The sequence below is a fragment of the Magnolia sinica genome, chromosome 5, assembly GCF_029962835.1.
Source record: "Magnolia sinica isolate HGM2019 chromosome 5, MsV1, whole genome shotgun sequence".
Classification (NCBI taxonomy): domain Eukaryota; kingdom Viridiplantae; phylum Streptophyta; class Magnoliopsida; order Magnoliales; family Magnoliaceae; genus Magnolia; species Magnolia sinica.
The window spans coordinates 87,308,687-87,380,775 of NC_080577.1; the positions used below are offsets into that span (position 1 = coordinate 87,308,687).

A 72,089-nucleotide genomic window follows, 5' to 3' on the forward strand; every position below is an offset into this window, starting at 1 on the left:
GGACATTTAACCATCATTGCCCATTAATATGGACATTTAACCAACATTGCTCCCAAGGAGTGGCCCGCATAGAGTCTAACATATAGTGGGGCCTATGGTCTCACATAAGGGCCTCATATACAACATAATAGGCCTCACACAAGAGCCCAATATACATCTCGATGGGCCGCATCTCAAGGGTCTCATATGCATTACAATGGGCCACATCACATGGGCTTATATACATGACAATGGACCTCCCTCAAGGGCCACTAATACATCACCATGTGCCTCATACAAGGGCCTCACATACATCATATTGGGCCACGTCCCATGGGCCTCGAATACATCATAATGGGCCACAACCTATGGGCCTCCAACATATCACAATAAGCCTTATATTTGGGCCTCAAATACATCATAATGGGCCTCATATCTGGGCCTCAAATATATCACATCAAGGTGGGACCCACACACTATATTTTCATTTTATTATATCTACACCCTACATCTAATCTTAGAGATTATTATAGAGCATTACCCAAAAACGAATAATATCAAAAGATCATCTGGACCATACCACAAATAGCAGTGGAGATAATGATTTTCCCTATTTAAAATTCACAGGGCCCACCATAACGTTTATTTTCCATCCAATCTGTTCATAAGGTCATAAAGGCCTGAATTAAGGGGAAAAACCACATTTCATATTGATTTAGAACCTCTGTGACCTCAAACGGTTTCAATGGTGGACGTTCAATCCTCCACTGATTTTTGTAGTGTGGTTCACCTGATAGGTGGTTTGGATATAACAACATATACATCAAGGTGGGTCCCACATGATCGGACCCTCAGAACTTACTAATGTCATTACAACGGCTATTGTTGTTGGCCATCCAAATGGATGGCCCAGAACTTGTTGTCGTTAAATACAGCAGTAGATTGCTGCTGGTGGAACTCGTATATGAATGGTTTGGATATAAAACATATACATCAAGGTGGGTCCCACATGATTGGACCCTCAGAACTTGCTAACGTCATTACAGCAGCTATTGCTGCTGGCCGTCCAGATGGATGGCTTAGAACTTGCTATCGTTAAATACAACAACAGATTCCTGTTGGTGGGACCCATATATGAACGGTTTGGATATAAAACATATACATCAAGGTGGGCCCTACCCGTCCAGCATATGGACGGTGTGGATAAACATAAATCATGGTGGGTCCACGTCCACGTCAGCGTGGCCCATCGCTGGACGATGTGCGGTATAACACATACCTCATATCATAACCACATAACTGTTGACGTTACTACAGCAGCTAATGCTGCTAGCCGTCCAGATGGACGACCCAGATATGAAAAACAAATGAACGACACAGAATGAAAAATATACATCATGCGGACCCACAAACTTGCTGACGTCAAATACAGCAGTTGTGTGCTGCTGGGGTCCCCCAAATGGATGGTTTGGATGTAACACATACATCATACGGGACCCATAGAGCTTACTGACGTCGTTGCAACAGCTATATAAGAGGTGGGGTCCATATAGATGGACGGTCTGGATTTAACATATGCCTCATGATCAGACCCAACTTGCTGACGTCAATACATCAACTATATAGCTGGTGTGTGGTAGACTAGCCAATCCGCTTTCCACGGTAGGTGAGTCCCACGTGGGGCCACTAGATATATAATATATATTTGTAGACACCCCACCCAGACTAATATCTTGAGAAAGCTAAGACAATCCGGGAACCATGATCATATCTTAAATCAAACCCTAATCCTAATTTAAACCCTAATCCGAACTGTAAACCAAAAAATCAGCCTAACCCTAACCTAAACCTCAGCCTAAACCCTAAACCCAGCCTAACTCCAGCTTAAACCCTAATCATAACCTAAGCCATCACGAGCCATCATTCAAGCCAAAGCATAGCCAAACCTTCACCCATAATCAATCCATTTTTTGAGGCACTTCAGGTCATGATCGAGCCAATTTTGAGCCATTTCAAGCCAAATATCCAAAACGGACTTTCTTCCTCTCTTAGGACCCAAAAAAGGGCCCACCGACCAAAGTTTGGGAGAAGTTGTACCCCGAGTGGTAATCCGACTACCACCTGCTCTCAAAAATTTATGCGGCTCTAGCTGGATGAGCTTCGGACCAAACCCAGCCCGGGCGGTAGCCTGACTACTGACAGCGGTAGTCCGACCACCTCCGCGCGCGAGATATGTGTATCCTCTGAGCAACAGCTGTCTTTCATCCCAAAGTCAACTTTCCTATAGATTTACCCCTCCAGCCTACCTTATTTACCATCCTACCAACCTCCAAGAGCCAATGAGAGTATGCTACATGGCATTCCGCTCCCCTCAACCAATCCCAAGTTGCCATGTCAGCATTTACCCCTCTCAAACCCAACAATAACCACATTACCATTGGAGAAGGCTATAAATAGCCCTCTCCTCTTCACATTTAAAACAACCACTTCTCATTTCCAAAATCCAAGTGAGGGAGAGAGAGAGAGGAGCTCCCAAGCCTCAAAGTTCAGATTTTTCAGCCACCCCTTAGCCTCCTCCCAACCTCCTCAACCCTAAGTCTAGCTTGGATTGATCATGGTGCAACCCATGTCTTAGCCTACTCAAGATCAAGCCAGAGATCTTTTTATTTTATATATAAGCATTCATCATGACATCTATTCCCTTCTCAACCCCCCTACTTCTCTAGATCTCTAGTGAACGTATGCTCTGTGATTTGCCATACACCGGATCTTATCATATCAGAAATTTCTAGTGATCTAGTCCAATTTTCTTTACCTTTTTACATAAGTATCATCACATCCGCTCTCTAGACGCATTGTTGGACGTATACTCTGTGGCTTGCCGAAAATCTCGGATCTCTTCGCATCAGAAATCCACGTGTGCCTAGTCCTATTTCGACTACATCATTCAACCCTTAAGATTTCATTACCACATTAAGTAGAGACCATACATTTGTACGGGCAGAGAGGGTGCCTAATACCTTCCCTCTTTGTAACTGAGGTCCCTTACTCAGAATCCCTGATCGCAGATCAGGAGTCAATCTAAGGTAGGAAAATCTCCAAATTTCTCCAACCTTACATATTCCGTGAGTTCTAGTCGATTGTGGGATTCTGAGATTAATTTGCTAGTGGCGACTCCAACATTCACAAATCAGCCTAATCACCCCCATCATGAATAGTAAGGAACCGAATCAACATGGACGCCGATTTCCAGCGTTCAAAGAATGGCGACTCCACTCGGGACATGCTAGAGCGCACTAGCTGAGACCCGACTCGAAAGCGTGTCGTATTCCAATCTCAAGGGATATTCATCATCGCATTCATATTAAACCAAAAAAATACATAACAATCATAAGACAAACAAACAAATAAAGTAAAAAACATCAATCTTTGGCTTATACTTGTTTGGGCTTCAATCTTAGCCATGACTACTCGACCCCATGCAGCTATGGCTACCTATGAAGAAGAGCCGGCAGCTCTGCCAGCTCTTGAAGCATTAGCATCGGTACCAGTACCAGCACTGACACTGACACCGGCACTGGCGCCAATACCTCTGGCAACTCCAACAGACTCACCAGCTACTGCAACCATGAATGAGGTGGCCCAAAGTCTCAAAGCAATGAAAGAGCTATTGCTTCACCTGGTACCAGACGCCATACCAAACATACAGACAACACAGCCTAGTGTGCAAAACAGCTCAATCCCACAAACTCTTTTTGCTTTCTCCCTCATTCCTCCAGTAAATCATGTTATCCCTCTTCTTATAGAATCAGCCCAACATATAAATGGGAGCAACCCTCCCACACATCTTCCTACTAATAGGAGATCTAATCAATTCCAAGGGGCAAAACCCATCTCGACCGGTCCCTCCGAAATTGAAGAGCTCCGAGAGCAATTGCAAGATATGCAGAAGAAGCTATGAAAGCAGCAGAGGGTGGATATCCCATCCACCAAGTTCAAGGATATTTGTCCCTTCCCTGATGCAATGATACCTCAAGACTTTGAGGCACCAAAATTCAGCAAATATGATGGTACAGGGTGTCCTATGAAATACTTAAGAACATTTTGTGGAGAGCTAAATACTGTGGCAGGTAATAACAGAGCGTTAATCTGTTTGTTTAAAAAATCCTTAAAAGGCGATGCGTTAGATTGGTACACATCATTAGACTACCATCAAATTAAAACTTGGGAACAACTTTCCCAAGCTTTCATTGATTGTTTTGTATACAATCTTAATGTAGCACCCAAAAGGGCAGATCTTGCTGCCCTAAGGCAAAGAAATGATGAGTCATTGTCAACTTACATTGGACGGTGGTGAGCCATGGCCACCAGAATGAAAATACCCATTGATGACGAGGAGCAAATCTACATGATCATTCACTCGACAAACCCGAGTATCTTTGGATATCTCATCATGTATCCATATGCTAACTTTACCCAATTCATCTGTGCCGGGGAACAAGTCAAAATCGGAATAAGGGCTGGGATAATCTCCTCTTAGTGGCCTCATCAGGCCTCCCCAGTACAACGGATAGTAGAAGGAATGTCTACTGGATACGAGAACTATCACGCCCCAAACTCAGAAACTGGGCTCACAAAATTCTTGATTGCTGAATCCGGTGCTGACAGCGTCCGTAGTACCCCATTCTCGGCTCCCAGCATATATACACTAGATTCTGATCCTGGAATCCTATAGGGAGGATTTTCCAATGTACATTTATCTCATAATAAGCATAACCACAAGATTACCAAAATCACAAAGGCAACATCCTCATCACATATCCACTAATATAATCGTTTGAGTACAATGCTGAAAGGGAAATACATAAATAGAAAATCAAGCTCCAGAAGACCGCTGCACGCTCCAAGCTCAATGCTGCTGCAACCTAACACCACCTGCACGCATCTATCGTGCATAAGCTTATAAAAAGCTTAGTGGGTGGTGAAAGTGTGTGCACAAGGTAAGTGCTAAGTAAGCAATATCAGAGTAATCAGAGTAAGCGGAAATATTAACAAGCCCATAAATCATACAATATTGGAAATATTGGCAAGTTCATAAATCATACGATGTCAGAGTAATGTGAAAACATGCTGATAGGCCCATAAGTACCATCAGCCTTATCCAGGCTATGCGATGTAAAAATATAATAAACCAATATCATATACTGATGAAGCAATGTAGGTCAGTTACGCAATGCGAAGACAGTAAGCCAAATACTATGTGTTGAGGACGCAATGCAATATGCGATGCGGAAGAAATGACTGAGCTTAAGTGTGAAGTCGGGATGATAGTACGTAGTATCGCAAGCTACGGGGTCACAAAGGACTTTTATCCAAACCAGTCTCCTACCTAATTTTATATAGTTAGACCTAATGTGGTAGACTCCTGATCTCAGGTTAGTCGCACGCCCAACTGAAATCCTGGCCATGCGAAGGTACACAACAATTAGTTGCGCACCACCAGCCCGAGTGGATAATGAATGAAATGAATGTATGAATATGCAACTCCTACTCAATAAGTCCACATATCAGTACGGTTCCTCTCTGGGATCATCACCAGGGCCTATTACACTCTACGTCAGTTTGTCGTCCCTATCCGAGCGCACAACTGGGTAAGTGGAAGAGACCTCACTATCCTCCTGCCAATATCGGGCCCTGCTCGTCGATAGCGGACCCATTCCTTAAGCTGGTCAAACTCAACTTAGACATTGCCTCCTCACTCAGGCGAGTAAGGTCACACCCCCTCTCAACTGACCACGACACAGTGGGAGACGCGACATACTGGTATACGGCCTTTATGCGCTCATATATATTCACTCGATCTCGACGTTGGGGCGTCTCCTGGGCACGGAGGTTTAGGGATTTTCACCAGGAACATCTATGGCGCCCGTTTGCTAGAACCAAACATTTTCAGTGTTCTATCTGGCCATCCACGATATCTTTGTGGAGGCTACGGCCCTGATGTCGCTAGGGCATATAGTAATCACAATACACAATGCAGGATGGATGAGTCATACAATCCATTCATGTATTAATCTTGCACATACTGTGCACTCATGTGAGATAACCTCCGCCTATCAGGGAGTCTCATAACAATCTACCCAATGACATATGCAATGATCAACCACATCTATAACAAACATACAGATGATGCGTATGGGCATATATCATGATGTTATGCTGTCACATACTCATAATTAGTATCAATAACCAGCAACAACAATCGGCCTCGACGATGTGGACATTTAACCAACATTGCCCCCAAGGAATGGCCCACATAGAGCCTAACATATAGTGGACCCATGACATCACACAAAGACCTAATATACAATACCATGGGCCTTACTCAAGGGCCAAATGTACACAACAGGTGGGCCCTGCTCATGGGCCTCAAGTACATGACATGTGCGCCCTACACATGGGTCTCGAATACATCAAATGGGTCATGCATCTGGGCCTAATACGTATCACAATGGGCCTTGCCCATAGGCCACGAATACATCACAATGGGCTTGCCCATGGGCCTCAACTACGGGTTACATATACATCATATAGGTCTCGACAATCGGCCTTGGCAATCGAAATCGGCCTCAACAATCGAAATCGGCCTCAACAATCCGAATTGACACTCGGAATCGGCCTTAATACTTGGCCTCGACAATCGGAATCGGCCTCGATACTCGGCCTCGACAATCAGAATCGACCTCAACAATCGGCACCAACGATTAGCATCAGCAATCGTCACCAATAATTAACATATAAACAAGGCGGGATCCATAGATGGACAGTGGATCACCCATAATAAAAAGATTGGCCCTCAGTCGTGGTTATATCAAATCTGATAGCGCAAAACTATCCATCTATGACGAATGAGGCCCACTTATCTGGGTTAGCCCACAAGAGGATTACGAAAATGGGCCTAACAAGGCCTAAGGGAAGGTCACAATGTGGACATCCAACCATCATTGCCCATCAATGTGGACATCTAACCAACATTACTCCCAAGGAGTGGCCCACATAGAGATAAACATATAGTGGGCCCATGGCCTCACACAAGGGTCTAATATACAATATCATGGGTCTCATACAAGGGTTACATACACATCACTATGGGCCGCATCACATGGGCCTCGAATACATCACAATGGGCCTCGCTCATGGGTTTCGTATACAACAGGTGGGCTGCACATCAAGTGGGTCGCATTAATGGGCCGCACTAATGGGCCACAAGTATATCAAAGTGGGCCTCATCATATAAGCCTCACATGCATCACATTAGTCCTCACACAAGGCCATATGTAACATCATAATGGTCCCCATATACGGGCAGCATGTACATTATAATGGACCATATCCCATAGGCCCTGAACACATTGTAATGGGTCACATCCCATGGGCCTTACATAATATCGGGCCTTACCGTCTGAGCCGGAAATACATCACAATGGGCCACAACCCATGGGCCCTAATACTCAATGGGTGGGCCCTACACATGGACCTAATATACATCACAGGTGGGCCCTGCACATGGGCCTAATATACATCACAGGTGGGCTCCGCACATGGGCTTAATATACATCATAGGTGGGCCCTGCACATGGGCCTCATACACAATGAGTTGGGCCTACCAATGGGCCCTAGGGAGAGTGACAATGCGGACATTTAACCAACATTTATCTTACAATGTGGACGTCAAACCATCATTGCTACCAAGGCACGACCGACCATAAATATCATCACACAAACCATGGTGGAATCACACATTGCAATGAGCCTTATGTACATCCCACTGGGCCTCGGCCCATGGGCTTCAAATACATCAAATGAGTTGTAACACATGGGCCTCATATGTATCAAGATGGGCCTCAACGGATGGCCATAACTACATCAAGATGGGCCTCCTTAAATGGGCCTTATATATATCAAGGTGGGCCTCAACAACGGGCCACAAATACATTAAGGTGAGCCTAATCACATGGGCCGAATCAAATGGGCCAAGTCGAATGGGCCAAGACGAATGGGCCGAGCCCAACTCATCTATTTTAGAAAACCAAAATATATATATATAAGAAATGAATTATATCAAAAGATCAACTGGAGCATATCATAGATAGCAGTGGAAATAATGATTTTCACCGTCATAAAAATCCCAGGGCCCACCATCAAGTTCATTTTCCATCTAGTCTGTTAGTGAGGTCACAAGGACCTAGTTGGGAGGGAAAACAAATATTAATTTAACCCAAAACTGTCGGGGTCCAAAGGATTAAAATGGTAGGCGTTCATCTCTCCACTGATTTCTATGGTGTGGCCCACCTGATAAATCTTCCTCATTCTTTAGCTCATGCCATAAAATGAGCTTCAAAATGGATGGACGGTTTGGATGCAACACATGCATCAGTGAGACCCACAGAACTTGCTACAACATCACAAGAGTGGGTCCCACCGAACTTACTAACGTCAATACATCAGCAATATTGCTGGTGTGAGGCACTCCAGCTAATCTGCTCCCACCGTCCATGGATTGGACGGTGAGGATACAACGCATCCATCAATGTGAGGTCCAGATAAATGGACGGCGAGATGTAACACATACCTTATAATCAGTCCACGGATGGACGATTAGATAAAACTCATACCTCATGGTGGGGTCCACACGTGTGGCCCACCAGAAAAAAGGATGGGCGGTTGGACTATAACACAAACCTCATGACCGTACCCACAGAACTACTGACGTCCACCAGCAGCCATATAAGTGGGATCCCATGCTGGCAAAATAGGTGGATGGCCTAGATCAAAACACATTAAAGGTGGGTCCACCACATGAATCGTCTAGATGGACGGCTAGACATGTAAGTCAAGGTGGGGCCTCACACGTGTGGGTGTAAGGCATCCATCAGGGTGGGCCCCACATCCGTGTATATGGACGGGCAGTGTGGATTTTTCCACCTATAATAGCAACAAAGCAGGCTGTTGGCCAGCGTATGTCAGCCAATCTGTTTCCATTCAACAGGTGGGTCCCATGTGGGGCCCACCATAACATTTATCTGTCGTCCAATCTATTGAAAACGGTACACGGACCCAGATGAAAAGAAAAAAAAATAAATTTCAACTTGATCCAAGGCTTCTGTGAGAACCCAAAAAGGGTTTCAATGGCGGCCGCTCAATCCCACTGTTTCCTACCGTGTGGGCCACTTGAGTTTCGGATGAGGCTGATTTTTGGGGTGGCCCACTGCCCTAAAAGGGCCTACCAAATGTACGGTGTGGATTTCCAAACCACATTATGGTGGGGCCCACGGTTGGGACTGTGTCCCTGCCTGACCATTCGCCCGTCAGTGCAGCAGCCCCTGCACATGTTCTGGCAGCACTACTGTGCTTTTCTTTTTTTGGAAAAATGTTTTCCTGTGGTTTTTCACAGGTGGGGCCCGCATTAGGAGGATCCGCTCCAGCCATTGGATCCTACGGCTCATAGCAGGATAAATGAGCCCAATATTTGACATATTTCGGTGTGTAAAAACATCAAGTAGTTTTTCAACGGTAAAAATCACAGTTTTCTATGTTATGGCCAGCCAGAAGTTCAGATCAGTTTCATTTTTCGGCTCAACGCCTAAAGTGAGTTGGGGAATAGGATGGACAGCTTATATTGAACCCATACTTCAAGGTGGGGCCTATATGAGTGGCCCACTCAAATAGCTTAAAATTTATTTTTATTTTTATTATTCTTTTTTTTAGTACACCCTATCGGTTCATACGTCCAGCGTCATCTAGGTGGGCCTCACGTGGACATGGCCCACCTGATTTGTATCAATATGATATTTGTGTTTTCCCAACATCAAAGGTAGGGCGCTTAGATGGCCATGGGGTCCACTTGATGGATGGTTTGGACACCACATACACTCATCTTGTGGGCCACAAAATAAATAAAGGAAGGAGAGAGAGAGAGAGAGAGAGAGAGAGAGAGAGAGAGAGAGACACCCACCTTTCTTGCTTCTTCTTGGATCAATGGTAAGCTAAGCTCCTTGGCTACCACTTTGATGGAGGATGATGGTGATTAGATGGTGGAGATGGGAGTAAGGAAGGTGGGCCACACTAGCTACTCCTCTTGGAAGCCATGGACGTGGGTTGCTTGGAGAGAGGAGCTTGAAAAATGAGAGAGAGAGAGAGAGAGAGAGAGAGAGAGAGAGAGAGAGATGAGAGAGAGAGGTGTAAGAGAAGTGATGGGAGAGAGGATGGTGAGGTGATGGGAAAGTTGACTTTTGAGATTGCTTTTTGTACTTGGGAATGGGGAGAGTAATGAGTTGAGTAATGGGTGTACTCTTGACAAGTGAGGTGATTGATGTGATAGATTCTCTCGGGATTTGCAGCGCGCGGTGTTTTTCTCAAACTGAATGCGGGCCCACATCTCTTGGGCAGGGTACCGTATCGGCGTGCAAGACGCGGCATTGAAACCGCGGCGACAGCGTGGTCGCATTGGTACAAGTCTCGGGTCGAGCCGACTTAGATATATGGGACACCTCTCAGGGTCAAGCGCAAATGCCGATAACCGATCGCGGGTCTCCGGAATTCAACCGGGATGACCGCGGAAGCCTACGAAATAGTACGGGTTAGGATACGGGTCTTACAAGAACTGTAACAGAAGTGTTCCTGACCTCTATCCAACAGAAGAAGACAATCTTGTCGCCTCTGCCAAGGCGCTCAATTCGCCCCTCAAGAGGGACAATGGCAACAACAACAGCAACAACCTAAGGAAAATGCGCAAAACCCGTAGAAGCAAGTAATGCTGGACAGGAAGTTCACTCCTTTGGCACAAACATACAGTCAGATCATGACAATGTTGGTGTAAAAGTAACTTTTGACACCACTCCAACCTTGACTTCTGCCAAATCCCCTACCCGCAGGCTATAATGAAAATGAGTATTGCGCATATCATTAGTCTCCTGACCATCTAATTGACCGCTATTTCACCTTTAAACACGTGGTCCAAGATTTGATCGAAAGCCAGAAGATTGCGATCACCCCGCAGGCTAACACTACGGCTCAGGCCAACATCCTCCAGAATTCTCTGACATCGTATCAAGTATGCCCCATCTCATCAGGAACCCCTACTAACAATATCAGTCAAGGAGAGCCACTCCCAGTCAATCCAGTCCAATGCATCCATTCAATCACTGCCAGCTCAACAACAATACTCCCAAGGTTACAAGGGGCACACCCTGCCAATCTAGTCTCTTCACTTTTAAATATACAAGGGGCATCTCCATCCAGTCCAATCTTCATGCCCCTAAGTCTACAGGAGCCACCACCGATCAATCCAGTCCATACATCCTTTGTCTCATAAGGGGCACCACCTGCCTATCTGGCCCCTACTCCAACCCTCATGATCCAAGAAAAAGCTCCTTTTCCCAATCAACATACCGCATGCCCTAGCAAAATCAGGGCCCAACTTCAATCATGTGGTAACTTTTCAAGAAGGACATTCTAATACTCAAAGCAATTTTCCTAGCTCTACTCAGTCTTCAATCCTTCAAGAGAAGAGTCTAAGACGAGTGGTTCCCGCCTCCCGGAGAAAGGTCGAGGAAGATATTAACGTCGAGATCTTGATTAGCCCCAAAGCATCAACCATCACTTTTAAGGTCTTTAACATCACAGCTTCATTTCATCTCCTCCCTGATCGGTCTAAGATCCATAGAGTCAATGCTTTCTTTTCGACTCTTCACCAAAATGCCAAGTATATGTTCAGAGACAAGGCGCTGGTCATTCTGGATGATCCCAAACAAAACTTTCTGATAAAAGTAGTCAACCATCAAGAGCTAGATATCCCGATCATAGACATACAATGCTTCAATGATGATATCCCATACCATAGTCTCAAGTTCGAGACTGTGAATCGCATGCCTCTTGCATATCCCATCGAACCAGACTATGTCTTTCCTTCAGTCGGGCACCAACATTTTATTATCAGCTCGAATATCAAGAAAATGTAGGCATGACAGGATTGAGATATCAGCCTCCTAAGGGTGAGGTACCAAAGAACAAATGGACCGAAGGAGGGAAAAGTCGGTAAGGGGAGGATGATCCCTTCATTCGCACATCAATCAAATCCATCAAAGAAGGGATCATCTATCCAGTTGGCAGGCTAAGATCCACTGTGAAGGATCAAATGAGTAGAATGAACCTAAGTAAGTTATTTGAAAATGACTCAGGTAAGGGGCAAAAATTGCCCCTGACTGACTAGATCACAGTCTGGTTCCTATCTGAGCTGAAAGAATTCAAAGGCTCACAATGCATCGGGAATGAGTTGAGAAAAGCGACATCCAACACCAACTCAAAGCCCAATCTTGAATTCATTACGATGTTTGGACACAACAGTGAGAGCCCACCTATTGATCTGTCTGGCCATGCCTCCTGAGGGGAGGGAGTGCAGGGCGATAGTTAGTTTGCAATCCCCAGGACGATACAATAAAAGAAAATAATGTTTGGCTCTTCGAGCCGAATCAGGCAATCCTTGGTTCACATCACTGTCTTTCTCAACAAAAAAAAAAAAAAACGAAAAAATCAGAAAATTCTCAAAAAGCTAAAAACACTGGATATTTGCGAAGCACCAAAAAAATCATATACTTGTTAAAATCTTTTTTAAAAAAATTCAAAAAATTCCTACAAGCCAAAAACACTAGATATTTCCAAAATGCCAAAAAATTCAAATACTTGTCAAAATAAATTTTAAAAAAAATCAAAAATTTCTCAAAACACAAAAACAGTAAAAAAAATTTCAAAACTCACAAGCAATAATGTGCGAAATGCGTCTATTACAATACCCAAGTTTGAAGTTGACTCATATGATTTCGATCTGGAGTTAGACTTCAAACTTGTGGGTTTGAATGAAGCCTAAGATGTGGAAAATGATGATTCGACTCTCGAGCTAGAGGATTCCCTCCGAAAGTTCGAAGCAAAAGCCAATGAAATTGTGAACTTGGGAGCCCCTGAGCTCCCTAGAAAAGTACGCATCAAGAGATCCTTACCTCTTGAATATAAGCAGATAATGACAGAATTCCTGAGGCCCGGGTCTATTTAACTTTGGGTTCTCCTATGAAGCCTTACTCAGATCAAATGCAAAACTAATCATGCACCATCTACTATGAAGCCTGAAGTCAAGCCCATCAAACAAAGCTGTCAAGATCATGTCTAAAGTCTACATTGGAGTCCACAACTTGCACATAAAGGAACGTGCAATGTCCAAGAACTTGTGATGAACGATGGAGATACGTTATTGCAGCATGTCAGGAAGTGCTTCAAGTATTCAAAGCTTGCATAATGGATCCATGTGCATGCTTCGAGTCATTATAACCTGGCAACACCCTAACCCCTCTTCATTATGGAGTGTGGATATCATCAAAAGAATGAGCCCAAAGGCATCTAATGGTCATGGATACATTCTCGTAGTAGGCAAAAGCGGGCGTCGACAACATCCTACATCATCAGTATGAGCAAAAAAAGGAAGTCAAGGAAAATGATCGGTAGTAATATCGATACAACCAACTACATCTTGCAGACATAAAGCGCATAGTGATCGCTAGGACCAATGATAAGTAAGTCTCAAAAAAAGGTTAACAACATAGTAATAATGCATATCTTATCATTGCGCCTACTAGATCCAAGGGGCAAGTCCAAGCCATCCTAGGATGATCTGATAATCGCTCGCGAAGTTCTTCCGGGAGGTGCCCTTTTGTCTCATTATCATTAGGGGCAATGATCTTCTAGAGCCCATTAACGCCGACAAAATGGGTAATCTTACTTGACTATGTCAACAACTACAATCGAAAAGCTGAAGTCAAACAACAAGAGGTTAGCATCCTGAGGTACATTCCATCATCATTCCTTCCTTCCAATAAGTATTTCAAAAAAAATAAAGGGTAAAAAAAAGACAAAAAAATGGACGAATAAAGCGCACAGTCTAAAAAAAGAAGAAAAAAAGAGAAAAGAAGAGTCGAATCCAATGAGTGAGAACACAAGTCACCAACCCATTTTTCCTTAGCATAGTTTAACCCAATGTCAACAGCTTCACGATCGTGATTGAAGAAAAAGTCAAGCAGCTCACCAGTCGGCCGACAATGAATGAAGTCTAGCCTCCCGCCTCTGTACAAGAAAAAGAGAAATCAAAAGAAAAGTAACGTGCCTAAGCAAAACGGGTAAGGCGAAAACCCGAAAGGGCGCCTCGAGTAAAAACAACGGGCATATAGCGGACTTGTTGAAAACCTAAAAAGGCACCAAGGGTAAAAAGAGTACAACTGCCAATGGGTAGGCAAGAACAAAAACTCGAGATGTGGTGAAAACCTAAAAGGGCGCCATGGGCAAAAATGACGAGAAAGTCAATCATGGTGAAAACCTGAAAAGGCGCTACGGGCAAAAATGGCTAGAAAAGAAAAAGAAAACAAAAAATGAAGGAACAGTAGAAGCCAAGGCAACAAGCAAAGTGAAGAAGCACAAGGTAAAGATAAGTTCTGGATCAGAATTCTGTTAGACTCTACCCAAATCCAAGGGGCATGATCCTAGTATGCGCTACTCTCAGGGAATCAGGATCCCTCGTAAACAACTCAGAATATCGGATTCGACATGGGCTAAGTTCAGTATTCTGATTCCACCATCCAGGCACAAGTTCAAACGCAAGTAAACACTGACAAGATATGGCACAAACAAAATTTTCATTCATTTTAAAAAGTTTTTTTTATACATTGTTTTCCTTTCTTTACAAAACAAAAACAAAAGCATCCATACATATACAGGACAAGCAGCTAGCGAGGTCAAGGATCACAAGGTAGGCCTCTATCCTATCCCTCATATATCGACAACCTTTGCCTAAGTCTCTCTACCTCCATGCGCAGGTAGAAGACCTCATCTCTCTCCAAGTAGCACGATGCGATCATGCTCTCACCGTATTGTCAACCCACCGCTAGACGACGAGACGTATCCTCACAGGTAGGGTGAAATATCGAAAGCTCAGACATGAGATGGCCATGTGTGGCTAACAAGAACGACATATCAACAGAAAAAAGGGCAACCAAAAAGGCGACATCGGGCAACTGAAGTTCTATATATACGGAAGATTTGTACAACTGATGATACTCATCGCCAGGTATGTAATCATCTATATCCTTCCGACCAAGTTGAAGCCCCAGAGGCCCACAAATTCAAAGCCCCAGAGGCCCACAATTCAAATCCTCAACAGCCCACATTTCAAAGCCCCAGAGGTATTTCAAACCCACAAGGTCCACAAGTTCAAAGCCCACAAGGCCCATTATCCAAAAGACCATTTAAGGGCCCATCTCAAGGCCCACCTCAAGAATCCTAAAGTCCAAGCTCATTGTCCAAAAGTCATGGTTAAAGCCCTGCTAATTCATTAGTGGAGGCCATCTGGCTATTCGATCCAGACTGTACAATAAAAATCGGATGGCAACGCCCTCCCACGAGATCGGACGGATATTACAAAACCCTAAAAATATTTTAAATAAAAATCGTTAGCCCCACCAACTCATCAGTGGAGGCAACGTGATTGTTTACTTAATTTACGCAAATAAAAACCGAACACGCCCACCCGCCAGATCGAACGGATATTTTTCAAAAAAATCCAAAAATATTTTCAAACAAAATCCCCAAGGAGTCTAGTTCCAAGGAGGATAATTTTTTTTAAAAAAATTTCAAAAAACGCACGCGACACACAGTACATTAAGGAATCTTCTATATTCTCCAGTTGTGGTCAGTGCAAATAGCGAAATAAGATTCAATCCCTTCCGGTTTCCCCGGAGGATGATCGAATCCGTACATGATACAAGTACGGTTAGCCCGATGTCTATATCTGGACAGTTGTACAGATGCGAGTAAAAAACGTATGCGTGTACTCGCATGAGTGGCATGGTTTTGGTTGTGTTTGAGGGTTCTACAAGGTCGACGGTTTGGATCGGTTCTAGGTGGCCCACTGCATACACATGTGCGTGGGTCTTTGCAAACACTTGAGTTTAGGTCATTTTCGAGGGGCACACACGATGGATAACTCCGATCATCTTGATGATCAATCATGATGGCCCACCGATCCAACGCAAGGACGACCCTTTTTCAAATAGCCCGTAGGCGGGAACCGAGAAAGGAGGGAGAGAATTCTCCTTTTCGAGAATCTATCGGGTCAGACGCAGTTTGACCCGACTCTACTTCTAGCGCACGGCAGGTGCACACACCCTCGGTGCATGCACACCACTGATGTGGGATCCACTGTGACGTTGGACAAAATCCACTCCATCCATTCTCTCTAGAGTCCCAAATCAGGGTCTCAGACCACAATCAGGCTGATCTAAGATTCAGGTGGGCCCCACAGATGGGTTTGGGTTCTGTTTGTCGATTCCCGTCAACCTGACGATCGGATAGCCATTACACTTGTCCTACGAGTTTCCTAAGGGTCCCTGGTCCAGTTTAAATGAGAATCATTGGTAAACTTTGTGGTTAAATGCCTTAATTGGGATGGTTAAGTAATGTTTTTAATGGAATTCTAATGTGTGAAGATTGTGGTGGTTTCGTGATTAAATTCTTGGGCTTAAGGTGGATTACGTAGATACGTGGGCCACGGTATGATTTAATTAAGATCCATAGTAGTTAGTTACAAGTTTTTGAAATTCGATGGTCTGATTGGTTTCAAATTGTTGATCCACATCATCCGTTCTCCTTGGAGGCCTTGATCAGGGCCTCACAACTCGATTTGCATGATGAAACAATATTTCCTAACGAACTAACGATTGGATCTCCTATGATTTCAATCCATTTTAATCCATTCAGTTTCGGGATCCTCATCAGGATCTCTGACCAAAACCAAGGATATCCAAAGCTTAGGTGGGCCTCACTACATGATTCTTGGTCCTATTAAGGGGTTTCTATCGACTTGATGATCAGATAATCTCTAGATTGGCTCTTCGAGGTTCATATAGGGTCCTAGTCCATTTTAGAGGAAGCTTAACGATCAGTGGGGTTTTATATTTAAATCCTGCAATCGATGATGAATGGTTTAATTTGTTTGATTTTTGTTAATCCTTACGTACTTGATGGCTAGATTGTTCTCAAACCTGAAGTAGAATGGTCTTAGGGGCCTACAGTGATTTCTTTAGGAATCCAACTTATCCATTGGGTCCAATAATTCATGATCACTTACTCGTTTGATAGTGAGGTAGATTAATAGCTTAGCTGAACAACTCTCATATTAGAGTGTTTACTAATAATCCTGGATAACCTAAATGTCGGATCAATTTTAAAGATGACGGTTGATGATTCCGAGGGTTTTTAGCGTAGTTTAGGATAACATTTGATTAAATTACATTACACGTGTTGAAAAGTGGGGCGTTTCAAATCCACGCTCCCAAACAGCCCCAGGAACCGGGCCCGAACACGGCAAGACCCAAACCCGGTGAGGGCGGTTACAAGTACCAGGTCCTGACGGGAACCCGAGCCGCTGGCAGTTCACATTAAGCATCATACGCTGCCTGAGTGTCCAATAACTCCCGTTCCAAATAGCCTGTCTCCAAGCGGCGCCCTGTTTTCAACCTATCCCCCACAAGCCCTGCAACGAATTCTACTTCGATCTCAGACGGAAAAATCACAGAAGCTGCTCTTGTAAGGAAGAGAGAATTCAATGGCTCCGAAGGCCAAAGAGAAGCCAAAACAGTCGCCTTCTCCTCAATCTCAGCCGTCCACTTCTCTCGAAGACCTCTTCTCCACCCTCAATGGCCACATCCAGAAATCCGAATACGATAAGGCCGTTAAAGTCTCAGATCAAGGTCATCTCGTTTCCTCTAACATCTCATCATTACTCTTTTTTTTTTCTCTGAAGAGGATTCCATAAATGAATTTTGCAGTGCTTGTGATTGCTCCTGGCGACGAGGACGCCTTGCGGTGCAAGGTTGTTGCACTGATCAAGTCCGAGAGCATCGATCAGGCTCTTTCGTTGATTCAAGCATGCGAAGGGCTCTCGATCGATCTCAGATTCTACAAGGTCTTCTGTTTTGATTCCACCTATTCTCTATTTGCCACATTTTGTTTGTTTTTGTAATCTGGAAATTCAGGGCATGTTTGGATGTCTGCGTAAATCCTAATTGAGCCGGAGTCATATCTTTTTCTTTGAATTAGATTAGAAAAATCAATTTAATTTTTATTTTTTCTGCGTGGGCATGTTTTTTCATACTTAGAACTAGAAAAAGGGCATGTCCTCCTGAAGTCTCATGCAGCATTGTTTCATTCCCCATTTGGACCGAGAACATCTGGTCTGCTTGGGTGTCAGATCTGCCCAAATGCCTATGTAAAGTATAAGAGTCAACTCATTTTCTTGATAGCGGGGGAAATTTCATCATTTTGATCAGATTATCAAGTTCACTGCAACACATTCGCTGAAATTATTCAAAGTGAACTAGAAAGCATGGCTGGAAAGAATTTTTTGAGTTTCAAATCCTGTATGTGAAATGTTTGTGTTGATTCAGCTCGGTAGTTGATGGTATACTCAATAACAGATTCTACTGAGTCCTGTCTTTGGTATATTTTCTTGCATCATCTGTCATGGACACGAGCTCTTAGGCCTATTTGATGTCACACATTTCAATTCCAGTTTAGGCAATTTATGTGTGTATAGCTTTTTGAGGGGTATTGGAAGTTGTGGTTAGTTGTCCTGCATCATTGGGTCTGAAATAAGCGTCTAGAAATTAGAAATTGACTGTGCAAGCATCCAAAGATTAATTTACCTCTTGAAAAGAAAGGGGTGTAAGGAGAAATAAACAAGGTCCGATGAGGAAAACTAGGACACGGGGTGAAAGATCGGTAACTAGAAGACAGAGACAAAGAAGGTGACGAGTGCAGTCACTTACGCGATTGGGGACAGAAAGCTTGGGACTATTCCTTTCCTAAGAAGAGAAAGAAGTGTCAACTCGAGGATCTGCAAGAAAAGAATCAAAGAGATCCGTTTTCTTGAGTTGTACAGTTGCCAATTGCTTTCTATTCTGATGCCCACCCAAAGTATATAATAGTTTCAGATTACGTTAACAGGGATTTGTCATTTGTCTCTGAAAGGACGGCCAACACTATCATCTTTGCTGAAGTTTGAGAATCTTTTCTCAAGAGTATTTGCTGATGGAATATATATATATATGGAAAAGGTACTATGCGCTCAACCTCACAAGACCGTCCCATGAGGTCGAGTTGTGTGCGCCCCACCGTGATGCGTTTCAAACATCTACCCCATCAGTCAGATGCACCATTCCATCGTGGGCTTAGGTCTCAAAAATCAAGTCAATCCGTGACTTGTGTGGGCCACACCACATATAGAAGTGGGGAGGGGCTGTGCACCATTAAAATATTCATAATCATTTTTTGGGCCCACCGAGATATGGTTTGCAAATCCAGCCCATCCATTATGTGTGTCCCACTTGGATGAGGGTTCAAACCAAGTTTCAGCAGCATTCAAAACTCAGGTGGGCCCCACCAAGTGCTTTTATATGTTTTTGGCATGTCTTCACATGATTTTAGATGGTATGGCCCACCTGAGTTCTGTATACGGCTGATTTTTGGGATATCCCATAATTTAGAGGGGACCCATCAAATGCACGGTGTTGATGGTCGACACGCATCACGGTGGGGCCCACACAGCTCGACCTCACGGGAGCTTATCATGAGGTCGAGCGCATAGTACCTTTTCCCATATATATATATATATATATTTCCCAATAAGAATAATTCCTTGTTTTATCAAAGAAAGAAGGATAATATCCATGTAAAGTGCATTGTTTGGGGCAAGGATTTGGGTGGGGTTGTATAGCTTCCTATTCCCTTTCTTTTTCTTTTTGTTCCTTTTTGGTGTTTGCCTCAATAAATTCTTTTTTATCTCTCTCTCTCTCTCTCTCTCTCTCTCTCTCTCAAAATAAAAATAAAAAAAATCCATGTAAAGAACAAAGAGATTGGTAGGAACAAAGAATGCAATTTTGGGTTTAAAATGGCAAGTAGAAATATTCTATTGGATCCATCTCTTCTGGCAGTGTGATGTTGATTTGGAAGGGTAAAATTAATTGGGGATTTATAAATAATTTATATATGGTAGCCCAGGTGTTTGAAACTTTCTGTGACAAGGTTATCTCTTGTGCCTTAGTGTGCAAGGAGTTTGTAAGAGTATCTAGTCATGCTCTTTACAGAGGTTGGAGGATATCGAGAAGACAAGGCATACTCCTGCTTCTCGCATGGTCTAGGATCCTCCTATTAGTATGTGGAATCTTAACTTCTATAGTAGCTCTATGGGAAATCCTAGTTTCACATTGGCTGCTGGGTTACAACTTTTGCGATGAGAATGAAAGAACTTATTTGGTTACATGTTCAACCCTCAATAATTGAGCGTGATTATGCTAATGTCATTAATTGGGCAGAAGGATATCAATGGAGATTGTCAGAAGAGTGGAGGAAATCATAAAATTGATGGGGACTCTTAGAATTCTTCATTCAAACATGTAGGGAAGGAATTGATGTAGCAGATGGGTTGGTCAAGATGGGTTCTTATCTCTGATCACTTTTGATTGGAGATTCCCTCCCTTGTAATTTGTTGTGCTTTCTTAACATAATTCTTAGCTAAGCCTTAAAAAAATGTTCGTTCTCGGAACATACTCTTTTAAGTTCACCAAGTCATTTGAGCCTTCGTCGGGATGGGATCTCATCTCCATTCACTTTTGATCGGAGATTCTCTCCATCTGTTGTAATTTTCTATTCTTTCGACTTAAAATCAAGGTGTTCCATAATGGCCGTTACCGTTATGATACGGGCTTTAATGGTTGTTATGGCATTTTTTTTATTTGTTTGAAAAATAATGTTTCAGGACTGTTATGGGGCCATTATAGGCAGTTTTTTTTTTTTTTTGTAACTGCCGTTACAGCCCCATAACGCGTAACGGTAACATCCATTATGGTCGTTACGTAACCGTTTTTGTATACCATGCTAAATGTTCGTTCTAGGAGCATACTTTTTTAAAGTTTACTGAGTCATTGGTGCCATCATCATGGGCTTTCGAGAAAAGGATCAAACATAGAGCTGTAGGAACCACCTACTTGGCACCCATCAAGGATTTCATTAATGAACTATGGAAGATGAAGGTGTCCGTCCGTGTCGTTTTAAGAAACCTTGTACCATTCTAGTGTAGAAGACTGTTATCCCAGAATCATAGAACTCATAACAGCTACACTGCTGTCTTGGCATGGCAATAATGTTTTACATGTTGAAGGTTAGTTGAAATGGATAATAAACCCTGAAATGTTTGGGGACACTAGTAGTGAACCTTTTTACCAAGCCGCTAGTTACTACAGGTTCCTTGGGCCAACCATAACTATTTCCACAATTATCCCATTCTACATATTGTTCGAGCACCCCGGGTCACACATGATAAGGTCCACTATTCACCACATGGTCCATCTTCTTGCCCATCAAGACAAAATTTGAACCTTACATTATTCAGTTCTTCCCTCCATCGTCATCTTTTTTCCAAAAGAATCACGAGTCCTTTGCCTCCTTACTGAACACTGGGGATTGTTGAATCGAGGGATTGACCTCCTAGGAGTATTGGATGAATCCGAGAAAATTCCTTAATAACCTAGCTCAGTATCCCTCTCTTTGCGGTTAAGGTAATTACTTTAGGCATGGCCAGCTCCCATAGTGTGACAACATATCCACTTGAATCCTTTCAAGTTCCAACTTCCAACAAAAGACTTTTAGTATATGATAATCGGTAGGGATATTGCTCAGTGAGCCTCACCAGTCACCACTCCCCCAATCAACTACCAGAAGTGGTAAGGTAGGGCTATGGAGCCTTCTAACTTGTCTGACATTTCCTCCTTTTTCCTCCTTTTTAGCCATTGGATGTCATAACTATGATCAATCAAAATCAATGCACTTGTCCATGTGGACATCCCTGTTGTTACCCACCACTTCATCTGCTCTGGCTCCTACCTATAGAGTAGGCTGGTACGATTGTTCGAAATATCCCTGATAAATATAGAGAAAACGCATGTAAGTTGGCAAATCAACTGATACTCGTCTCTATTGACAGATCTTGATACACTATATGAGACCGTATCGCTGGCTAATGCGTATAATGGGTGCATTGGCCCTTATTGGCTCGGAGCCTTTTTACACCCCTGAATTTGGCCAACACACATTACTGTGTCATTTTTAGTTTTTTTTTTTTCAACATATTTATTTATTTTGTTCATTTGACATTGGAGGAAGGATAGGCTGGGGTTTCTACCCATATTTATGCCTATTTTTGAAGATTAAAACACAAGATTCAAGGGTGATACAAGGAACCAAATTTAGGCGGACCATTTTTGGAAAGAATGAAAAGTAGATAAAGCATTATTCTTGCCCCTAATGTAGGGGCGTTTTCACACAGGGCTCGAGTGGGGTTGCCTGTGGGATGCAGGGGCACACTTGAGTTGGGCGGCCCATGTGAGGTGGTACCCATGTGATTTGGGGCCCACGAGGGGGGTTCGATCGAGGTCCTAACCCATGTAATGTGGGGTCTGGGCTATGAGATAAAGGGATTGATTCGCCATGCTCTGACAATTTGAGCTTTTAGAGCAAGTGGTTAATTGTCCTGCATCACCCCCACCCCCCTTTATCTCTCTCTCTCTCTCTCTCTCTCTCTTTTGTTTTTTCAACTTAAATGGGCCATAATCAACCAAGTCATGCTTGATTTTGTGTTCCATTACTGCTTTGGTTGGTTTTCCATAATTCCCATGCTTTATCCTTTTTTTTTTAATACTGATTTTTGACAAATTTTTGCTTATCTTTTGTTTTAGGTCATACATCATTTGGATGCTTGTACTCTTGATCTATGTTGCAATAAGAAAACAGTTGATTTGGGCAATTTTTGAGCATTTTTTGACACTTTGTCCATCTTTGGTTGGTTTTCCATATTTCCCACGCTTTATCCTATTTTATACTGATTTTTGACAAATGGTTGCTTATCTTTTGTTTTAGGTCATACATCATTTGGATGCTTGTACTCTTGATCTATGTTGCAATAAGAAAACGGTTGATTTGGGCAATTTTTGAGCATTTTCTGACACTTTGTCCATCTTCAGTTGGTTTTCCATATTTCCCATGCTTTATCCTATTTTATACTGATTTTTGACAAATGTTTGATTATCTTTTGTTTTAGGTCATACATCATTTGGATGCTTGTACTCTTGATCTATGTTGCAATAAGAAAACAGTTGATTTGGCCAACTTTTGAGCATTTTCTGACACTTTGTCCATCTTTGGAAGCTGTTTGCTATTCAACTGATATATTTTTTTTAAAATTTAAAATTTTATTTTTTATTTTTTTTGGGGGAAAGGGAACTATTTCAAACCTAGATCTACTCATGTATGAGATCAATCGTACATATTTTGCTTTTTTTTTTGTACTGTTACCTTTTTTCATTGTTTTTGCATTATTATTTGATACTAGAATTCAGTAAATACATTTATATGTATATTACTTGTACTCTAAAAAAAGTATGTTATTTGTACCATAACACAAATATATGAGTAATGGTCCCATAGTGTCGACCTGTGTGGGTCCACTGTGATGTGTGCATGAAATCCACACCATCCATCATGCAGGCCATCACATTTTCACCTTAGAGTTTAAGGAGTTATTCATCATGCACACATCATAGTGCATTCATCATGTCTATGCCCTATACAGCCCATTCCAAAACTGAGGTGGGCCACACCAAAGGGCAGTGAAAAATCATGCCTAAAACCTCTAAATTCACATGATGTGGTGCACCTGAACTTTGGAATGCTTGATTTTTGGTGTCCCTTGTTGCGGCCATGCTAGATCACCTGTTAGACAGCATGTGCATGAAATGGTGGGCCCCACAAACTACCAGGAAAGTTTTGATGGCGGGTGCCCCCATCTTGATTGGTCCCTGTCGTGTGGCCCACATGAGTTTCCGTTTGGCCTTATTCTTGGCTTGGGACAAATAAGGGAGGGTGCTTCTTCTGGTTGAAGTGGACAACATGCCCGCACCATGGTGGGCCCCACAAAGGTCGACACTATGGGAACTTCTCATAGTGTCAACTTTGTAGGACTATATGTATACATAGCATACATACGTACATATATTCGTGTGTGTGTGTCTATGTATGTTGTAACTGTGTGCACATGTGCATGCGCTGTGTGGGTTTTGTGTGTTTGTCTGTAAGAGAGAGATTGGCCCGATTATTGGCTCTGGGTCAAATAAGGGAGGCTGCATCTTCTGGTTGGAGTGGAAGACATGCCCACATCATGGTGGGCCCCACAAAGGTCAACACTATGGGAACTTCCTATAGTGTCAGCTTCTATACACTCTCTCTCTCTCTCTCTCTCTCTCTCTATATATATATATATATATATATTTATTTGTGTGCTCTCTCCTTCTCTCTCCCTCTATATATATGTATATTTATTTATTTATTTGTGTGTGAGGGAGGGAGGGTTGATGCTTCTTACTGCTTCAACTGTTCTAATCTCTCCGGTTCTCCCCTTGCTTGTCTGTTGGCCAATCTGAGCATTGTTGCTTTTGGGTCTCTCTCACACCATGTATTTCTAACTATGCTCTCTCTCTTTTCTCACCAATATTCAGGCATATTGCTTGTATAGACAAAACAAGCTAAATGAAGCTCTGGAGACATTAAAGAACCTGGATAAGGATGCTGCCATTCTGCAGTTAGAGTCTCAAATTCTTTATCGGTTGGGTAGGATGGGAGCTTGTATGGAGATCTATGAGAAGCTTAAAAATTTAAAAGCGGATTCTTTCTCTTCAGAATTAAAGACAAATATCATTGCTGCTTTGATTTCGGCTGGAAGGGCTTCTGAAGTCCAAGGAATGATGGATGCACTCAAAGTTAAACCAACCAGCAGCTTTGAGCTGGCATATAACACCGCTTGTTCTTTGATTGAAAAGAAAAAATATGCAGATGCTGAACAACTATTGCTTTCAGCTAGAAGGTAAGATCCACATATTCCACATGCAAGATGATGCAAAATTTGCAAGGGTTCCTAGTGTGTTACATTGAACCTGAAAAAATAATTTTCAGTTTCAACATTGAAAGCATATTTATCCCACGATCTATATGTTTCAATTTCATTTCTATTTATGATTCCCCCATGCTTTGGTAGTTTCTCACTTCTCTGAAACCAAGAGCAAAGTTTAGCTTTGAAGATTGTCTCAAGATAAAATTTTGTTGCGTTATTGAGTCATCAATGCACATGAAAAATTAATAAACATAGTCAAAGCCTTATCCCTACTAATTGGGGTGCATTCCACTCTATCATGGACCATATTTTTAGTTTACCTGTAGGTCCTCAAGTCCTTTCTTACTACCTTCACCCACGTACTTTTGGTCCTTCACTTTGCATTTTAGACCTTTCAACTTGAACTAATTCCTAACTTATGCAGTTCTGGATCTCTGTTGCATATGGCCGAACCATCCCAGCCTACATTTCCTCATCTTATTACCTAGTGTTGCTACTCCTAAGTTCCCTCAACTGCACCTCATTCCTAATTCTACCATTCCTTGTCTTGCCACTCCATCTCAACATTGTCATTTCTGCTATGCTCATCCTATGAACATGTTGTTCCTTGACTGCTCAACATTTTGTCCCATAAAGCATTGCTGGTCTTATAGCTATCCTATAAAATTTCCCCTTTAGTTTCATTGGCAGATGGCTATTAAGGGACGTTAAAAAATAATGTTCTTTTTTTTTTTTTTTTTGAAAAATTAAAAGAAGTTGGGCTTTCAAAATAGAATGTTCTTTTCAGAAATAATGTTCTTTAGAAACTTTTATAGAAATAGTGGAAACCTTGTCTTCCTCGGTTGTTGGGCTGGCATGGGGAATTTGTGACTCTTGGAAAATTGATTTATTAGGAAAAGGAAGAAACATTCTTTAGTTATTGGGTAGTGCCAATTCTTTTAAGTTATATAAGACAGCTAATCAGAGAATATAATTGGTCTAATTTTCTTCTAAAACTCATTCAAAACCTAGCAAAGTGCTTTCTGATTTTCAACAGGTGCCATGCATCTTTTTTTTTTTTTTTTTTTGTTGTTGTCATAAAGCCTGGTTTTAGAGATGTTTTTGTACACATGTTGATCCTTTTACCTGTGTTGACATTCTATGAGACCCTTTTTTACTTTTAAAATGAACGCTCTCTTGAATTTTATGTTTTATGGTAGCTTTTGTTCCATTTCTTTCTTGGCTATCTTTCCATAATCATGTCAATCTTCCTTTTGGAGTTTTAAAGGGTCATGTTATTGCCTTGTAATTAATGACTTTCAGTTTGCATGAGGGCAACCTAGTAAGTTGGTTTTGGGGTGTTTTAGAATTAGAGAGTTGGTTTGTAGTCTGTAGACTAGTTTATGCCATTGTAAATGTCTTTAGGAAGTGACAAATTTTGACTGTATATTATTTTTCATAATTGTTTGAGTTTTGTAATAGCTTTATTATTTTTGTTGAAAATTTGGCACGTATATTCTTGTGTTCTCCCGGCTTTGTCAGTTTAATTATTTGTAGGTAATCTAGTAAGTTGATTTGTGAGAATTAGAAAGTTGGGTTTAGTCATGTAGACTCGTTTATGCAATTATAAATGTCTTTTGAGAGACAAATTATGACTAGTTATTGTCTTCATCATTGTTTGAGTTTCTTATAGCTTTGTACTTAATTATTGAAATTTCTGCGCTGAAAATCTTTTGTTCTCTCTGTTTTGTTAGTTCAACTATTTGTGGGGCATGTACAAGGTACTAAAAATGGTTACGTAACGGCCTTTACGGAAAAATGGCCCGTAATGGCCCCATAAAGGCCATTATGGGGCCGATACAGGTTTTTGTTAAAAAAAAGGTAAAATAAAAAATACAAAAGGCTGTAATGGCCGTTATGGCCCTTATAGTAACGGTAACTGCGGTAGCTATTACGGCCACCATTACCGTTATTGAATACCTCGGGTGTGTAGAATCCGTTGAAGGGATTTTGTACCTTCCTATATATCATTGTGCAAACAGCAATTCATGTACATTTTCAACAAAGGGTTTCTCAGCAAATCAATTGGTCTCCGAAGAATAGGTTGCTCCTTGAAAAAGGGTAGATAAATGCTAAATGACCATGGCATATGCATGTGGTAATGTCCAGACTCCAGAGTCTTGTATACTCACACATATCAGTGACAGACTTGTGATGCAGGTTGCATCATGCATGAGTAATTGACTATGTTTGAGGGTTCCTGTGAACAATTTTCTATCATGGCTGAAAAGGATGTCCACCAGGGTTCTTGGTGGAAGTCTGCTTGTTTGCATTGATTGGGTTTCTTTCTAGTTCACAACATGCGAAGTTGGACTTCGGCCTGCTGTTGTGAAGGCAGCATCAGCTGTCAGGGGTGAACTTCTCGTAGGACCTGTTTGGATTGGTGGACGATGGGATTCAACAGAGGCAAGAAAACTAATTTCCTCTGATGTGACAGTTCCCCTTTTTGCAAAAGCCAAGAGGGGTGGGGAAATCAGTTTTCCTTTCCTCAAATTTCCTTAGAGAAGGGCCTTTTCCTTTTCCTCTCTAAAACCTAAGAAATGGAGATTTCTACCCTATTTGAGAGGCAACTCTCACTTTTTGACATTGACCACTACACGGTTCCATTGAAATCATGTTTGCCAAAACAGACAGGTAAAGTGAGGACTCTTTTCCATAGATTTTTTTTTTTTTCCAGAAGGTTGTAATTTTTTTTGGGAAGATTTTTTTCCATAGATTTCTTTTCCCATAGTTTCCTTCAGATGTGATGTTTTCCTTTCCATTCCTCTTCTACTTTTTGGTTTCCACCAATCCAAATAAGCCTTCAAGGTTGATGATTTTTTTTTTCCTAGACTGACCAATTATCTGAAGAAGATGACGTAATTGTTCATGTGATTAGCTTTTGTAGCAGCTAAATATTTCAGTGTGGTGTATTTCTCTGTGTTTATAGCTGATCATTTTTAGTATATTTACTCTTGTTTTTTTTTTTTTTTTTTTGGCATATAGATTTTTCATTCATTGAGAAAAGTCAGCCGGAGGAAGTTTTTCGGAGATGGTGGATACTGGGTGGATAGAGGTGAGGAGAAAGGGGGAAACCCCCTGCGGTCGTATGCAAAGAGCCATGGTGGAAGCTGGCGTCACCCTCTTCGTCTCTAATCTCTTTGACGAGGGATCAAAAAGAGGTTTGGAAGATTTTTCTAGGTGATTGGATTGGTGTGCGAGACATTGATTCCAAAGGAGGGTTTGGGACCAAGGGCTTTTGGTTTGTCCGAATTGCTTTCGAGGATGATGCATCTAGGGCAATCGTTGAGGCGGATGGTGTCATGTTTGCCCCATTGTTTTGGGGGAGGGGGCCCATCTAAGTTCCAATGATGCACATGCTCTTGTGGTTCAAAGTCTGGGCAGGGGAGGGATCCTTCAAGGAAATACTCAATGGTAGAAGAAGACAGACTAAGAAGGTTCAGGTTGTTGAGGAAGAGGATAAAAAGGCATCAAGGATAGGCTCTTAGATTGTCCAAGAGGAGGAAAAAACTGGAGTCAAGTGTAGTCAGGACTCTGTTCAAGGAGGTTTCTAACCAAGTCGTGTAGCTTTGGCTGAAGGAAGGATGGGGTATGCATGCTATTCACCCCATTGTCAGGAGTTTAGTTAACAAATGGTATGGATGTAGCTAAAAGATGACTTAGATGTGGAAAAGGTGTCGAGAGGAGAGATTCATGGATGAGCCCTTATGGAAGATAGATAGCACAATGGTTTGAGAGGCTGGAATGGGGGAGTGCACATTGGAGATGGGTTCACTTCTACAATGTTCCTTTGGTTACGTGGGTGCCAGAGGTCTTATCGGCCCTAGGAGAGTGCATTGGTGAAGTCTTGGAGGTGGACACTTGATCTGTATTCATTGGATGTGTTGGAGTATGTCCACGTAAAGATTGGAATCTTCGTCAGTGATGAGGAAGAATAGTAATTAAGCCGTGGAGCAAAGATGTTAATTTTGATACTAAAGTACTGACGAAAGGGGAAGAGAATGGGTTGCGAACCATCATTGTCGCTTTTTGAGTGGTGGTGTAGGTGGGATGGTTCACATTAAGGTAGCCTCATTGGACAGGGATCTGCACTGGAGGAAGTGGAAGGGCTAGAGGGGCTCCTTGGAGTTGCACTTGGAGAAGGTGGGTAAGGCTCAATTGGGTTGCAGGGTGAGCCACTTGAAGAAAGTGCATGGCATCTGGTACACCTTAGACTAACATATCATGGGGGATATTCGCAAGAGCAGATTACTTGTCACACCATTAGTGGTGCGGCAGGTGGTGATATGATGGGTGTTATGATGTTAGGTGAGTTGAATTTTGAAGTCAGAGAAGGGTAGGGACTTGCATATATAGAGGATAGGTGTCTAGCTCCAATTATGACACCTCCAAAGCAGTTTGGTGACGGAGTCACACTTTGGAGGAAGTGGAGGGTACTTAAGTAATTTCAGCAGTATCTAGGGATAGAGAAGCATTTGTGAAGATGGGTGCGCACAGAAATAGGTGAAGGTTGGGAGTTCTTGCAAGCCCCATTGATACAAATCCGAACACTTAATGGAGAGTGTATACATTTAAAAAGAAGCTGAAGAACCTACATTTAGAAGACTGATTGTTGATCCTAAAGTTACAGTTTTCAATTCTAGTTTTACTATTTTGATACTGTTGGCCAGTCAGACAGTAGACTCATGGTCCTCTCAAGTCAAACAGTCCAGTTAATGTCGGTGTTTGACTGGTTTAAGTTGTTAGTAATTAGTTAATAGTTACATAAAGGAAAGTTAGTTTCCATTAAATAGCTGTCATAGACTTGTCTTAGAAGTTAAGTTTTCTACGTCTTGCATTGGAAGCTATTCATGCCTTACCAGCCATGTAGTTCAGTTTCAGGAATAATTTTTTAAGAGAGCAAAATTAGTTATATTTTCTCCGTTTTGGTGTCTCCAAGACTTACAAGAAGGTACGATCTCTTCTTCAATTCCAGGTAAGGTGTATCCTTACCCTTTACACTGGTTGTGTGTGTCGACATCTAGTTGTCCCCTTCCCTGATTTCTTTCTCTATCTTTATTGTCCTTGTGATTCACAACTTCACATGCAGACAACCTCATTTGACCACTGTTCCAATTCCCTTAGTTTTATAAATCCTAATTTCTAGTTCTCAACCAAACCCAATCAATCCTTTAAACTGACATCTATAGTTTGCAACCATAACTTGTGCATCAAGTTGCTCTTATTTCCTATTACCCTATAATCTCTAATTCAGTTCATACACTTAAAAAATTGGAACTCCTCATCTAGACTTAGAAGTTAGAATCTCAAAACTGAAATTTTAGCTTTAATTACCCTTCCGACATCACCTATTCAAGCCATCCACTAAGTGATTAAAGAGGTGAGGATGCAAGGAGACAACCATAGTGAGCGATGCTTTGAGCACAAGAGACTAGATTTAGGGGCAAATAGGTTGGAGGGCTCGGGCAAAAACCGAGGCAGGCAAAGACACATGGGGAAGTTGTGCCTTAGAAGTCATAAAGGCTGCTCCAAACCTTATGGTAGGGGTAGATAAGATAGAAATCTCATGTTAGTTGGTCTTGCTTAATGAAGACAGAGGGTTGATGCTTTGTGTTAGGTGTTGCACTCCATTCAAATGATTATAGTAGATGTCAGTATGAGCTTGGCTAAGTAAGCAGAGCAGTCGGTCGAAAAGGTAATATTATTGAAGTAGTTAGAGCGGTGGATTACATTCAAGGGAAGTGGTTTAAAGAGCATATTTTGACAACGAGAAAACAGATGGGCTTCAATTTTGGGGAAAATGAAGACAATTTCCTGTCTTGTTTGTATTCCTAGAGGATAGGGACGTTGAACTTCCGTCTAGCCATGGCGTGGTACAAAATATAGTAGTAAGTAGGGAAATAAGAGATTCTCAGCTTGAATTCTTCGGTGAATTACAATGAAGGTAATAGTTCTTTGAGAAGTGGTCCATCGGGGAGGAATGATGGAGTTAGGAAAGGAGATTATTATTATGCCTCTTGGAATTTCAAGGGTTTGTTGGCAAGGTATTCCATATCGATAACGGTGGCAGTAATGGTCATCACTGTTACCAATACGAGCATCGGCTGATACGGGGGCGTAATGACCGTTATGACCTGTAATGGTTGGATTTTTTTTGGTTTGAAAAATTCTGAAAAAATATTTAGAAAATCTAGAATAATGTAAATATTCCTAATATATATTCATTTTTATTTTATTTATTTATTTTTTGTTAGTTTTGAACATTTTTATGGTAGGGTAACGGTCCACTCTTTGGTAAGAGTGTTGTATTTGGTTATCTGGTGAATTTATGAACATAGTTATGTGTCTCTAATATTTACACATCACAGCCAAGCATTAGACCTAGAAATCGGAAAAAGGCATAAGTACCGCTTTATTGATTTATTTATTTAAATTATTATTATAAATGTCTCAGAGCTTCTATTCACCCAAATTGCTTTTATCTACGGTTTTAATCAATCTTCGAAATCTCGGTATCGCGTTACGTATCACACCCTTGGGATACAAATACATATCGGTTATTGCATGGAATATATCGGTTGTATTGCGTAATGTATCGTTGTTATTGGAAACATGGGGAAACATTGGAAAATTGGTTGAATTTTTCAATAAAACTTTAGTTATTGATAAAAAAAGGCCAATACACACTTATAAATCAAAACATTACAAAAAAAAAAAAAGTGCACATAATAGGTTTTCTTTATATGGGGTCCTAATCTATGCGTGTCTAACTGAATTGATGCAAGTATATTCAAAGTTTATTCATATAATTTATAAATGTAAGATGTGTGGAAACACAAGCAATGCGTTCAAAAGAAGAATCACTAGATCAGGTTACATACATGTTTGGACACAAAGATTGTAATCGATTTGTGAGAAATTGGAATTTTTTTTTTTTTTTTTTTCAATTTTCCCCAACTCAGCCCATCTCCTCCACATCTTAAAATTGAAGCTTCCAATCCATGGTTTTTAATGTAAAACATGAAAAATTATGGATTTGTAATAATTTGACATCGATTTAACATGATTTACAAAAAAAAAAAAAAGGGATCAAAAATCGAAAATGCTCATCGAATTGAACATGTGGGAGATATCCTACTACTTGTGGGTTTTGTATCGCATAGGTGGGATACAAGATATACCGTGGGATTATCGACCGATATCGTCGATACTTAAAATGCTAGTTTTAATTTTAAAAACTATAGTAAGAGTGGTCGAAATTTATTGTATAATAATATATTAAAGTTTTTGAAATGAGAAAAATGAAAAAAATGAGGAGAAAAATAGATTTAAACAGAAAAGAGTGGCCTTTTTTTAACCGATATGTGGGTAATGGTCATTATGCCTCGTAACGACCGTTATAGCCCCCGTAACGGTTGATACAGTCCCAAAAAACCAACTGCCCTGTTCATCCCTAGAATGCGTAATGGTCACAACCAGTGTTTTAAATATCGACGATATTAGCCGATATATCCCACGATAGATCTTGTATCCCACTTGTGCGATATGAAATGCACAGGTAGTGCCGATATATCCCACCCAGTGTTTTAAATAGCGGTAGCGTGATGCGTAGTGCTCAGCCCTCTATAGCGTGTAGCGTAAATACGTAGTGTGTAGCGTAAGCTACACGATACTTCTATTTTTTTATATTTAAAAATAGGACAAATATAATAAATAGTGAAAAAAAAGGAAAAAAAATTAAAATGCCTAAAAGATGATTCATTTTATCAATTCTAAGCATGTTCAAAAAAGTTATTAGTTATCATTTGCCAAAAGCCAATCCACATATATAAGCCAAATCAAATAATTATCACATCAACAACTTTCTAAGCAAACCACTTTAATTAATAATGTCTAATTGAAACCACAAGTAACAATTATGAAAAGAAATAAAAATCCCATAGGTTAAAAGTATCAAGTACAATACAAGTGTCACATTCCTCAACATTAGAAGCAAAGAAAACGTGACAAAAAAAATAGTAAAAAAATACATTGTAGCTTACGCTATGGACGTTACGCGCTATGTAGTTGTAGCGTACGCTACGACCCCTATAGCGTACGTTACAGGGGATTCATGCTATTTGGGATGCTACATAGACCTATGGCCATGCTACGCTACGGGTGCTATTTGAAACAATGATGTTAAGTTAACTATATTGTAGAATGTAGAATTGTTGATGAATGATGACTTAATATTTAATTCATTATGTAATTGGTTTTATTATACTTAAATTAAATGTATTTCAAGGGCCAATGACATATAATAATTTATTCATTTTTTCTTAATTTATCCCTAATTTTCTGATTTTTTTTTTAAAATTTTTGAAAAATGTTAAAAAAAAAAAATAATAATAAATGTGTGACCACATATGCGATTGTGTGATCGCATATGCGCACAGGCATATGCTATTTAACAACATTGGCGTAAGCTACACGATACTTCTATTTTTTAATTTAAAAATAGAACAAATATAATAAATAGTTGAAAAAAAGGGAAAAAATATAAAAATGTCTAAAAGATTATTCATTTTATCAATTATAAGCAGTGTACAAATTGTCGCCGATATTATCGAAATATCGCCGATAATTTCGGTGTCGCCAGTGCAGCGACACCGAAACCCCAAAATTTCGTTACGTTTCCAGATTTCGCCGAAATCTCGTCGATATTATCGGTATTTTCAAAATATGTCCGATATATCGCTGTTCCCACCAACCACGGGTGGGAACTGTAGCCAACAACCCACTTTTATCGATAAAAGGGGGGGTTGTCGGCGAGAAAATCACAAAAAAAAAGAAAAGAAATACCTGTTTTTTCGCCCGGATTTGGAGGAAGACGCGGATTCAGCTGCTGTCGAGTGCAGATCAGCATTTCTGGTAAGATTTAACCCCAAAAAATTCTTTTTTTCCCGTCGAAGAATCCTCTGCAAGCTGCGGAAGCCGCTTGCGAGCCGAGATTTCTTTGAAAATAGAGGTTTTTTTTTAAAATTTGTGATGAGGAAGAGAGATTTGCGGTCGAAAACCTCGGAGAAATCGGTGGGAAGGAAGGAATTTTTGAAATTTTCAAAATGGGAGAGGGATTTGAGGTTTTTTTCCCAAATTGGGGATCGGGAGGGCCGCGGGGTGAATAGGATTGCGTACCGGGTTACTCTGTACGCTTTTATCGTACTGAGCACACTCAGTTGGGCCCACCGAGAATGCATCTGGTCCATCCATGCGGTCCATCCGTTTTTCTATATTATTTTAGGGGTTGAGACAAAAACTTAAGGGTACCAAAAGATCAAGTGGACCACACCATTGAAAACAGTTTGAAGAATGACATCCACCGTTAAAAATTTTCTAGGGCCCACGGTGATGTTTATTTCTCATCCAACCTGTTCATAAGATCACACGGACATGGATGAAGGGAAAAAACAAATAGAAGTTTGATCCAAAACTTCTGTGGCCCCCAAGATGTTTTCAATGGTAAATGTTCAATTCTTACTGTTTCCTATGGTGTGGTCCACTTGAGGTTTCGATAAATTTAATTTTTAGGCTCAAGACGTAAAATTATCTGTTAAAATAGATGGACGGAGTGGATAAATTACATAAATCATGGTGGACCCACAGGTGGGCTTTGACGATGCAAGCGGTTGCTTCACTTTCACCGTTGGAATCTCACCCCCCACCACGGCTTGGACTTTGGTGCAGGCAGGTGCTATATAGGCTCCACCATGATGCATCTGTTGTATCCACGCTGTTCATTAATTTTTAAATATTATTTTAGAGCTTTCCTCAAAAAATGAGGTAGATCTAAGTCTTAGGTGGACCACACCACGGGAAAACAGTAGTGATTGGATATACACCATTTAAATCCTCCTAAGGCCCACTGTATTGTTTAGTTGACATCCAATCTGTTAATTAGCTCATGAAGACTCAGATGAAGGGAAAAAACAAAGATCAGGTTGTTCCAAAATCTTTATGGTCCCCAAAAAGTTTTTAATGGTCAAAGTTCATTCAACACTGTTTCTTTTAATGTGGTCCAATTGAGAATGGGATATACATCCCTTTTTTTTTTCTTATCATAAAATAATTTATAAAAATAGATGGATGGCATGGATGAAATACATACCTCATGGTGGGGCCCACAGAGCATGGCAAGGGAAAAGTGGGCCCAACTTAGAACGTATTGTTGAAATCAGGAGGGAAGCTGATTTCTGGATTGGCTACAGATAAAAGCTGTAGCCAAAGACGCCCAGAAGCACAGCTCAAAATGCAGCCTGAGTGGCGATACCCGTTTCAACACAGGTCCACCGTGATTTATATATTTTATCCATTCCTTCCATTCATATTACCATATAATTTTATGATTTAAGCCAAAAAATGAAGCATATCAAAAGCTCAAATGGACCACACCACCGAAACAGTGTGAATTGAATATCTACCATTGTAAATTTCTTGAGGGCCACTGAAGTTTTGGATTAAGCTTATATTTGTGTTTTCCCTTAATCCATGTTTTTTTTAATGTTATAAACAGGTTGGATGATAAATAAACATCACTCTGGGGCCTAGCAAGGTTTCAACGGTGGAAATCATTATTCCCACGGTTTCCTTTTCTATGGTCCACTTTGAGCTTTGTATGTGCTTCAAATTTGGTTTCAACTGCTTAAATGAGCTAAGAAAACGGATGGATGGCGTGGATGAACCACATACATTCACAGTGGGCCCAACAGATTTTACTTAGTACGATAAGAGCGTACTGAGTAACTCAGTACGCAATCCGATTCCTTTCAACACATGGTATCGATCCCTATGTGGACCCAACCATGATGCATGTGTTGTATCTATACCACCCATTAATTTGGAGAGATTTTTTTATGACATGAGAAAAAGAATGAGATAGATCTAAAGTTCAAGTGGACCCCACCATAGAAAACAGTGGGGACAGTGACGTCCAGCGTTCAAAACTTCTTATGGGCCACTGAAGTTTCTGATCAAGCTGATATTTCTATTTTCACTTCATTTATCTCAATATTAACTTATGAATAGGTTGGATCTCAAAAATACATCATAGTGGACCCTATAAATATTTCAACGGTGGTTGTGATTACTACAACGGTTTTCTATGGTGGATCCACTTTAACTTTAGATCTTGCCACGTGCTACATACTGGCATTCCCCTTTAAAACAATGGTGCACAAAAATTACTAAAATCTAATCAATGATTTCTGCACCACATCCTTACATGGTTAGGATCATCTTATCATTGTAATTATTCGTTTATGGTAAATTCATGGTGCCTTAAGACGAATGAGTGGTTCAGATCATCACACACTTTAGATCATCACACCCTGAAGTGGCCCACACACTTCAATGAGTGGTGCAACTTAGTGTGACTCTAACATTTGCTTTGATATCTTACAAGGAGATTAGATTCCTAAGGTTTCCTAGCTCTTTTGGGATTCTCCCTGATATGGCATTCCTGCCAACGTAACTAAGATAGAAAACTTATAAAAAAATAATAAATAATAAAAAAATAAAAAAAAATCAAAGCAAATGTTAGAGTCATAGTAAGTTGCACCATAAATCAGGATCCGGACAATGATTACGAGCCACCTCGTCACTCTATGTGGGGATGAAACATGGGCAGAAATGTGTATTTTTTTTCAATTCATTTACTTTTGTATGTCTTAATTGTTGTAAGCTTGCATTTGTATTATATAAACTAATTTTGGTTACTGTTTGAGTGATTTCTTACGACAACGCATACTTTTTTGGCCCCCATTAAATGGAAACTTCTAATTTAAAGCATTCTTTTTGCAAAATTTTCATTCCTGAATATATAAATATGTGTATTTAGGCATGTCCTGAAGTTTCACTGAAAAATTCCACCATTTTCTCCATATTTTCCCCTTTTCCCTGCATTTCCGGTTATCGGCGATATTATCGGCGATAACGATATTATATCTTTGTCTCCGGCCAACGAAACTTGTAGCGATACCGACAACTCGAACACTGATTATAAGTATGTTTAAACAAGTTATTAGTTATCATTTATCAAATGCCAATCCGCATATATAAGCCAAATCAAATAATTATCACATCAACAACTTTCTAAGCAAACCACTTTAATTAACAATGTCTTATTGAAACCACAAGTCACAATTATGAAAAGAAATAAAAATCCCATAGGTTAAAAGTATTAAGTACAATACAAGTGTCATATTCCTCAACATTAGATACAAAGAAAACGTGAAAAAAATAATAAAAAAATAAAATAGTAAAAAAAATACATTATAGCTTATGCTACGCACTACGTAGCTGTAGTGTATGCCATGACCCTTGTAGCGTACGCTACAGGGGATCTACGCTATTTAGGATGCTACATAGCGCTACAACTATGCTACGTAGCGTATGCTACGGGTGCCATTTGAAACACTGGTTGGCCCTATCCTGACGATCGCCTTTAGCAAAAATCAGCCACATCCACTTTTCAAGTGGCCCGCACTTGTAATTTTCTATTTATCAATGGCTAGAAACTGTTTCCTATGTTGTGGTCCACCCAATGAGCAGATGGGGCTGATTTTTTAACTAGGCAATCCTCATAGTTGGGCCAACCTATTCAAGGGGTTTGATGTCACATGCTCTTAACTGGTTGGAAGTTATTTTCTGGGTGGACTACAACTTGTGGTCCAACCGGTTGGACTTGAGAGGTACTCATATATATATATTTGGAGGATCTAGTTACTTAAAGTGATTTGGGCATACATTTATGTATGAGATCAGTCCCATTATTTATGCACCCTTTTTATTCTTATCATTTATATAGGGAAATGGTACTATGAGGTCGACCTCATGGGAACTTCCCATGAGGTCGAGCTGTGTGGGCCCCACCATGATGTATGTCGAACATCTACTCCATCAGCCAGATGCACCATTCCATGGTGGGCCACGGTCTTAAAAATCAAGTCAATCCATGACTTGGGTGGGCCACACAACATACAACAGTTGAGAAGGGTTACCCTCCCATTAAAACATTCATAATCATTTATTGGGCTCACTAAGATGTGGTTCACAAATCCAGCCCATCCATTGTGCGTGTCCCACTTGGATGAGGGATCAGACCAAGTTTCAGCCACATCCAAAACTCAGGTGGGCCCCACCAAGTGCTTTTATATGTTTTAGGCATGCCTTAACATGGTTTTAGATGGTATGCCCCCCCTGAATTCCATATACGGCTGATTTTTGGGATATCCCGTAAACTAAAAGGGACCCATCAAATGCACAGTGTTGATGTTTGACACACATCACAGTGGGTCCACACAGCTCGACCTCATGGGAAGTTCCAATGAGTTCGACCTCATAGTACCATTTCCCTATATATATATATATATATATCTTTGGAGGATCTAGTTACTTAAAGTGATTTGGGCATACATTTATGTATGAGATCAATCCCATTATTTACGCACCCTTTTTATTCTTATCATTTTCTTTTTCTGTTTTTTTATATATTAAAAAATGATCATATGCTTTTTAGTTTTCAACTTTCTAACTTAACAGTGATGATCATTTTCTTTCTTGGTGTTTTTGTGCTGATTTGTTTTTATTGTACAATTTGCTATGCTTACATGTAGTTTGTATGTTTATTAACAAGTCATAAGTGTTTAATAACACTTGATTGTTTATTGACTATACTTTTTATTTTTTATTTTTTCATTTGGTGTTTATTGATTATGCTTTTTTAGCGTATGTATTATGCCCCCTCAATCATCCTTGTAGTATTGTCAGGGTAAAGCACTCAGACACTTGCTAGTTAACTAAGTAATTATTTTGAGATATATATATATATATATATATATATATATATATATATATATATATATTTGGTATTATGAACCGTGGTAACTATAGTACTCTTTCTTATAATCTATTCCTAATTGCCTATGTATTGTATACATTATATTTTATTACCAAAGAAAGGTCCAATACATCATTAAGTTCACGTTCAAAACACACACACACACACAAAGAAAGAAAAGAAGGATAGATTCTTGAATATCTTATTTTTCCCCTTTTCTGCTATTTCCCCCCCTTTTTTTCCGCTAAAAAATAGAACCAATATGGCCCGATTTGGGGCCAATACTGATACACGACGCTCATATCATATTGTTTTTTGGCGAAGCCGATATGCCCACCGATACCAATGTTCAAAACCATGATTTCTGATTATTGAGGTCTTGTGAATAATGCCGGGCTCCATCTCTCTTAGAAGCTTGGAAGGGTACTCATTTGGGAGGGAAGAGACAATTATTGTTGCGTCCCCCTCTGCTTGTAGGGCTATGGTGGCCATGGTAGGGGCCAAATAATAGTGTCTTGTAATATAGAATCTCAAAGTGAGAAATTGTTATGTTCGCTTAGGGAGAACGTCATCAAACGGGCTCATGGCACCTCAGAATTTAAGAATTGTTTTAGAGGAGATCCTCAATGCTCTTATAATAAGGTGATCTCTAGTCATCTTCTTCTTCTTCTTTTCTTTTTTTTTTTTTTTTTTGTATTGCTTTTTGGGTTTCTAATAAAGTTCTTGTCCTTCACATTAAAAAAGAAAGTAAAAATATAAAAATATAAAAAAGAAACGGCTGTGTTTTATGTACAGTTTTGTCTTTTGCTGAATTAGCCAGTAAGAATTTGTTATGAAATTAATGCACTTATGGGTGGCTGACGGTGATCTCATTTTGAACACCTGGTCCTTTTTTCCCTGAACAATCATCAGATTTTAACTGCTGGTTGTAAAAAACTGTGAAGTGCAGAGTGCTATGCAACATCTTTTTTTTTTCTCTCTCAGCAGCATCATGGATGTGCATATTTATAAAGAAATCATTAATGTGAAGTCATCATGATGCTTGTTCTCTTTTTTTGTTTCTCTTTTCGGGTTTCTAATAACATTTTCATCATTAAAAAAAAAAAAAAAAAAAGTAAAAAGAAAAGAAAAGAAAAACTGCAAGTTCCATGTGCATTTTTGGCTTTGCTGAGTTAAGCAGTAAGTAAGAATATGTTATAAAGGGATTGAAATCCATGTGTAAGAATGTGTTATAAAGGGATTGAAATCCATGTGCCTATAGGTAGCAATGATGATTTCCCGAACAATCATTGCATTTTAACTAGGTGTAACAAACTTTGAAGTGCAGATGGTTCATGCAAAAATTTTCCCCTTTCATGATGGATGTGCATATTTATAAAGAAAACGACAATGGTGAACCTGTCATGTTGCTCATGCTGTGTTGTTTGGACATGTGATGGGAACTATTAACATGAGTTGGTCGTTGCTGCTTCAGTGAACCAAATTTGTTCTCCCTGAGCACAATCAAATGCATGTGCCTGGTTTATAAGTATTATTTTATTGGTTACTGCATTCATTTTCTCATGTTGTTTACCTGTTACTCGAGCTTTCAGAACTTGATTGGTATATTGGATCTTTGTAACTATATTTCTTTTTCTTCATCTTCTTCTGCTCTCTCTCTCTCTCTCTCTCTCTCTCTCTCTCTCTCTCTCTATTTATTATTTTATTTTATTTTTTATTTTTAATTACTTTTGTTTGTGGCAAATGTCTAGATGTATAATGACTAACGGTTTTAGATTATCATCGACTTACATCTCATCTACTGATGAGTATTCACATGTAAAGGACATTGCTGAACAACTTGCTCCTTCAGTAATGTTTTCCTGGTTTTGCAAGGAATGCTGATTGCATGTGGCTTGTTGCATGGCCTTTGTATGCAATGACTTCCACGGGGATGTGGCAATTTGTGTACAATTTCTGGACTGCTTGTCTGGTGTTATCCACCATGAATGCGCCACGACCAAAATCAACACTGATCAAACCAACCCAACACTCAATTTGGACTCGACTGAGAAGGGGGTGGTTGTAATATTTTTTCCCCCTCAAATCAAGGAAACTTCTGATCATCCTACTTTTGGCACAATGGCCAAGGGGGATGCCGGATGAGCTCTCTGATGTTCTGTACATATTTGCCAAGTGTTCCATGGGAATAAGATGTGGTAACACATGGCAATTAGTGTTCCTCTTATTTTGTATTTTAAAGGAATAGTCAGGCAATAATACTTACCTAGACCACTAAGATAAAAGCTGAAGCTACCCTACCTTTCTATTCTCAGAATTGGTCAGGAAACCTTAATGGAGGACGATTTTGCTGATGACGAGATAGAGAGCGAGCTTGCTCCTATAGCTGTCCAGCTGGCATATGTTCGACAGGTGGGTTGTGTCCTTACCTTACATTTCCTTTTCAGGAGAAAGCATCAAATAACCATAACACAAATTGACTTGCTTTCCAGCTACTTGGGAACCCTCAAGAAGTAATTGAAGCTTATACGGATATTTTGAACCGAAATCTGGCTGATGCTTCATCACTTGCTGTGGCGACAAACAACCTAATCGCATTGAAGGGCACAAAGGATGTCTCTGATGGATTGAGAAAGCTTGATCGGCTAATTGAGAAGGGCAGTGGGGCACAGCGTTTCCAGCTTACACATGGACTCGACTTCAAGCTATCACCAAGACAAAAGGAAGCTATTTATGCTAACCGATTGCTTCTTCTCCTCCATGCAAATAGGATGGATCAGGTTAGTTGTTTATTTTATATATAGATTGATCGTTACCTGGTTCGTCGGTATGCCAAGATCGGGTTTGGGTTCATACTTCGCAACTCACAACCATTAGATGAATAAAGTTCATTGCAGTAGACTTCCATGATTCATTTCTTCGGTGCACTCTAGTTTGTCAGTTTTATTCACCCTGGTTTAACCATTGACTCATTGGCTAGCAAAACTAGCATATAGAATTTGGTAGATGAGGATCGTATATTTGTTATTGTATGAATTATAAGAGTAGGTTACTATTCTTAGACATGATTTAATTTAATTTTTCAATCCTGTAATTTATGAGTTGATCAGTATGTAATTGTTTTGTTTTAAAGGGGTAAAGGTAACATATGGAAGTTTGGAGGTTTGCTAAGCCCACATTCATGTAAAAGAAAGCCCTTTGCATGCCACATGTGTCAACCTGGTGCATGGGTGCGAGATCCAAGCTATCCATCGGGTGGCTGCCGTCATGCAGATGCTCTGGCTTGAAATTCAGGCCTGCCAACTTATTAGGTGGGCCACAATGTACAAAACAAGTTGATGGCTGAAAAACCCGGCCACATTTTTCTTAGCTTTTCATTGATTCTCACATTTGGGTCCCTCAGATGACTCGACCAGCCTGATTTTTGAGCCAGGGCATCTATTCATCGGAACTCACTGATGGACCTCATGGATCTCGCCCATGTGGGCCATATTGGCACATGCAGTGGTAGAGCTGTACACGAGTCAAGTTAGCTCAGTCAGCTTGCTTGACTTGACTAGGAAAAGCTCGACTTGCCTGGGCTCGAAATTGGATTCGGACCGAGTCGAGCTGGTTTTTGGAGCTCGAAATTTTTTTGATTCGAGCTTGCCCGAGCTCGACTCGACTTGGCTCATACCCCACTCGAATCGATTCTGATCGAATCGGCTCGATGACTCGGTTATTTTGATCTTGATGCTGCTCGCTGAGCATTTGATGAAATGACTCAACGAAGTGTTGTTTCGTGGACTGCCCTCATATCAGGGTGTTCTTGAAATGGGCATTCGATGGAGGATTGAAGAAACAAATCACCACAAAAAAAAAAAAAAAAAAAAAAAACTTTACATTGTAGGACTGCCCTCATATCTTGATCTTGGTGTTGCTCGCCGAGTGTTTGATGAAATGCCTGTAAAATACTGTTACGGTTTTGCATTTTGTGGGGAATTGAAGATGCATTCTATGTGTTTGAGAAAATGTTGCACAGGCTCGAACTGGCCTGAGCTGCTGACCGAACCGAGCTGAGCTGGCCAGTCAGTTTTAAGGACCGAGCTGGGGTTGGCTATTGGCAGAGCTGTGCCAAGCTCGACTCGGCTCAACTTGTGTACAGCTCTACACAGTGGCATGTAGATGTTCTGTCTCATACGCACATGACTTTAGCAAATGTCCAGAGTGTTTTTCCATGGGTTTGTTTAGTTCTTCAGCATTTACAGTATTAGGCCAAACTGTGCTGCCAATAGAAAGATGAGAGAGAGAGATGGTACTAGGGCTAACACTTATATTATTATGAAACACAGATATGGTACTCAGTATTACCAGTGACCTACCAATTTAGATAATTATCAATGTAACCCTCCACACTTCTTTTTCCTGCCCCCCCATCATGGACTACTGAACTGAACGCTATTGTCTTTTCTTGTAATGTGTACCATCCAGTTCTTTTGTTGATCCATCGAGTTGCTTCCTACACCTTTTTTTTTTGGTGAGAAATTGCAGGCTCGAGAGCTTGTAGCTGCGCTTCCGGACATGTTTCCAGATAGTGTGGTGCCAATTTTGCTTCAGGCAGCCGTTTTAGTCAGAGAGAACAAGGCAGGAAGAGCTGAGGAGATCCTTTTGCAGTTTGCCGACAGATACCCTGAGAAAGCCAATTCAGTCCTCCTAGCACGAGCGCAAGTTGCTGCTGCTGCTGGTCACCCTCAGACAGCTGCTGAGTCCTTGGTCAAGATAGCTGACATTCAACACATGCCAGCCACAGTTGCCACCCTTGTATCCTTGAAAGAGCGTGCAGGAGACATAAGTGGTGCTGCTGCTGTGCTTGACAATGCAACCCATTGGTGGAAGAATGCCATGTCTGAAGACAACAAGCTCATCGCAATCATGCATGAAGCTGCGTCATTCAAGCTCAAGCACGGGCACGAGGAAGAGGCTGCATGCCTTTTCGAAGAGCTCGTCAAGAGCCATGGGAGCATTGAGGCATTGGTTGGCCTGGTGACAACAGCCGCACATGTGGATGTCGACAAGGCAGAGGCTTACGAGAAGCAGCTTAGGAAGCTGCCAGGGCTAAAGGAAGTCAATGTGGAAAGTTTAGAGAGAACATCTGGCGCGAAGCATGTGGACAGTGTTCGTGTGGAACGAGTAGAAGAATTGCGTGAGGAAGGAAAGGAGAAGGCCAAAGCAAGGAAGAAGAGGAAGAGGAAGCCAAGGTACCCGAAGGGGTTTGATCCGGCCAACCCAGGCCCACCTCCCGATCCAGAGAGGTGGCTGCCCAAGAGGGAGAGGTCTAGTTATAGGCCGAAGAGGAAGGATAAGAGAGCAGCTCAGGTGAGGGGCTCTCAGGGAGCTGTTGTTAGGGAGAAGCATGAGGCAAGCGCTAGCAATGCCTCCAATGCTGCTATTGGTTTGAAATCAAGCCAGGCAGCGGCCACTTCGTCAAAGGGAGCTACAGGTAGCTCTCAAAATACGAACTTAGAGCAACCAAAGCCATCAACTTCCAAGTCACGAAAGAAATCAAGATCGTAGGTACTGTCCAGATGGCACCTGAATTCGTAAGCAAAACTGCTATACATTTGGCTTCTTGATTCTTGTCGTAAATTGCAATTGAGAAAACCATTCGTCTCAATAGATATTTGGGTGCAAATCAAGCGTATCCACACAGGGTACATCCAAATGTACCCCTAGGGCATGGAGACAATGTGGTTTGAAGATTTTGACCACTGAGATTTAAATTTTGGGGATAGTTTGAACTGGGATGGTTTCAGTTTATTAGTTTTGGTTATTCAAACTTGCACATTTGTTATGATTCTTGTCCTGTGGATGGTCTATTACAGAGTGCACTTGATGGACGGTTCAGGTTCACTGTATGTTGGTGTATACAGTGATAAGCCTCTGCTTCACTTGCAGTTTGGGTCCATCTGGTCTGTTGTATTTTGGGTGGTGCCTTTTTCTTGATTAGCATGTATTTGAAGCATATGCCAACTGCAATTGGATCCTTACTCTTGCTCGGGTGGTAGACTCTCAGGAGTTTTAACACCGCTAGTGAAATTCCACTAGCGTGAGTGTGTGGGGTGTGTGTGCGTGTGTAAAAAAAATAAAAAATGCCAACTGCAATTTTGGGACGTCCGAACACATGCTAGGGCATAAACCATCTATACTAACTATTGCGCACCCCCATCCCATTGCTTCCATGATCCTTAAGCTAAGGAGCAATATTCCTGAGCGTAAGGTCTGGACAAGTGGGACCCGTGACTTGGGGCGATTCAGACTGTTCATATCTGATGGCCATGCCGTGGATGGCAGATTCTCAAAAGACTCCCTTCGTTGATTGTCTAACCCTTTGCGTTAGCTCTACCCCTTGCATCCTTCCGCATGTGCAAGCATCATGTCTGAGAGTTATAAGCTGATCATTAGGTAGGCTACAAGTGGGACTGGTGAAGCTGATGGCGGGATTCCAAGGGAAGGATCACCAGCGTGACTTCCCTGGAGTGTATACTGGGCTGTGGGTATTAAATTCCTCGTGCCCATTTTTGTCGAGCGTATCAAACTCCTCGAGAAGAAATTCATCTTGGTGCTCTAAGTGTCTGCTAGGTATTCATTGTAGGAAGGGAATATGAACCTCAATGGGCAGAACTGCCTTTGCACCAAAGACGGGTATTGGGGTAACCTTAGGACTACCTAGGCCTAGCAAATGCAAAATTTGAATAGGCCAGCCAAAGGCCCAACCCGAACATTTCAAAATCTGGCCTCAGCCATTGTTTGGAGTATTCCGGATAATATCGAAAACATCCCCGATATTATCCATATTTTCAGCTCGGCAATACTATAACACTGATAACAACTCTAATAACACTGGTAGTATCAGGAATTTCAGGTATTGGCAATGTCAATGCATCAATATTATCAATGTATGGCAAATATTTTCTTACCGTGTAAATTTTAGGTGTTGGCTGTATCGCTAATGTATTGTCAATATTTTCGACTGTGTAAATTTCAGGTGTCGCCTATATCGCCAGTATATCAGCAATATTTCGATAATATCTCCAATGTATCAATATCGCTAAAAAATTGTTTATTAAAAATTTTTATTTCAATTTTTTTATAAGCACATGGTTGTATGCACTATTCAAATTGTCAATGATAATATCAATAATATTGCAATATTATCGTTATTGTAATGTGACCAATATTGAGACCACGATCTTTCATTTCCTTTCAAGTTATCGATAATTTCTCAACAAGATATTATGTATTGTCGATATTTTGAAATATTGGTGGATATTTGAATGGAATGTTGGTAGTTGAATGGATAGTTTGGATTGATTGGATGGTTAGACTGATTTCTTACAACAACACTTTGTTAGGCTTCCAATAAATGAAAATTTATTATGTATGCGTCCTTTTTATGTATGTACTCTTTTTATAATTTTTTGATTTTAAAATATACAAATATGTGTATTTTAGCATCTCTTAAAGTTTTTAGAAAATTTATTATTATTTTTTCTATGTTGCCTAATGTTTCCTAGGCAGTTGACAACCCTAACCTTTATCATCCAATATGCACATGGGGCCGTGGTAAATTTTTGTGCTAGTTTTACTTTTGAAAATACTAGCTTCTTACATAACTTCTTACTCGTTATAGCTTTAGAACTTGCTAACTCGAATGGAGTTCTGACTCAAACTGGACTTGGAGAGACCCCTCAGATTGATTCGAACTTAGCCACTGGCATACGTTGCAGGATGGATTCGAACTCCCTACCTTATCAAAAAGAAGCAGCAGCCCTAACCAGTTAAGCATGAGTATGTTGTTACTTCAGAGTTATACATAGATCTAAATTTTCAAACATCTATTAATATTCATGATATTTTCAATTTATAATAGTTAAATATAGAGTCAGGTCCAGTCTTCAAGTCAGCCCGACCCACTTCAACATCAAGTCAAGTCTTTTTTTTATACAGGATTTTTGAACTATGGCACCCGTGCTTGGCTACCTCGGTTCGAGTCTTGCTAGGTCCAAGTCCTTTTAGACCCATGTGTTGTTCTTGAATACCTCTGACTAGGATCCAATTGGGTTGGGTACCTGTCTCGTCTTTGGAAGTAAGTTTTTAATAAGAGAATTTACATGGCCAGGCCCACCTGTTGGATGGATTAGTTTGCATTCACACACACACACACACTTGCCACTTTGACACATGCATAGTGAGTAAAGGAGTAATAGAACCTTATTCCGTCATTAAAATCAATAATACACATTTAATATATATATATATATATATATATATATATATATATATATATATATAATATATATATATATATATATATATATATATATATATATTACCATGGTAATGGGCTCAACCCGAACCCAACCAGACCCAACCTAAACCTGTCTTGATTAAGGCATAATGGGCTTTGAAAATTGGAGCACCCCGTTCGGGTACACGTGGGTCCAGGTACCTATTGACAGCCCTATCATTAAATACTCCTTTGATACCATTGTGGTATTTGTGGCTATACCGTTCGGGTACAAGTAGCCAATGTATAGTTAGCAGCCCCGTCACATATCCCTCCCAATATTTAATTACCTATTAGGGTTGTCGCATGAGAAAACGATGTTGCATGGAGAGTTAATGCATTATATGAAAATTGTCAGTACAGTTGGGAATAAAAAGTAGTAGTTGTATAGAAATTTATTGTAGGGCCGGATACGCTACACATCTGTGTAGGTTAAGCTAAACCTATATTGGAGTTAGTTTCGTCTTTTCACAAAAGAGCTTTAAAAAGACGAAAAATACCCTACATGCGTGTTTCGAGAGTTTTAATGAGACTCTAAATTCCCTCTGATCTCCTGGGACGCAGATTGCCCACTGCCAGTGCTCTGTGGACCCATCGTGATGTATGTATCCTATCCACCCCATCCATCTATTTTTCTAGACTATTGTTATGGCATGAGCCAAAAACGAGGAAGATCTAAATCTCATATGGACCACACTACAGGAAAGAGTTCGGATAGGTCCCAGTTCAGCCCGACTCGGTCCGAAACCCGACTCGACCTGGCCGACTCGGCTTGACCCGGGTGTGTGTGTGTGTCTATATATATATATTCAAAACCCTACCCATCCCTTTCCCCTTTACCCTTCTGGGATAATTCACCGCCCATCTTTGAAGTGACAATGATTCATCCACCTTACAGACATATAACTTGAACGGCCTAAATTCATTCAAATACAAAAATGAATTATAATGTCCTAGCTAGTTAGAATTTTTGTGGAGTCTATAGTTCAACTATCTAAACCGTTGATCGAGGGCCTTGTAATGGGACACAGATTACCTGCCAAAACCCTTTCCATGAACTTGCTGTAAGGTCCGAAACTGGCCCGAACTCGCCTGATTGCTGACCGGGCCAAGTTCGGGCTAGACATGTTGGCCCAGTGACCGGGCTGGGCCGGGTTGAGCCCAGTTCGACTCGGATCGACTCGTGTACACCCCTAGGTATATTCGAGATTTGGATCTCCCTAATTTTTGGATCATGCTATATAATGATCTCAAAAAGCAGATGGACGGCTTGGATAAAACACATATATATTATGCGAGGCTCACATAGCACTGTTAGTAGCCACCTCACTACTGACGCTCCTATTTATTCATTATATCTTTACCTCTAAAATTGAAGGGGCATTTAAAAGGTTGAAATGGAGCCCACCTGCATTAAGCTTCATTGATTGACACTGTACATTAGTTTTCTCATCTCATTTTGTATCATTTGACATAAAATGCCGTAAAAGTAGTGGGTGGACCGTAGAAAGTGTTACTGAACATCCACGGTTGAAATCAATATTCCAACTATTTCATATGGTGTGTTCCACTTGAGCTTTGGATATGCTTCAATTTTTGTCTACACCCATAAAACAAGCTGAAAACTAGATGGACGGCATGGATAAATACATGCTTTCACAGTGGGCCGTTGAAGGAGTTAAGATAGAGATTATAATGCACATCGATGTAGATTGATGTGAATCGATGTGGGGTCTAAGTAGGTCCGGAGTCTTGACAATCTAACATAACATATTTTCAAGTGGATACACACCCATTCGTAGTTCAATGATTGAGTTCAACATGCGGTCGAAGGGCTGTAGTGCAAGTCGGAGTTGATCAGTGTTAGTTGGAAGGGTTAGTGTGGATCGGTGTGGGGTTCGAGTGTGTTCGGAGTGTCCATATCCCGACTTAACATTTTCTCAAGTGGATACGCACCCATTCATAGTTCAGCGAAGGAGTTCGATGTGCGTTCGAAGGGGCTGCAATGCAATTCAAAGTTGATTGGTGTTGTTAAAAGGGTTCGGTGTGCGTTGGTGTGTATGGGTGTGGGGTTCGAGTGTGTAAGGAGTCTACGTACCTTGATGTAATGTCTTTAGAAGAAAATACGCACCCATTCTTAGTTCGGTGAAGGATTTTGACATGGGTTCGAAGGGGTTGCAGTGCGAGACAAAGTCGATCGATGTTATCGGAGGGGTTCGATGTGCGTCGGTGTGGGGTTCGAGTGTTTTTAGAGTCTCCACACACTAACGTAATGTTTTCTCAAGTAAATACTGTAAACATACTTTTGATAATCAATTGCAGAAAATAAATTCACAACAATAATTAATATTGAAATATTGATTTCAATTGAGTCGTAGGACTCACAACTTCCTTGATTTCAGTGTTTTAAGATGATAGATAAAAACAAGAACCTCTTATAGTGGTTCAATGTTTAACACACACCTACTTCACTTTCAAAATTACTACTCCACGTAATTTTGGCTTTTCACTATATTCAAAGTTTTCACATACTAACCTTAACAACCTCTTATAGTTTTTGTGATTTTCACAGGCTATCACAACTAACCTTAAGTGATTTTCATAGGCTTATCACTCCCTAACCCGATGAGATTTTTAGGCAATCTTAATAAACCCAAATTGAAAGTAATTTACAAAAATTAAAAACTTATCTTCTTGAATATCTATGTTGAAGCAAAGATATCGATAAAGCCTTTGAAGTTGAAGCTTTAGTAGATGTAGCGATCCTTTCTTTTCTCAGATGATGAAGAACCAATGTATGCATGTGTTGAGGGTTAAATATTGCATATTATCCCCCATTTATATCTTGATTTTATGAACATGATAATGCTTAATGTTATATTTTACTTATGTTTGTGTTGCAGGGTGAATTTAAGAGCTTGGATTGAAAAGGATGTTAAAAGCATGGATTTGATGCTCAAGAATCACCAAAGCAAGGGATGAATCTTAGGAGACCAAGATTTAAGAATTCACATACCAAAAATCTAAGAAACTCAAGTAAGGAATGAAGAGAATCAAAGATTTGAAGTGACGAAAAGGAATCTTGAAATCGTCCTAAAAAAAGCATATTCTTAAAGTCTGGGTCATTTTATGAAATTGTGTAGAGTGAAGTCTATTTTGAAAAACTGCATAGTGAAGTCTATTTTAGAAAACTGCGTAAATTTGAGGCGGTTTTTTAGAGTTTTCCAACTCGGTGCGAAAGTTGGAGTTCCACAACTATAAATAGGACTCATTAGGATACTCCAAGGCATCTTTTAAGGTTTAAGGAGTGGAGTAAAAGGGTGGAGTAGCTATCGCTAAGAGTTTTCTTCTTTTTCCTTAGTTGTTTTCATACTTTCTTCTAGGGTTTTAGATCTAATCATGTCTATGGTTGGCTAAACCTCTTAGCTAGGGCTAAGAGGTGAAGCTTGTACCATGATGGGATGTTTCTATTGCTTTGATTGATGTTTATGTTAAACTCCATGGATTCTAATTTGATATTTAAGGAATACTTTCAGTTTTTAATGGTTTATTATGACTCAAATTACAGAAGATCTGTAATAGCTTTGAGTATCTTCTTTTCCTGATTTGAGATTGTGAAATTAGTAAGTCTTATTGTTCACCATCGTCCCTTGGGCATGGTAGGGTGATGGAATCCTTCCTAATCTTTACAATTCTCCTGCTTTGATATTATGAGATTGGTAAATCCTATTGTTTGCCATTGTCTCCTATGCATGGTTTGGTGATCGAATTTCTGTCAATTATTATAGTTCTCCTTCATTGAGAATTACGTCAATGGAAGTTTAGATTTTGTTTTATTAATATATTTTTCAATTGGATATGATAGGACTCCAATTCTAATTGTGTTACTTGAATCAAGCAAGAGGGCTCCCTGATCACTACAAGTGGATCCTTGGCACCCTAGTTCCTACCTTTAAATTCTTAGTTTTAATTACTTAATTCACAATTACTATCTCAATCACTTCAAAATTAGTTTTACATCTTCTTTTAGTTCTACTTCTAGTTAATTTCAGAAACGCACAAGATCAGTCCTTGTGGATTCGACCTTGGTCTTACTGAGATTATTACTACATCGTGACCTTACACTTGGGTTGTGAACAACATGACCAAGAAGGATTTATGGATAGATTATTTTTTAAAGAACAAAACCCTAAAAGTTGTAGATTCAATCATCTATTCTCAAGTTGAGTATAGGGCACACTCTAATTGAATTTAACAAGATTTGAGAAGAGAATTGAATAATGTACAAAAATAATATAAAAATGATAATGCAAATAACTTGAAAAAAGAATAAGATTTCTCTCTCTTATTTATAAAAATATTTTTCTCTTTTTTCATGCTTTGAAATAGTGAGAAATGATATCTATTTATAGCAAAAGATATGAATCTTTGATTAGCTTAAGAATCCCTTTGGCTGGATGGATTTTCATGATTTTGTTTCAACGACTAGCAGATTTCACAGGATCTTATTTTGAAATAAACTTAAGCTAGCCCGAGCCAAACTTCGAATGGCCGAAGATAGGGTTTAATTGGCCTAAGATCCATAGGAATCAAAATCATTTATTGCCGAAAACTTGACCTAGGTTAATCTCGGGCTGACCGGAGATGGTTTGGTTAGCCGAAGATAGGGTTAAGTTAGCCGAACACTCCTGAATTTTTATGAAAAAATGCAATAAGTTAAATATTAGAAAACTACTGTAACATCCTCGATTTCCACTGTTTTGGATTTCCAAAAACCTTTGAAAATTTTTCGCTATAATTAGCTTATGTTGTTACTAACTGACCCTTAATACTTAAGGTGAACCTATACACATGTGGTATCGGTAAGGAACCACTCAAATCCGATTTAATCAACTGTAGGAAGTCAATGAATCTACCTGATCACTTAAACATTAAGTTTAACAACTTGATTTGTTTATCTAGGGCCCAAATTTAGCTGACCTATCACTGACTAATCGAGACAACCGTAATTAAATAAAGACATACCTAAAGCCGAGACAACTATAGGTTGGATCTTAATTAACAAACCAAATCAACCTAGTTACTCATTTAGCCTAAGAACCAACGGTTTAGAGTGATCATGACCGAATCACCATTTTTGCTAATTATGAACTTAGCTAATTCAAACCCTAATCATTGCGCACAAGAAATCTCCCTACCCAATTCATTCCCGAAATGCCCTGATTATCTGAACAAGCTTTAAACCACTCGTTAGTGGGTCACTAGTCTCGAAATTATAGAATAATGTCCGTCTCACTGGGCTTGACATCCAACACAGGTGGCGAACCATGAAAGTGCCCATAACTACTCAACTTGGGTAAGAGGCCGAGTGCTTGGAATACGTGAATGCCCTAAGCTGAAATTTGAAACTTAAGTGAAATATACCCCACACTCTTTCGCGAAGTTATGACTTTCCTACCAATAGATCACAACCAAACTCGAGGTACGAGTTAAGGATATTTTTCTGCTCATATCTGTATAGCCATGCCTTCGATAGATCATCGACGACCATCCATCGCAATTGGGGTCCTCATGGTTGATCAAAGCATCCGATCTCTGTCCGATCATGACTAACCATAGATCCCATGGTGGGACACCTTCCCTTTAGTGCAGATGGGCCAGTGGGCCCCCAGAGGGACCCTGTAGGCCGAAAACAACCTCCCTCAAGTCAAGTCCAATAGAAAAGGGGACCCCGGGGCCATTTGTGCACATACCTGACACTATAAATAGCCCAGATTTTCACTCCCTTGCTCCCATACGAAAATTGAATTGCAACTGAGAGAGAGAGAGAGAGAGAGAGAGAGAGAGAGAGAGAGGAAAAGAGGAGAAAAAGGGGCATGAGGGGGAGCTGATTAAGAAAATTTTCCTCCATCTCTAGCCGCAACCTAGCTTATGATCATGCCGCGCCATAGGAGATCACCTGGAAAGAAGAAGAGGTAACTGTTGAACATTTTCTTGTGATTTGGGCCTTAGATGCTGATTACATGACCCTTGCAAGCTAACCTCACTGGTGCAGGGCATTGGCACACTGATCTACAGGTCCCTAACCCTAGGAACGGGTCCAAAAGTCGATGTACCACTCCAAGGTGTGGACTATTACTTCTGCTTTTGTTTATTGAATCCCATATCATGATTAATGATTTGTGTAGTGAATAGATGATTGCATGCTAACCAATGCGTACTCGTATGGTCGTTTGCCTTTCGTAAATTGCTAATCACATGTAATGCTTGAACATTCAATTGGATGCTAGAATAAGTTGAAATTGCTAGATTTGGTGTCATGCTTCCTACTACTCACTTGTCTATGCACTCAATTTTCCTTACTGCTTATGAATTACTATTTAGTTGTAACACAGCCTGCATGTTTGATGCAATGCCTAATAGAGTAGAAGTTCCTGATTTATTGTTTGTATCCTTCCCTGTAGCTACGTAGTTGATTTATTAGTGTCATTGATTGACTGGGACCACTTGGGCAGTCAGGTTGGTCGGCAAACCGCATACCCACGAGAGCGGCCTTGACTAGGCCGGCCGCCCCAGACTATCCGATTTACCCGGGACGAATGCGAACAACTGACAGTAGTTAGACTATGCGGGATGCTTCCACCCAATGCTAGTTACGCCGAGGTTCGCCCGAATCAACTGAATTAGCCTAATTGTCAACCAACCATGTGTCCACAATGTATGATCATACCTACCTAAATCTAGAGCACCTCATACCCATGAGAAGCCTACTAATAACCATTAGTGATACGATCCTTGAGTCTCATGAGTCGGGCATGGTGCTATGAGACACCGTGTCCGTGCCGTCAGTCTACGTTAGGGTGACAAGCCTTCCCGTAGTAACCAATGAGCAATTAAGAAGGCTATGAGCCTAGTACATCAAATTGTAATGATGTTGTGACTACTCTACAATTGTGTTTGGGTGATGACCCTTACATCATTTGTGAGCGCCCTTCACCTGTCGATGGGCGGCCTAATCCTGTGTGTCCGAGCTATGTCATCCGGGTCTATAGTAATCGGTCGGTCCAGTGTTAGCCTCACATTGATTGGGGAGTTGTCGTTTGTGTGGTAAATCCTTATACGGATCAAGGATCGCAGACACAAAACCGTTATGACCACCTTGGGCCTAGTAATCTGAATAAGACCATTGATTAAATGTAGGTGTTCCAGCTTTCCCAATTTTGCTAAATGAACGGACTTAATTAATTTACTCGGCTAAAATGAACACTCATCGCATCGCATTAGTCTAGGTTGTGGTGACTTGGGCAATTTGGTTGTGTGTTGAGGGAGTGTTGGCATTTGCGAATGTAGTGTCAGAGCCACTTATGAGGGAGTGTTGGATTGTAAAATCATGCATCATCTCATGACATCATGCACGTATATTAATAAGAGTATTTAGGAACTATTGTTTAAGTTGCTCTATCATTACTTGTGCTAGTGGAATTGATAACATGTGTAACTTATAGTTAATGGAACCACTGATTTGATCACTCATTCCCACTCTAGGATGATGTTTTAAAACACCAACCAGACACTGTATAGATGCAGGTATTATGGAGCCTGATGCGTTGGAGGAGGCACACAGACTCTAAGGAGGGGTCCTCGTACTTCCAGTTGCTAGGTGAGTCGATGTTGGACACCTGCGGGCATCGACGAGATTTTAGAGTCGACACATTTTGTATTTTTTAAATTGCAATTTTTTTTTCAGTTGTAGTCTGGTAATCTGGATAGACATATTTTACTTGTTAGCTACTTTACTTCCGTTAAAATTTACATTTATTCCAAGGTACATTGCATAATTCATTTTAATTCTATAAACTGCTCAAATGTCAGGTGAAACGAACTATAGAATCCTGCTTCTGCAAAGCATAAGTGGCACTCGGGATATCGGTAGTTGAGTATTTACTCGGTCCCCAAAATTTGGGGCCTTACAACTACTAAGATGTACTTTAACCCAGGGTCTTTCCTAAGGTCTTCTTTACCTATATGTTAGCATACAAATGATTCTTCTCTTAAATTCTTCCGAGCCTTCTAATATTGAGATGTTGAGTTGCGCTCCCATCTTGAAATGTTGAAGTGAGTTGAAGTGTGCTAAAGTTCCATACACTATACATTTTTTCTATGGAATTTGACAACCTACTTATGTGCTTAAAACATTAGCACTTACAATCTCCCCATTTGTAACTTTCGTGACAAAATATAACATATATATTACATACACATTATGTTCCACATTCTTCATACTCATCACATTACAAATACTCAATTAATTACATAGACTCAACAACTAGAATTAGAATAATGAAGGCCTCGAATCATGAACTTTTACCATAAGATTTCACATTAAGAATATGTTGTCTGCTCCCCCTGAAAATTATACTAAAAAGAACTTGTTTCCACATGAGATGAGTCATATATATATATATATATATGATCATCTCTCCCCCTTTTTGTCACAAGTTGACGAAGGAAGATGAAATACATGAAACATATATGAAATAGGAATAAGATATAGCAAGAGAATTTACATTAAATATAGCAAAAGTTTAAATGTTTAAACAAATATTAAATATAGCAAGAGTTTCATGAGTTTGAAAATATAAACCAAGATATCCAAATCATCTAGTCAAGAAAATAAACATCATTCAACTTAGTGGAAGATGGAGCTTGCATCTCAGGATCAATATTTTTCAAGTTCTCGCTTATACGATGAAAGTATTTTTTCATGTACTTCATATTAAGTTTTTTATTTGAAACTAGAGCTTCTTGAGAAACATGCAAAACATCCATCCGATGCTCCAAAACAGATAATCTCTCATGAAAGTTAGAATGATGATAATTAGAATCATCCTCATCTTTACCCGATTCTTCTTACAATACATTGAAAATGTCATCCATGTTAACATCTTCTTCCTCTTATTGCCTATCGCCACATATGTCTTGTTGCTCTGGTAGAGTAGTAATTAATTCATCGTATGTAAATTAAAAGAGTTAAAAGGAAACTCAAATTCCAGTGCCTCAATGGAAGAAATTTGGACTCGAAAAGATAAAGCGAGAGATGTCATAAGTTAACCAAATGGAAGATAATCAGGCTTTAGGTGCATCTGAAAATGAATAATAGATTAACATATAAGAGTTGAAAGACAAATTTTGAATCCAGTAGCTATCACATGAAGGATACGAACCATGAATAGAGTGAGATCGATTTTGTTACCAGCTCTTCGATAAACATTACATGTAAAAACGTGATAAAGAACATGGTACTTAGGAAAAAAGTTTCTCAATCGGTAGAGCATCACCCGATCTCCAGTTCACATGTAAACCACATAGCACTCTGGTAATAGATTCTCTCTCAGAATTTGACTCTTTTCCATAAGAGGAGGAATTGGAATTCCATCCTTTGCCAAGTCAACTTCCATTAAAGATGCAATGGTGGAGGGTGTAATTGAAATACTTTTCTCTAAAAATTTTATTTAAAAAATGCCATTTTCTAAAGAAAGATATGAAATAGAGGAATATGTCCCTTGGACTATTGATCAGTATGCATTTCCTCCCCATTGGAGAACCTTTTCTCATCCAACTTAAGAAAGAAGCTCGTGCAACCCATATTCAGCAATATGATTAAGATTAACAAACCGTTCAATGATATTGCTTCTTGATTTAAAATCCTGAAGATTTTTGGGGTCATTCTCTGGTGGATGGATGGTCCGAATCTCACGAGAAACGAATCAAGACGAGGAACTGGTTTATGCAGTCGTCCAGATCATGTGACATTGGAGACACTACTTGATTCAAAGGCAATTTATCCACCATACAGACCATTAGGCCCGTAAATATATTAACAGTCAAGCTAATATCAATCATGTGAATGCTAGATGGATTTCTTTCTTGCATGAGTTCACATTTTTGTTGAAGAATAAAGTAAAGCAGCAGAACAAGATTGTTAATGTGCACAGTAGACGAGTGGCCTTATTGGTTACCATGAGTAACTATGTCATAGAGTTTGAGTGGCTCAAAGAATTATATGCAAATGATGAAGACTTTAAGGATGCATGAGCCAAATGTCAGGCAAGTCAATCTAGTGACCTGTATATTTAGGACGATTTTCTCTTCAAGGGAAATCGGTTATGCATTCCATGGAGTTTATTTCGAGAGCGAGCCATTCAAGAGTTACATAGCGGTGGCCTCGACAGTCACTTAGGGCGAGATAAGAGGATGACCCTTTTGGAGGAGTAGTATTTTTGCCACAGTTGAAGAGGGATGTTAGAAAAATGGTGTAAAGATGTCATACATCTCAAACATTTAAGAGGCAATCACAGAATATGGGCTTTTACACTCCTTTACTTGTACCTGACAGTCCCCGGGAAAACTTGTATATAGACTTCATGCTAAGTCTTCTATAGACCCAGTGAGGTATGAAATCAGTATTTATAGTGGTTGACAGCTTTTCTAAGATGACTCATTTCATCCCGTGTAAGAAGACTTTAGAGGCGACTCATTTTACCATCTATTTTTTAGAGGTGTGTGATTACATGACATCCTCATGACTATTATGTTGGATTGCGATACCAAGTTCCTCAATCACTTTTGGAAGATTATGGCGGCGATTTGACACCACCTTGTAGTTTAACCGTGCTTGCCACTCCTGGATAGATGGACAAACAGAAGTGGTAAATCGCATGCTCAGGAACATCATACGTTGTATCTTTGATAATAAGCCCAAGCAGTGGGATCTTACTCTGGCTCAGGTAGAGTTTGCCTTCAACAATGTGTAAAATCAGTTCATCGGCAAGTCCCCCTTCAAGATTGTGTATGGTCGAGTTTCCAAGCATACACTCAACGTGGTCTCATTGCTTAAGTTACTGGATATGAGTCTTGCTGCAGAAAATATGGCAGATCATATTGCGACTATGCATGCCAATGTTCAGAAAAATTATAGGAGTCTAATGCCAAGTACAAGGAAGAGATTGATAAACATCGATGCAAGAATGTACTTGAAGTGGGTTATAACGTGTTGGTTCACTTACATAAGGAGATGTTTCTAACTGGGACGTGCAAGCTCAGGAATAAGAAGATATGCCCTATTTCTGTACTCAGGGAAATCGATGATAATGCCTATATCGTTGATCTTCCCGAGAGTTTAGAGATCTCACGGACGTTCAATGTGGCAGATTTGTATGAGTACCATGAGCCGGATCCATTGAATAAATCATGGTCGAGTTCTTTTCAAGTGGGGGGGAATGATGTAGTGTGGGCTCCAGACGTATTCTTGGTACAATTGGATTGAAAGAAGCTTGAATGGAAGTGGACACAGTCCATTGGATCTGTGCCCAGTCCTACATGGTCATGGGGCCTTATGTGCGTTCGGTTTAAAGAAATTCATTCTAGATAGGGAGAAATTACCGTTTGAAGTATGAATTGTAAATCAGCCATAACTTTTGATCTAGGTATTGTTACGGGATGCATGAGCTATCGATCTTTATGTAGTGGTCCATCTGGGGTCAACCAATCTACATAGTGGGTTGAATCCTTCCGTTTTGCGAGAAACTAGACGCTTCCTATTCAAATTTGTGATTTTTAGAGAAAAAGCTATTATTTTTAATAATTTTGATTTTCGTCATATCTTCTCATTTTTAGAGTTTTAGGATTCTCTTCTTTATAAAAATTGCCTGTAATAATGTCAGGAATGCTCTGATAAGATTTATCTAATGTTTCTATTTTTGGTAAATTTAGTTTTTAGATAGATTTTTTGCTATTTTGGATAATTTTGAATTAGGGCTTAAATTTTCTTGATTAGTGGTGTAATCGAGAAAACATATATACATCATTCAATAAAATACCTAAATTTTCTATCTTAATTTCTTGTGGATTCAAGAACTCTCTTTATGTATTCAAGATTTTAATCACTTGAGGAAGATTGGCATCTTCCTCTTTATTTTTTCACGCTCTTCCCTAAGTCACTTTAGGTCTGCCATTTGGACGGTATAGATTGGCAATAGGTTTTGTACTTTGTTTCTATCATAATGTTCACTGTTTTAATACTTTTATATCTATACGACTACAAATATTCATTATGTAGATACTTCTTGTTTTTGTTCAAAAACTAAGAATTCGAACTGGGTTCAGTCAACCCAATGAATTGAGACTATGATGAGTCAACCAACTCGGATGTTTTTAACTAGGTTTAACATGTTTTTAACTTTTTCCATATTGATACCTTCTTGAACCTTTATCCTAACATGTACCAAACCATGAAATTCATGCAAATCATCGAACATGTCCTTGAAAATCATTTTTTATATATATGGGCCACACCGAGTCGATAGCTTTTAAATGAGCTCAATTTAAGGCCATAGCCCTGTCAAAACAACTTTTCTCGGGGCTGCTAAAGTAATTACAAATGTAGATAAGTTGCTACAAAATAAGTTGTGATCCTTGTCTTCCAGTCGACATCCATCATATGTCCTAACCTCAGCGGTTGGGTGGGCTCCACCACACCTGGTGAAAGTAATGATATTTTCAGTTGTTGGGTGCCAGTCTTCTTTCATAATGGTTTATGAGTAGTAGTTAACTAGCTATTAAGTTCTTTGAAACATAATCCAGTCTTCTTAAAACATTGGAAGTTATAGTACTCTAGTTGCATCTGGACACTTGGATAGATCTGGACTGTCCACTAGATGCAGCACTCAATTTACAAAGGATTATTAGATCCTTTGTAAGTTGGCCTTATTTTCTATAGCCATCCATTTTCCAAGCCATGAACAAGGTGTTTATGAGGGTATTATAAAAGTAATTCCTTGGAGTTATGATGGTCCATGATAAGCCTTAGCAAATATATGGTTCATATTATTTTTGGGACCTTTGTTTTACCTGATCTTTACTGCCTATTATATAGGCGGTTGATGGGATGCTTAGAAATGTCTGATTAGTGTCGTTTTCACATGGTGATTCAAAAAATGCATGCTGTACCTATTGGACAGTTCGGTTAGTAGATTGGATTGTGCAACTATACCATTTCAATTGGGAGCACCATAACTTATAGTGATTCATTTTTCAAGGTCATTGAATTGACGATAGAACTGTGGAGTGAGGAGGGGGTAGAGAGAGAAAAGGGAGAGATTTGGAGAGACGAGAAAAAATGAGGAAGACGAAAGGAAAGATAAGAGTTATACATGGGTGCATGCTAATGTGTGTGTGTGTGTGTGAGAGAGAGAGAGAGAGAGAGAGAGAGAGAGAGAGAGAGATAAATGGTGGGTGACTGATCCTCATTGTTTCGTTCGCTGTGTGGCCCATTTAAGTCCCCAGTCCACCTAATTTTTACCTAACATATTAATATAAGCCAATGTAACAGATGCATGTAATATCGGATGTCACACAGTCATTAAGGTGGGCCCGCCAAGCCTTTGTCACATACTTTTCTTAATTAGAGTGTTCATGCAGGCTAGTGCAGAGAAGGGGAGAGATCATGGGTTACACAAAAAAAAAGGTGAGAGGAAGCAGGTTGATCTACACCATCTATGACACTTAGGGGATGTTTGACTTTTCAAATCCCTTTGTACACATACTTAATAAGTCATCATTACTTTTTACATATGTTTGCCAAGATATGAAAATCAGTGAGTATTTCCTCCTTGAAAATCGGTTTGGAAAGGGCTGACTTAAATTTGCGGGCCCTACTGTGGTGTATGTGACTTATCCACATCATCCATCCGTTTTACTAGAACATTTTAGGGTATGAGAAAAAAAGAGGAAGATCCGAAGCTCAAGTGGACCACACCACAAGAAATAATAGTCCTAAAGATGTCCACTATTAAAAGTTGTTTCCTTCTCACGGCTGACATTGATGTTTGCTTGTCATCTATTATGTTCAGAAGGTCACAAGGACATGGATAATGGAAAACAAAAATAACAGCTTGATCTAAAACTTTTGGGCCCCAAGAAGTTTTCAATGACAGCCATTTAAATCCCACTGCTTCTTGTTGTGTGGTCCACTTGAGCTTTGGATTTGCCTCATTTTTCAGCTCATGCTCTAAAATGAGCTTGCGGAATGGATGGACAGCTTAAAAGTCACATACATCATGGTGCACCCAACAATTTTTACGTTTTCCTCCTCGGGTTTAAAGATGGAATAAATGTATGTCCAAATCAATTAAACACAAGGCCACATGTTATTGAGGGTCTGTATTCTATTTACATATGCGATTAGGAAGTGTGGGTGTGCCAGAGTTGTACTCGACTCCATGTTTGAATGAATGCTAGTGACTCTCATGTTGAGATGACTAAGTAAGACCGGATTTGAAAATCCAATTGTTGTTATAACAACGAGATTTGCGAAGGGGTAGGGGTGAATCCTTCCTGATGGATTCTTTTTCCCCTCGTGTTAAAGACTTTTCTTTCACCACTACTTGCAGCCAATATATTTCTAAAAAGAATAAATACGAGTAGATAAAACTAAAAAGGCTAAAATGTCGATTTTGTTAATATATACTTGTGGATCATTACAATCGACAAAGTAGAAACAACCAGAGACAATGAAAAAGATAAATACCTAATCCATCCGTGTGTATAGACGATCCATGCGAATGGTCAATAGAATGTGACTAGAATGATTGATCACTGAAGTAAGAAATCAGTTGATCGAAATCCAGCAACTTAAGGTTGTAGATGTTTAATCTAATTCTACGGTACTGTAGCGATGACGCTGGATATTAGTGATCTATATTAAGATAAATGTAAAGAAGATAAATTGTGTTTGGTGTGGGCTTTTGGGAGGCGATGGCCTTAAGTAGTCTTTAGTATAATGAAGAATTTGGATGATCTTCCATGGAAATCTCATTGATTCTTCCACATCAACATAGCCTATCGCGTACAACTATGTGTACAAGAGATATACTCTTACGTGTGTTGGTCAGAGTCTTTACATTATTGGAGTGCCGCATAGGATAGTTATTGGAGTCCTTATGTCACTTGACTTTGGCATCCGTAGATAGTATTTTGGGAAGACTCTAGCATTAAATGCTAGATAGAAAGAATACTTTTGATAGAACTCTAGTAATTAATGCTCTCGTATATGCATGCATCTCTAACTCAAGGTCACCTACACCATATATGGCACTGCTGCCATGTGGTGTCTTCTAATCCGTTCGATTTGGTTTGGTTGCGTTAGGCCAGGTGTAAACAATATTCATGGTACACGAGTTGAATTTTGTCTATCATTTAATATGAAGTACCAATGTGTAGCAGTATCTCATTGGTCCACTTAGATGTGCCAAAAACGGATGTAAATAACATGCCTATCAATATCACATTGGTAAGGTTAATGGAATTACAAATGTAAATAATTAATACTTATAAATATTTACAAAAAGATTAGAAAAATCAAACACCCCCTAAAATTGCAATTGTCCCTGCTAAGCAACTTCATTCTCAACGACAGTTTTAAACATTAATAACTAATTTTTTAAAGATTGACTGTAAATGAAAATAATATCCCAACCTACTTGCATTATATATATAAAATAAGATATAGATATAGACATAGACACCAACATAAATCAGGTTAGACTTCCCTTTCATTAAGTTTCTACCGGTGAAACGATACAACGTGCAATGCATAGCGTACACCAAGCATTCCGCTTACAGCTACCATGCAATCAATGCTAATGAGTAGGGCCCACCATATTATACAGTGATCTGGCCCAAACCTTGTAGAATAAGTTTTGAGTTTTCAGTTTGTACAAGTGGGGACCATTGTTCAGTGTTCCAGACCGTTACTATTTTGGACCCCACCGTGGATAGATCATCCACCGTAAGTCTCACAGATGGAAAAAATCTTAACCTTTCAATTCCTGGCCAACAAATATAAATGATTAAGAAAGAAAATACAGCAGTTCACCACATTCAATGAGAAAAACCACAAAATATTCAGTGGATATGATTTTCTGTTCTGGGCAAACTATGGCACATGGACGATTACGGTGAGGATCTTCACATCAATGGCTTGGATCGGTTACATATGGGTTCCACTAGCAAAACCTAAAAACCTGAATGTACCATGCAAACACTCCGCTGGAACATTGGATAATACTCCCCAGGCTAATATGGTTGTCCTCTTCAATTGATTTTTATTTTTTTTTGGGAGTTTTTTGATAGTCCGGTAGCCTATGACACTTGATACACAGGTACTGACGAAACTGTAGATCCCACTGTTTCTGAGTCGCAACCCAAAAACCAGAATAGTTGATCAATCCTAACCTTTGATTAGTAGACACTAGTTGAAATAAGATCATTGGATTTGATCAATCCTAACCTTTGATTAGTAGACACTAGTTGAAATAAGATCATTGGATTTGATCAATCCTAACCTTTGATTAGTAGACACTAGTTGAAACAAGATCATTGGATTTTTATACTTATTTTCACATTTAACTGTCCAATAAATGTCCCCTGATACACTATTCAGATAATCAGATAACCCATAACTTTTATTTCACGATACATCTAAACTGGGACCCGTGATTTGGATAGTTTATTTGAATTATTTGCATGCTAAGTATGCAAGTTTCAAGAAATTTCTAAGGGCATGTGCATCATCCATCACACTCTACCAGAGTACCAAAGTTCCTCTCTCTTTCCTTTTCAAAGATTTGATTCAGTAATCCAGAAAACATGGAAATGAAGGTTTGGTTACAACGTCCAACTCCCACCTACTTGGACTTATCGAGGAATTAGGTTTGCCCGGTCGATGAATTATGTGATACGCAGCCATATCTGGGCTATCCCAAAGCGGGCCCCGATTCTGACAAGTTCGGGCCATGGTTTAGTAATCCAGACCATTGGTTTGTTGCACCTCACCGTAGATAGACTTCATCCTAAAATCGTTCTCAGCATTACGTTCTTAAGTTTATTTTTGAGACATAAAATGTTGTCCAGATGTCTTCAATTTGTGGTATCAAGTGAACCTGGATTGGATAGATTGGTCTCTGGACAGTTTTGGACAAATTTGATCAATCGACCATGGGGTTCAGGCAATCGAAAAAATTTGAAAAATTCATGTAAACTGTCTTGACACTTTTGAGTATGTTCAATTGATCGAACATGTGGAGGCTCGTTCGGTAAAGTGTAACACCCTTAATCTCGGGGATCGAGTGAATACTCGATTCCCAAAATTTCGAGTGTCACTCACGCTTTGCGGAAGCGGGTTCTATGGTTCATTTTTACTTGGCATGTGAGCATTTGAAGAATTAAAATGGATCATGCAACGTGCACTAAAATGAATGCAATTCTAACTCAGAGTACGACTAATAAGAAGATGTATAAGTCTAGTGTACAGGGATCCTTACTCTTGCCCAGGTGGTAGACTCTCAGGAGTTTCAACACCCGGTCAAGGGTTCGAGTATCCTTAGGTGGTGAAATTCCACTAGCGAGAGTGTGTGGGGTGTGTGTGCGTGTGTAAAAAAGAAAAAGAAAAAGAAGTCTAGTGTACGGGACCTTATCCCAACAAAATATATATGGTTCGCAAAACGTTGAATGTCTCAGCCCAAAATCTCATCGCTGCCCCTAAAGTAACCTATAGTGGCCTGCCCAACAGCTGGAAGTATGAGAGCTACTCCTCTGAGTCCACAATGCCTCCTCTAGTGCGTCGTACTTCGTGGTACGTGCATTTATGATCGGGTCTGATTGGTGTTTTAAACAACCATCCTAGAGTGGGAGTGAGTGATCAATTTAGTGGTTCCATTAACATCAAGTTATATGGGTTATCAATTCCACAATCACATTTAATGATAAAGTAACTTAAACATTCAGTTCCTAGGTACTCTTATTAATGCATGTGCATGCTGTTATGAAATTATGCATGTCGTCACAATTCAACACTGAAAGTGCCTTGGTTTGTCAATTAACGTAGGTGTTGAGTCAGCAAGTCAAGTAAGCCCCATAGGAAGATCATTCAAGTGTCTACCTCAACTGGATGTGTGCTTCGAACTTATCAAAGGTAAACTTAGCCTCACATCCCATGTCCCAAAACACCCAAGTATATAAAACCCTTAAAAGTGGATAGAACAACATAGGGGCTTATAGTATGAAAACTATTTTGCAAATCAGGAAAATCTTTAAGTTTTTAGCTTTTGTCGATATATCGAGTACTCATCAATAGCATTGAACACTCACGATCGATGATATCGACAACCAATCAATATCATCGAATTAGGCCATTCTATGTCCAGCAACCACAAAGTATTTTGGACAATATACTCAATAAATAGAAAAACATTTCGATAATATCGACATTCAAATATCGATCAAATCGAATGAGGATCGATGATATCGAATTACCTTGAGCTTTGTCCAGCAACTTTTGGAAAATATCCTGACATTGCTTGAGTAATCGAACCATCGTTGATGTCATTTGAATTCAAACGTCGATGATATCGAGAGGAGTTCAATATCATCGAATTCGGCCAAGTTTTTATCCAGCGAGTCTCAAAAGAAAATCACCTAGGAAGTTCAAGGACTCGAAACCCTACTCGATATCATCAGATTTCAAATCTCGATGATATCGAAGGTATATCGATGAAATCGGATCTGGACAAAACTATTCCAGCAAACTTGCATGGTAAACCATATGGGAATGACTGAGGAATCGATGATGTTTCGATATGATTGTAATTCAAATATCGATGAAATTGATATATGCTCGATATCATCTAAATGGATTAAAGATTGTCTAGCAAGCTCTTTTGAATTTCATATGAAAATGATCGATGTATCGAGTAGCCGATCGATGAAATCAGAATTCAAACTCTGATGACATCGACGCCAACTCGATTGCATCGATCTTCAGTAGAAAGTTCCAAGGATATACTTCAGTGGAGTTTGTATCATCAAACCTTGCTTCGGTAGAGCATCGAAAGTATACGTTCTATGATATCGAAGCAAGCCCAATGATATCAAACTCAGTCAGAATATGATATCTTTATTACCGTTGGAACTTTTTGTCTATTTAAGGAGAGCTTATTCTTGGTTGTTGCATTGAGAAAAAGAGAGAGAGCTTTGAGAGAGTAACTCACATCACCTACCCTAAGCCTTTTTTCTCAAGGGAGTTCATTCCTCAATCTACCCTCATCATTGATATTCAATAGAGTGGATTGGTGAATGAACTTCCGAATTTAAGGATCTTCTAGCTACCACCTTAATGGTAGATCATTGAGCTGGGATCCCTTAAATGCCTAAGATCTTGGAATTACTCTATCTCTTCAATGATTATCATTTAATGGAGTAATTACCAACATAACCTTGACCCAACTCGTCGCCATGCATCGGAGCATCATCAGTGTTGCGGATCAAGGGAGCTGAAGATTGTTCGTCATCAAAGGAGGAGATCTTTATCAATGTGTTTAATGGGGCTCATCTACTTATCTGTAGGTCATTAGAGTCTAGAGACGCTACTGATCATTCCTTTGTGTAGGATTGGGTCATAGGTGATTCTCACCCCTTTCAAGTCCTCATAGGAGACCTTCGACGAGAGAGTATGTGCTAGTGCTGTGTGTTGACCCGTGCTCTGGTAGAGCATAAACTTAGGTCCTTAGTGTAGATCCTTGGCCTGTGTAGCCTAAAACTTAGGTGCTGTGTGTTGATCTTTGCTCTTGTGCAGGGCATAAACTTTAAGTTCCTTTTGTGGATCCTTGGCTTGTGTGGCCTAAAACCCTAGGTTCCTTGTGTGGATCCTTTGCTTGTATGTAAAGCATAAAACCCGGGTGCTGTGTGTTGACCCTTGCTCTTGTGTGGGGCATAAACTTGTGTCTCGTGGAGACATGTCTAGGTTCCTTTTGTAGGTCTTAGAGTCGAGTTTGTGTAAGTTGTGAAGGTTAAAGGTGAACCTGATTTAAAACCTCCTTTAGTGAGATCCGGTACACTCAAGGGTTGAGTGCGTCCGTCGGAAGTGGAGCAGGCACGTAGCCGAACCACTATAAATGACTATGTTTGGGATTGATATTTTCGCCTTACTATTTGTGTTTATTCTAAATGTTCTCATAAAGTATGCTCACATGATTATTTAGAACTGATAAGAATCACATCCCACACACACATATAGTCGTATCTTTCATTTATCATAGATTAAGCTTGCATACTGTTTAAATACTGGATAGTCTTATGATTAGATCCTTTATTTGGCTTGGAAGCCATTGGAGTTAAATTGGGGTCATCTTGATAGGAGTTTGTTAAATCAGGATTACGATAATAGGATTTTAAATCATCATAAAATTTTTATAAAGTCCTATTCACCCCCCTCTAGGACACTTTGACCTATTCCCACTTCTACTAAAGCGGTCTTTACTACAATTTCAAACACTCCCTGATAGCGACTCCGACACCTCATTCGCAAATGACAATACTCCCTTATCAGACGACTACAACACCCAAGTCGCGGTAACTTATATTAATATAATGCGATAAGTGATCATCTTAGTCGAGTATTTAATTAAGTCCGTTCTTCCAGTAAGATTGGGGAAGCTGAAACACCTTCGCTTAATCAATGACCCTAACCCAATCGCTAGGCCAGGGCGGTTGTAGCGGCCCCATACCTATAATCCTTGATCCGTCTAGGTTCGTCACTCCCAGCCGAACTCATATGATAGGCAATATTGCGAACCAAATTGCTTGTAGCCATTATGAGGAGGCTGTTACCCCAGCGTAGGCTGACAACTCGGACACAATGTCCAATACCACCATGCCCGGCACTCGAGTATTGAGGATCGTATCTCTAACGGTTATGAGTGAACCTCTTAAGGGTGCTAGGTGCTTCAGATTCAAGCAGACGTGATCATACATAGTGGACACACACGGTTGGTCATTAGTAGACTAGTTCAGCTGACTCAGGCGAACTTCGGTACAACCAGCACTAGGTGTAAGCATTCTGTGTAGTCCAACTACTGTCGGTTGTCCGCGTTCGGCCGAGGTTAGTCGGACTAGCCTGGGGCAGCCGACCCAAATAGGGCTGCCCTCACAAGTTTTATGGTTTGCCTGCCAACCCGATTAAGCAGTTAGCCACAATCAAATAATATATTTTATACATTATTCATTACAAGAACAAGAAGGATATCTACAACAGTAAATCCGGGAGGTTCTACTTGATTTAGGCATTTTATCGAACATACGGACTTACTACCCAAATCACCACAATTCACATGTGATAAGACAAAATTAAGTGCACAAATAGGGGAATAATATGAAGCATAAACCAGAATTTTCAATAATTTTGACTTATCCTAGCATGCAAATTAGATGTTCAGGCTACATTATGCATAATTTACAATTTATGAAGGGTAATCAATCGAACAGGTACACACTGGTTAGCATGCGATCATCCATTCATTACATAAACTATTAATTACAACATGGGTTCGAAAATTGGCAACCTAAGGGTAATGGTTCGTACCTTGAAGTGGTTCATCAATTTTTCAATCCTGCTCCTAGGGTTAGGGTCTCGTGGATCAGCATGTAGGTGCCCTGCGCTAGCGAGGTTAGCTTGCAGGGGCGCTTGTAATTAGCATCTAAGGCCTAAATCACAAGAAGGGTTCGATAATTACCTCTTCTTATCGTCGAGCTATTTTCCTACAGCGCGGTGTGGTCGCGAGCTAGGTTGCGGCTAGTGGTGGCCAAAAAATCTCCCAAATTAGCTCTCCCAATATCCCTTTTGTCCCCCCTCTCCTCACTTCCTTCTCCCTGTTGCAATTTAATTTTCGTATGGGAGTGAGAAAGTGCAAAAATGGGCTACTTATAGTCCCATTTATGTGCGCAAATGGCCCTAAGAGCGTCTTTTCCATTGAACTTGCCCTTTAGTGGGTTGTTTTCGGCTTATAGGGTCCCTTCGGGGGCCCGTTGGCCCATCTGTACTAAGGGCCAGGTGTGTCACCATGGGATCTATGATTAGTCACAATCGAGCGGAGATCGGAAGCTTTGATCAACCGTGGGGAACTCATTTACTATGAACAGTCATCGAGGAACAATCAGGGATGTGGTTATATGGATGTGAGTGGAGAAATATCCTTAACTCATGCCTCGAGTTTACTCACAATCCGACAGTCGGAAGTCGCAACTTTGTGAAAAAGCGGAGGGGCCTATTTCACTTAAGTTTCAGATTTCAACATAGGGGATTTGCGCGTATCAAGCGCTTTAACTTCCTACCCAAGTTGAGCAGTTTTAGACACTTTCTTGGTTTGCCACCCGCGATTGGCCTTAAGCCTAGTGAGGTGGACAATTCTCTATAGTTTCGGGCTTAATGGAACTACGATGACCGGTCTAGATCTATTTTAGTCTATCTTGGTGGTTTTTGGGAGAGTCAACCTCCGAGGTTCGCTTCAGTTTTCGATCTTACTCAGATTTAGCTATGTTTGCGATGCCATCTCTTTAGGATTTGTGAAAGTGACCGTTCGACCTTGACCACCCTTAGTTTCTGGGGCTTTGCATGCTTGCCCTTTGTAGTCTGCCTGACATGGTCCTGGGGCCGCTCCACTGGTGAACACCTTAAGATCAAGTGTCATTTTGGCTCAGGTGTTACAATCTATCCCCCTTAGAAATAAATTTCATCCTCGAAATTTATACTTGTTCATACTCCTCAAGTAGTTTTGGGTAATGCTTTCGAACTTCTACATCCGTCTCCCATGTGGCATCTTCTTCGACGTGGTGCGTCCATAATACCTTCACTAGTGGAATGACTTTGTTGCGTAGCACCTCCTCCCTTTTGTCCATAATGTGTGCGGGCCGGAGGATATAAGTAACGTCTTCCCTGAGTTCCACGTGTTCTCACTTGATGATGTGCATAGGATCAGGGACGTACTTTTTTAACATTAAAACATGGAACATGTCGTACACCCCTGCGAGCGGCGTGGGTAGGGTGAGTTGATACGCTATGGAACCTATACAGACTAGTATGTGGAATGGCCCAATGAATCGTGGGGTGAGCTTCCCTTTCTTACTAAAATGTAGCACCCCTTTCATCGGCGAGACTTTAAAGAATACATGGTCTTCGGCCTTGAACTCCAAGTCCCTCCTCCTTGTATCCACGTAGAGTTTTTGTCTACTTTGGTTTGCCAAGAGGAAGTGCTAGACAACTTCAATATTTTTGGTGGTTGCTCCCACTAGATTGGGCCCTACCAAGCTTTTCTTACCAATCTCTGCCCAGCAGTATGAGGCACGGCATGGGCGCCTATATAATGCCTCGCAAGGTATCATGCTGATACTATCTTGGAAGCTATTGTTGTAGGAAAACTCAGCGTATGAGAGACAATCATCCTAACTGTTTCTGAAGTCGAGCATGCAAAGCTCGTGACATGTCCTCTAACACCTGATTTACCCACTCCGTCTGCCTATCTGTTTGCGGATAGAAGGTTATGTTGAACTTCAACTTCACCACCATCACTTCTTGTATTCGTGCGTGTCTCGGTCCGACACGATTTCCAAAGGGACGCCATGGAGTTGCACTATCTCCTTAATATACAATTTGGCTAGGTCATCGACAGAGTTAGAAGCCCAAATTGAAAGAAAGTGGGCCGACTTTGTTAATCGATCCACAATTACCCATATAGAGTCGTGTCCTTTCCTCATCTTAGGCAAACCAGAAATGAAATCCCATTTCCACTCTACCAACGGCATGGGGGTGTAGAAGGCCCGGCGGTCGACAATGTTCAGCCTTAACCTGTTGGCAAGTGAGGCATCGAGATACGTAGTTTACTATCTGGCCTTTCATGTTGTCCCACCAATAGGCTCGCTTTTGATCCTAATACATCTTGGTGCGCCTGGGGTGCATAGCCAACTTGGAATTATGAGCAGCATCAAGGATCTTTCTCCTTAGTTCATAGAGATTTGGGATACATAAACAGCCATTGTATCATAAACCTCCATCCGAATCGACCCCCCAATCAGATCCCTTATCACTTTCCACCTTTTCCTTCATTTTCTTCAGCAATTCATCCTCTCCTTAGGCCTGGATAATTCGACTACCAATTAGTGGCTAAAATTAGATGTGGGTTATGGTCTCATACGGTTCATCCATTGTTAGTTTCAACTCAAAGTCCCACACACACTCCACCATGTTTCACTCCACCATTAATGGGACCGCAAATTCCAGGGCCTTCTTGTAGTTCAAGGCGTCAGCCACTAAGTTGGCCTTGCCTGGGTGATAGGATATTAAAAGGACGAGCTATAGATGTCCTAGAGGGGAGGGGGGGGGGGGGGGGGAGTGAATAGGAGTATGCCAAATATTTCGATACAATGTGGAATAATAAAGCAAACTCAATTGCTTAGAGTATTGAATTCTTGATATCAAATAGTTTGTATGACAACATTCACCTAAAATATTTAGGCAGGACAACCTTATTTCACGATGTCTCTGAAATCAAAATATCAAACTTTAGCAAGAGTAAATGAAACACAAGATAGGTATACAAGTAATAAAAGTAATCACCACAATGCACAAGATAGGCATATAAGTAATAAAAGCAATCACCACAATGCACAAGGAAATTATAGTGGTTCGGTGCATAAATGCAACCTACTCCACTCCTAAAATTATTATTATCGCAATTATGGCTTTCACTATCTCAAGGTTTTCCCAGGGTCACCTTAACAACTTGATATTATTATTGCGATTTTCACGGGCTATCACAACAAACCCACTTTGTGATTTTCACGGGATCACCACAAACAAACCCCCCGCTTTATGATTTTCATGGGATCAC

The 72,089-nt window shown here is 40.3% G+C and overlaps 1 protein-coding gene across 1 annotated transcript; it reads left to right on the forward strand.

The window, feature by feature from the left end:
- The first annotated feature begins 17,469 nt into the window (after positions 1 to 17,469).
- LOC131246246 (uncharacterized) lies at positions 17,470 to 44,817 on the forward strand. The gene is made up of 6 exons (XM_058246173.1): positions 17,470 to 17,825; positions 17,904 to 18,040; positions 24,681 to 25,045; positions 41,303 to 41,399; positions 41,480 to 41,767; positions 43,518 to 44,817. The coding sequence occupies exons 1-6, from the start codon at positions 17,681 to 17,683 to the stop codon at positions 44,538 to 44,540; spliced, it is 2,055 nt and encodes a 684-aa protein (XP_058102156.1). The 5' UTR covers positions 17,470 to 17,680; the 3' UTR covers positions 44,541 to 44,817.
- The last annotated feature ends 27,272 nt before the right edge of the window (positions 44,818 to 72,089 follow it).

Coding starts and splice junctions, on each gene's coding strand:
- LOC131246246 (XM_058246173.1), top strand. CDS start 17,681: ATGGCTCCGAAGGCCAAAGAGAAGCCAAAACAGTCGCCTTCTCCTCAA. Junction 17,826..17,903: donor CGTTAAAGTCTCAGATCAAG/GTCATCTCGTTT, acceptor TGAATTTTGCAG/TGCTTGTGATTGCTCCTGGC. Junction 41,768..43,517: donor ATGCAAATAGGATGGATCAG/GTTAGTTGTTTA, acceptor GAGAAATTGCAG/GCTCGAGAGCTTGTAGCTGC.